Source organism: Muscardinus avellanarius, assembly GCF_963383645.1.
Source record: "Muscardinus avellanarius genome assembly, chromosome: 2".
In the NCBI taxonomy this organism is placed as follows: domain Eukaryota; kingdom Metazoa; phylum Chordata; class Mammalia; order Rodentia; family Gliridae; genus Muscardinus; species Muscardinus avellanarius.
Window position 1 is genome coordinate 64,569,393 of NC_137787.1, and position 72,089 is coordinate 64,641,481.

The 72,089-nt window shown below is 38.3% G+C and overlaps 1 protein-coding gene across 1 annotated transcript; it reads right to left on the reverse strand.

Annotated features, from left to right (window-relative positions):
* Positions 1-20,103: 20,103 nt before the first annotated feature.
* DCAF17 (DDB1 and CUL4 associated factor 17) lies at positions 20,104-50,216 on the reverse strand (the record flags this gene model as incomplete). Its single annotated transcript, XM_080689225.1, has 8 exons — positions 20,104-20,232; positions 30,092-30,196; positions 32,625-32,714; positions 35,192-35,270; positions 36,938-37,074; positions 44,992-45,082; positions 49,608-49,711; positions 50,091-50,216. The coding sequence occupies 8 exons, from the start codon at positions 50,214-50,216 to the stop codon at positions 20,104-20,106; spliced, it is 861 nt and encodes a 286-aa protein (XP_080545351.1).
* Between the last annotated feature and the right edge of the window lie 21,873 nt (positions 50,217-72,089).

Consider the following 72,089-nt stretch of genomic DNA (forward strand, 5'->3'; position numbering starts at 1 on the left):
TGTAATGTTCTAAATTTCGAAAAGAGTTTGGGTTACATATGTGTAAAAAAAAAAAAAAAACAACCCAAAACCAAAAAAGTAATTTATATTTAAAATTTATGTATTTCACTGCATGTAAATATTAAATAAATTAAAGCTAAATATATATTAACAATGACACCCATACCAATGTATTAGGATAAGCCATAATGATATCTATAATTTGAGATGTATTAAAAAGTAAGCTGGACAGATAAGTAGTAAAACAAGTAGATAAAATGTCAAATCCATGTAGTTGATGTTTGCTTATTCACTAAAAAATCCTTTCAACTTTATTATATATTTAAAATTGTCATAATAAATTGGTGGAGAAAGGCCCTCAACTGATCACATCTTTCTATTATATATCCTTTGCCTAAAATAAATTATTTTTTTTATAAAACACAAATTTTATAGCAATATAAGGACCAAACATTAGTTCCTGAATTTTCTCAAGGATTCTAAAAGGTATATGATATATAACTATGGTTATGAAAGAAAACATAAATATTATTGGAAACCAAATTACACTGAGTAATTACTAATTATTTTTGGTGTTTATTGTTCCTACAAAGTATTACTTCTGAACAATTTCTAATTACTGAATGAAGAACCATATTTTCTGTCCAGTTGTATGTGAATTTATCCCAACTTTGTCCAAAATTTGTATTTTTAATAATCATCATCATAAAAAACCTTACAAAACAGTTTCCTATGTATCTAGTATAATTGCCAGTATGCTATGTATGGGACAGAATAGTTATTGCCTTTTGAGAACTTTGGAGAAAATATGGCATAAGTTTATCAAATAAATCTAGATATGTTTCCCAACTTTGCACTTATTTGTTATGGGAACTTGAGCAAATTAACTTTTTTTTTTTTTTGGTGGTACTGGGGTTCCTGGAAACCCTTCTACCTCCAGGCTACACTCCCAGACCCATTTTTATATTTTTAATTGGAAACAGGGTCTCTTAAGTCAGCGAGGCTGGCTTTGAACCTGCGTGATCCTCCTGTCTCCGCCTCCCAAGCGTGGGGATTACAAGCGTGAGCCACCACGCCCGGCCAAATTAACTTTTATAAGCCTCACTTCCTCCATTTGTACAAAAAAGACAATGGTAGCATATACCTTATGTGGTCATCTGAATATCAAACGAGACAACCCATTTTACATGTATTTTAATGACTGGTAGATAAAAAATAATATATGTTTCTGCTTTAAAAATAAGTATGTATAAGACACAAAACATTCAATTGGTGGGAGAATGTGGAGTACCTTAATTTGTTTAAATAAAATAATATCTTCCCTTCACTTATTAGTTCAAATAGTAACTGTGATAGGGCTTGTTTTTTCCCAAGATAGAAAGTCAAAGAACAATAATCTTGCTATGCTGACAGTGTGAGAATACAGAAACTTAGATCAAGGAGTGAAATGTAGAAATGCACCTCTTTGTAGCTTAATGACTAAAACTTTAGTGAAGTTAAAACTTTAGTTAAACTTTAGTGAAGTTTCCTACTTTGCTTGGTTTTGCATTAAGCATTCAAAAATGTTGCTCTTAATGTTTTGTACCTATCCCTATTACCTGTTAAGTAAGGTGGGCACATAGCCAGAGTCACTAAAACAATCAGACAGAGATAAGAATAGGACAGGAGTATATTAAGCACCATCTCCTTGTCCCCCAAGAGAACAGCAAATTCTCAAGTCTGACAGGTGGCAAATGAGCAGGTGCATGACACTGGAGTGATGGGAAGCCCATAGCTTTTGGGGACACTTGTACTATTGTTTTTTGCTCTTTGTGATACCTAAATTTCCCACATTCTTTGCCATTCTCTTTATCTTTTGGCATCTTTTCTTTGGTGGTGCTGAGGATTAGACTCAGGGCCTTGTGCATTCTAAGTGCACGCCCACACTACCCCTGAGCTATGCCCCCAGAGCCTTGGCATCTTTTTCAATCATCCAATTAACAATCATGCAACCTCTATTTTTATACTGCTACAACTGGCTGAAGCTAAGCAACTGCAGCCTATCCTTTTAGTTGGGGCATAGCTTCCCTGTTTGTTACACTACCCACAACTCCCTGTCATTCACACTAGGCATATTTCCTGCCTGGCCTGTGTGGCATCTGAACACAGATCTAGTCAAAATTTTTCAGTGGTGACTCATTAGGAGCTTCTTAGCAATCTGCTCATATTTAGACTAGAAGTATACCAACCCTTTGCCCCTGTCAAAGAGCCAGGCATTGCAGATATTTCTCAAATGCCTACCATTTCACCAAAAGAAAGAAAAGGAGAAACTCTACTACCTTAAAAAAACAAACAAACAAACAAACAAACAAACAAACAAACAAACAAGTTTGTGCCGAGACAGAAGTCTAAAGACACACTACTCTTGAAATGGAAAGCAAGCACCACTGTTACACAGCACGGCACCTACTCTGAAGCCTCCACTGCACTGCTTTCTGTTTTCTCTGCTATTGTGCTTCTCTTACCAAACCTGTTTTTCAAGATGTAAAACTTATTACACAGGACTGCTAGATTCAGTTAGTGTCTTATTGAAAGTTTGGGGCAATAGCTAGCACACTTGTTAACTATTCAACTGCTTTGTAATCATAATGGTGTTTGCAAAATGCTTTGAAGGCTTCAGAGATATTAAATCGTACTATTAAATATGCATAAAGTGAGTGAATTTTTCAATTAGTAGGGTATTATAATTTAACTTATGAAGATAATCTTACCATTTTGCTCATGTTTAAATCATTTCTATTTTCCCAAATGGTTATTATACATAGGCTCAGACTCAAAGATTTATTTTTAGTCCACATATAAATATTTCACCTTTAGCCGGGCATGGTGGTGCACGCTTGTAATCCCCATGCTTGGGAGGCGGAGACAGGAGGATCACTCTGGTTCGAAGTCAGTCGCGCTGGCTTAAGAGACCCTGTTTCCAAATAAAAAGTATAAAATAGGTCTGGGAGTGTAGCCCGGAGGTAGAAGGGCTTCCAGGAACCCCCAGTACAACCAAAAGAAAAAAAAAAGAAAAAAAAAAAAGAAAAAAAATTTCACCTTTAAAGTTTAAGTACAGGTTAAGCATCATTAACATGAAAAATGCAAAGTCTGAAACTAAATCTAAAACTTTCTGAGTGCTGATGTGATGCCATACAGGAGAATTCCATACCTAATCTCATGTGAGAGGACATAGTAAAAATGCAGGCACACTAACAATTGTCTATAAAATTACATTCGGGCTCTGTATAAAGTGTTTGTGAAACATAAAACACTTCATATTTAGACTTGAGTCTCAGGCCCAAGATCTCACTAAGTACATGCAAATATTCCAAAAATGGAAAAAATAGGAAAGCTAAATAATTCTGAGTCCCAAATATTAAATAAGGGTTATTCAACCTGCAATTTTTTTTCTTTTCTATTGCTCAAAGGATAGTTTTAGATTTCTTTCCTATATTTCCTTTAAGTTTACAGGGCTTGTCACTGTATCAGCCAACACTTCCCGAGTCCTGCTGATCACAATAAGCTTGAAATATATTTGCAAAGACTTTCAAGGGAAGAATGGAACAAAGTTCATATTATTCTTCTTCACATGAGATCAAGCCCAAACGGAAGGATTTTAATGTAGATCACTCAAGCTAAAAGTCTTTATTTTAAGCTTGAATCAGCAGTAATTTTTTCTTTTTCTTTTTTTTTTTTTTGTACTGGGGATAGAAACCAAGGCATTCTACCACTGGACGTACACCCCCAGACTTTTTCTATACTTTGTTTTAAAATAGGGTCTCTCTTGGTTGCTGACAGTCTCACTAAATTGCTGAGGCTAGTTTTAAACCTATGATCTTCCTGTTTCAGCCTCCCAAGTACTGGGATTACAGGTATATGCCACCACACCCAAGTTTCTTTTCTTCTTGTTTTAACCAGTTATTCTTTTGAGGATCAATCAGAAAAAATGTGCTGCAAAAAACTGGATTTCTCAAACAGGAAGCACAAACATTATCTCCCTATGCCCAGATTGCCTGTATTTAACATTGTAAAAAAAGTTTATATTTAGATCTGTTCTAACAAAGAAGGAAAGAAATACTCTTTCCCTAATTAAGGTAACCAAAAATTCTCTGGCTAATCAGGTGATTCCCAAACTAAGAAAAGCTCCCCTTGAGACTTTATCAATTCTTCTACAGGGAACTGAACAGGTACAGGCCAGGGTACCATTGTTTTCTTGCATAAGTGAGAAAATAGTGGCTCAACCAAATGGTTAGATTCATTAAGTAAACAGAATGGTGAAATGTGAACATCCTTAGGTGTATTAAGAACTCAACAAACTACATATCAGAAAAAATTTACCTAAAGTTTGCTTAGGACCTTTTGGTCTATTAATACAAATATAAATACTCAGGCCAAGAGAATAAAACCATGTTAGAAAAGACAATTTGGGACTCGAGCCAATTCTTGATATTATATACAAATCAAAACACATACATAATACATAAGATTTTTTTTAAAAAAAGTGTTGATGATACATGTTTTGGTTCAAAAGTATGCTTTCTTATTACACATCTCATTTCTCATCCTTTAGCAAAGTTTGATAGTTTACATGTCATGATTAATTTATATATTATTTTTGTGTGTGTGTCTCTCCTAGCTTTATCAATCATAATTCCATACTGTTCCTTAAGAACAATGTTAAACATCTCCACATCAATGACCCTCTCCTCAACAACTGGAATTAACCCATCCCTCTCTGCTCCCAGACATTTTTTTTTTTTTTTGGTGGTACTGGGCATTCCACCTCTGAGCTATAACCCCCCCACCCCATTTTAATTTTTATTTTAAAATATGGTCTCACTAAGTTGCTGGGGGCTTCATTTAGGTGTTGAGACGGGCCTGGAGCCTTTGATCCTCCTGTCTTAGCTGCTCAAGCACTGGGACCACAGGCATGTACCAATGTGCCTGACTTGTTCCCAGCAGTTTTATATTTGCATTAGCACCTAACTAAAAGCTCCAAAATTCTAGACCATTTAGGATAACATTCTAAAATAATAATAATGATGGTGATGATGATGATAATAACTTATATAAAATGAAGTCCTCACCACCTTCTTTGGCAAAAGTTTAATCTTAGTCATTTGAAGTAAAAATAAGACCTTTTCTGGAAAATACTGCAGATGTACCATGCAGATGATAAAAAGAGGATTGGACAAGGCTGCCAGCTGTGTAGATAAAAGTTTCATAAGTTACAATCATCCTACTTTTTCGAACAAGTTCTGTTAAGGATTTCTTCTTCTTCCCCAGGATCACATACCATCTGATAAACATAGCAGCTGAAGACCCTGTTAGGTTTCTGTTCTATGTGTAGCACCAAGTCTCTGTCAAAGTATACTTCATGGCTATATGTCTGCAACAAAAAACAGTCATACAGAATCTGGTTTATACAGAACCATATTCACTACTGTGTCACTAAGAATTTTCAAAGACACATAAAGAAACAAAATAGTTGTCAGGAAAGATTTTTAATTATTTGTGGATACACAAAATATTTATAAAATATGCAAATTACAGAACTGGACTTAGGAGTCTGGAAACTCAGATCCTACTGTCAACATTACTATAATTTATCTCACATGAGCTAAATTTATCTCAGATGAGCTGTTATACCTCTCACTTTCTTCACTGATATAACAATGCATGAATAGAATGTCTGCTAATCCTGCGGGCGTGGTGGCGCACGCTTGTAACCCCCGCGGTTGGGAAGGCTAAGACAGGAGGATTGCACGGGTTCGAAGCCAGCCTTAGCTACTTAGTGAGGCTCTCAGCAACTCAGTGAGACCCTGTTTCCAAATAAAATATAAAAAAGGTCTGGGAGTATAGCCCGGAGGTAGAAAGCCTCTGGGTTCCACCCCCAGTACCACAAAAAAAAAAAAAAGAAGAATGTCTGCTAATCTTATAATGTTTCTATTCTATCCTAAGAGGAAGAACAGACAAATGTTTCCAAGAGTACATTGAAATAAGACTTGCTTAGCTATTGTCTCAAATGATCAAATGACAGTGGGGATCCATTAGGTTATACTTTCAACTTAAAAAGATGTTACCAAACTACTAATTGAGAGAAAGTCAGACTATAGTAAAAAAAAAAAAAAAAAAAAAATAGCATGTTTCAGGAAAACACAAAGTTTTATTTTTAAGGTCAGTGGTAAGGCCTCCCCTAGTGCCAAGGGGAAGATGCTTAAGTGCTAATTTTTGTCCCAGGTATTGAGCAATAACTTCTTTCACAGGGTCAGTGGCTCAGGTGAGTGTGGACTTAAGTGAATACACATTCAAGTAAGTGACACTTGTAAAGAAAATTCGTGTAACTTTGTGTCTCATGAATTCTACTCACCACATCCCACGATTCGACTAGTGGAATGCTCTTAAGTAAAGTTCCATATTCATTACAATGGAAATCCAGGTGAGCTTTTCCTTCAGCATCTATTTGTGTAACCGCTACCACAGAAAGCAAATCCAACTCATCTTCATAGTCCACATTTTTGAAAGTCTTGGGGAATAGATGAATAAAGCAGAAGAAAAGAAGGCCAATACAGTTACTCAGGAATATTTCTATATTTATAGTTTATTACTTATAAAAATATGACAGAAGGAAGAGTAAATGGGTAGAATTGGTAAAAACGAGTCCCCAGACTTTCAAGAATCAGCAGTATCCTACAGATTTTGACAAAGAGAACCATGTAGGTATCAAAGTATAGCTGAAATTCTCTATAACTGCAACAAACCAGAATTTCTCCAAACTAAAAAGACTTATCTATTTACTTATTGTGGCACTGGGGATTAAACCCTGATTTTTCTCCGGAGAGAAAATCGGTTATTCAAACAGCTTCACAAGGGAAGTGGATTAGAGCCTAGCCATCTAGGGATAAACCAGAGGAAGGCACATCATGGCTAAGTGCCTGGTATCAACCTTCTCTCCTTACCATAGCGAACAATTTTTGACCCAATCCTGTTCTATGGGTTGGATTTTAGTTTTCAATATTCTCTCTCAATATCACATAAGAAGCCATTTTTCTTTCTTTGGAGAAACCAAAAAGGATTTTTAGAAGAACCAAAAAGATGGCAAATGGAGTCCTAAACAGTAAATGATGGGTTATGAGTTTTATTTGTCCTTCTTGAAATGACTGTTTGTCCAGTGTAAGAACTTTTAGAGATTAGTCTTTAAGTTTCATATCTGAGCTTCACATATTTAGTCCTATCTGGGAACATCTTACCATATAAAAATTTAAAGGAATATATGGTTCTTTTATATTTACTTTTTTGCCTTAATCCTACCATGATCAAATTCCACTAGTACCCACAAAAGTGACTTTCAGTAACTTTGTAGATTTTAGCCAGAATCCCTGTTAATTTTTCCTTTACAGGCTAAAGATTGTTTCCTAATCTCATGATACAGAATATCTCTCTTCACCGCCACCTTGCCATAGCCCCTCCCTCACTTATTCATGCTACTTTCTGGCAATTTAGTAAATTCTTCTTTTATATACAGGACAGTAACCTTTCTACGTTGTTCTCAATATGTTGCTATGATTCAAAAGAATACACTTTTTTTTTTTTTTTTTTACTGCAACCTCATACTGGGTCATATCTAACCTACCTTAAAAGATTTTCAAAACCTGTCCTTAGAAGGCTACTCAATGTTTCCACCTAGATATGCTCGCAGAAAAAAATATAGTTATGTGGTTTAAGTGGATTTAATGTTTATGCAATGATTATGTACTTGAAACACCATCGCTGTCGGTTGCTTTCATAATACTTCCAATGTAATTTTATAGGGAAAGTCTAAAAAAGTTATTAGTTTAGTGATTGGAAATGTCAAATTGAAGACAAACACTTAAATGATTTGCCATATCCTCACACCCAACTCCTCTGGCCCATGAATATTAACAAACATTCCAGTAAATAGAAAGATAACAGTCATAATGTGAGTATTTCAAGAATTTTGGGCTGGGCATATTGGGCTGGGGGAGGAGCTCTAAGGTAGAGTGCTTCTACGTTTAATCCCCACTACCACAAAAAAGAAAAAAAATTATTAAGAGCTTTCCCTAGAAAATACACATATCAATGAAATAAAAAAGTAGCTAGTCATGTTTTCACATCATTTTGGCCCTATGAACTTTCATGCTACAAAAATTATAATAAGAAAAGAGAGGATGGTGAGCCTGTACTGGGTGAAATAGCACATGCATTCTCCTATTTGGCCTGTAGGGACTCCCTTACCCCAGGGTTTGGAAAGCATAAATTTGAAATTCACACTGCAAGTTCACATTGGTATGGTTTGCTAACTTAGGCTAAAGTAATACCTCTTGTTCTGGGTCGTCATCCAGAAGGTTAAAATTCTTTTTAACCACTCTTCCAGAAGCTGTAATAGTGACTAGGTTTTTATTCTATCATATGGAGAGAAATAAAAAGATACAAATTCTGTTATATGTAGTTAAATGCAAAATTGTATTAACAAATTGAATAAAACGAATCACCTTTCTCCAATGTCTATAATTCTCAATTGAGAAAATTTAGTATTAGATTTTTAATCTTTCAATCAGTAAAAATGCTTTATTATTGTAAAGGCTTTAAATGGATAAAATATCAGAATAGGCAAAATTATTAATTAAAAGGTTACAGATTTGCTTTCTCATTTACCCTTTTGGCTTTTACTTTAGCATAGTACAACAAATAAAAAGCAGATCTACTTCTAGAAATTTCCCTTCCCATACTTTTCTTCATGTTCTTAATTTATACACTAAAGGAAAAGTACCATCTGGAGTTAAAGTATGGTATGTAATTTTAAAAAGATTTACATATGTCCTAACTAATCCTCCATTTGCACAAATAACTAGGCTCAAAAGTTTAAATTCACCAACAAAAACTTAAAGAGAAACCCAGAAGTAAAATAGAAAAAGCAAAAGATATACTCAATATAATCAATTCTCTTCAAATCTCATATTTATATGGGGCTAAGACTAGCTACCCATGTAGACAAAATGAAGAGACTTTTATGGGGTTGTGCTGTTGTTCTCAGGCATAAGCGAAGGCAAACACATAAGCGTATTATATTCCTATTCAGAAAGAGAATCGTAGACAAAGAATTTTAAAAGCATTTCTGACTTACTTTGTTCTCTCTATTGGCCCAAATGACAAAATCTTCAGAGATCTGATGCTGAGAACTATTATTTTCTATTTCATTTAGCTTTAAAACTCTGGGGGGAAAAAAAACTTCTAAGAATCGAAGACCTCAAAACATGATTAAAGTACTGAAGTAGAATTACTTAAATGAAACTCAACAAATAAAAACATAATAACAACATTGAGTTCTCTTCTCTTCCCAATTAATTTTCAATACTAATGTCTGATCTTTATATGTTCGTACACTCCTTTAAATTCAGAAATTTTGATAAACAGGTGCTACAGAAGTAGGTAACAAAGCAGCTTGCTCAGGCCTAAATCATCGTCCTAAAACATCGTCCAAACTGGCTTACTGAAAGTTTCTGTGAAGAATTTCATCTCTGCCATGAAACAGCTCTTTAACACCACAGCCTAACACTAGCATTATATCTTTATTTCTAAAGAGAGAATGGAATGGTTATATGAACAATATTTACAGTTAACTATAAGAGACTAGATCAGCAACTAAATCCAAACTTTTCATGATAAAGTAATATTTGAAAACTACAACTGACAATACTTTTTCCTTAGGATTAAAGATTTGGGTTTTCTGAGTACAAATGGCCTCATGGATCAAGCTTATTAAGCAAGAAAAAATAAAGAAATTTGCTCAACACCCACACAAATCTGTTCATATCATTAACAAGCTTCAAAAGCACACTGTTCTCGATGTTCAAAGTCTCCAATGCATGCAAAGAGAACAGTAGGGAGAAGCAGCTACTGTGGCCAGGGACAGCTGGGTTCCTCAGAATTGCCAGAGACAAAGAAATCAGGTTATATTTTGAAATACTTGATTAAATATCTTAATTAGTGGCTTTTTTTTTTTAAACTGGGGATTGAACCCAAAGGCATTTTATTTGCAGGTAAAAGGACTAGGCTGTAGCTCTACAGTAGAATGCCCTTGAGTTCAATCCCTAGGTACCACATACACACATAAAAATGACATTTAAGCTGGGGCATAAACAATGAATAGCATTTACATCTCCAGCCCAATTTTATATCTTATTTGAAAATGGGGTCTCACTGTGTTGCTAAGAACCTCCATAAGTTGTTGAGGCTAGCTATGGACCCTGTGATCCTCCTGTTTCTGCCTCCCAAGTAATGGATTTACAAGCATACCCCACCATGCCCGTCTCAGTGCCAATATGCCAATATTTAAAAGTGCCTATCTTTTAAAACTTGGCAAAAGGATACATACTCTCTGTGGACCTTATTTTATTTATTTCTTTGTGGACTTTATTTTATATATTTATTTTTGGTGCTGGAGATCAAACCCAGGGTCCTTCTACCTGTGAGTTATATCCTTAGCCCCATTTTATTTACTTTTATTATTTTATTTTATTTTTGGCGGCACTGGTGGTGGAACCAAGGGGCATTCTACCTTCGAGCTACACACCAGGCCTCTTTTTGATTCTTTATTTTGAAACAGGGTCTCACTGAGTTGCAAAGGGCCTTACTAGGTAGTTGAGGCTGTCAGAGAATAGTGATTCTCCGGTCTCAGCCTCCCATATACTGGGATTACAAGCATGCACCATCATGCCTGGCCCCATTTTATTTTGAAACACAATTTCACTAAGTGGTGGAGGGCCTCGTTAAGGTGATGAGGCTGTCCTTGAACCTGTGATTCTCTTGTCTCAATCTCCCAAATACTGAGAGCACAAGCATACACTACCACACCCCTTTGACCTTATTTCTTAAACTCAAACCAATATGGATGATAACAAGCATTAAAAGGATGGATAGTGGTAAACATTAAAAGGTTTACTGAAGCTGAACTACAGCTTAAGGTGACATGTAAAAGCTAACAAGCTTATCTTATTAAGCCATTTCATCTTCTTTATAATACATAAAATGAGGGAGAGTGATTATTATAAAGCATAAAGAATAAAGACAAGCTGGGCATGGTGCCACATGCCTCTAATCTCAGTGTTTGGGAGGATGAGGCAGGAGAATCACAAGTTAGAGGCTAGCTTCAGGAATTTAGCAAGCTCTTCAGGAACTTAGTGAAACTGTTTCAAAACAAGGGGGGTGGGGGGTTAAAGGCTTGTGGTTTGGAGGTAATTTCCCCTGAGTTCAGCCACAGTATGAGAGAAAGCAAGCAAGCAGGCAGGCAGGCAGGCAGGCAGGCAGGCAGGCAGACAGGCAGACATTGCCTTTCTTATTCAATCAATACTGAATATCTCTTCTGTGCAAAGCACTGTGTTCTTGGGGTTATAAGTGTCAGCACAATAAATCTCTTCCCTTCATATGGAGAAATAATTAAAATTACTCTGTGGATTATATATGGCAAGGTTTCTACAGGGGATACAATGAAAACATGATGGGAAAATTGCTCTATGTGCTATTGAGCAAGATTATGTAATGGGTGTTGATTAAAAATATGATAGTAAATAAGGGCATCTGGGAAAAACTCTGTCAAAAGTGACATTTAAGCTGGGTACAGTGGCACGTGTCTGCAATTCCAGTACTTGGGAGGCTGAGACAGGAGGACTGTGGGTTTGAGTCTAGCACGTGGTAATTTAGTGAGACCCTGTTTAAAAATAAAAATTTAAAAGGGCTAGCTCTATGATAGAATGCCCCTGAGTTTAATCCCTAGTACCACACACATACATAAAAATGACATTTAAGATGGGCTATAAATAATGAATAGAAATTAGTTAGGAAAAGAGCAGGTGAAACAGACTCCAATCAGAGAGAACAGGTCCTCAGCTCTCTAAAAAGACATTGTAACTAAAGTTAACTACATGGGAAGCAGGCCTTTCAGACACTATTAACTATGTTGGACTTGAGAGCAACAAGACACCAGAAAAAGGTCAGCTGGGTGTGGTGAAGCACGCTTGGAATCCCAGCATTTGGGAGTCTGAGACAGGAGGATCGCAGTTTGCAGACAGCCTCAGCTACTTAGTGAGGCCATTTGCAACTCATCAAGACCCTGTTTCAAAATAAAGAATGAAAAAAGGGCTGGGGGTGTAGCTAGGAGGTAGAATGCCCCTGATGGGGGAGGTTGAAGCAGAATTCACTTGCTTAGGTTTTCATATTTGTTCATTGTTTTAAAAAATCATTCTCACTACTGAGAAAAAACAGAGTTCAACACTGGATTCTGGAAGCCCTATAAGTAGGCTTTTACTGTGGTCTAGGCTAGTCATGACAGCAATCTGACCAAAATGATAACAACAGCGAAGTACAGAAATAGGCAGATTTAGGAAATAGATAATGGCCGGGCGTGGTGGCGCACCCTTGTAATCCCCGTGCTTGGGAGGCGGAGACAGGAGGATTGTGCAGGTTCGAAGCCAGCCTTGCTGGCTTAGGAGACCCTGTTTTCAAAAAAAAAAAAAAAAAAGTATAAAATAGGTCTGGGAGTGTAGCCTGGAGGTAGAAGGGTTCCCAGGAACCCCAGTACCACCAAGAAAAAAAAAAAAAAAAAGAAATACTTAGGGCATAGGGCATGCCCATAATCTGAGTACTTGGAAGGCTGAGATAGGAAGATTGCAGGTTCAAAGCCAGCTTCAGCAACTTACTGAGGTCCTTAGCAACTTAACAAGACCCTGTTTTCAAATAAAAAAAATAGTGCTGGGTGTGGTGGCGCACGCTTGTAATCCCCGCACTTGGGAGGCAGAGACAGAAGGATTGTGCAGGTTCAAAGCCAGCCTTGCTGGCTTACGAGACCCTGTTTTCAAATAAAAATATATATATAAAATAGGCCTGAGAGTGTAGCATGGAGAGAGAAGAGCTTCCAGAACCCCAATACTACCAAAAAAATAAAAAATAAAAAAATAAACCCAGGCGTGATGGCACACACTTGTAACCCCAGCATTCAGGAGGCTGAGACAGGAGGATCGTGGTTCATTGACAGCCTCAGCTACTTAGCGAGGCCCTTTGCAACTCAGTGAGACCCTGTTTCAAAATAAAGAATCAAAAATAGGGCTGGGGGCCGGGCATGGTGGTGCACGCTTGTAACCCCCACGCTTGGGAGGTGGAGGCAGGAGGATCGCGCAGGTTCGAAGCCAACCATGCTGGCTTAAGAGACCGTTTCCAAATAAAAAAAATATATATGTAAAAAATAGGTCTGGGAGTGTAGCCCAGAGGTAGAAGGGCTTTCAGGAACCCCAGTACCACCAAAAAAAAAAAGCTCAGAGGTAGAATGCCCCTGGGTTCCACCACCAGTACTACAAAATAAATAAATACATACATACATAAAATAAATAAAACAGGCTTGGGGGCATAGCTCAGAGGTAGAATTCCTAGCACCACACACACACAAAAGAAATTTTACATACTAGTAAAATAAGTCGTGTTGACAGAATGTGTGGTCTGCATGTAAGAGGCAGGCAGGGGAGAGGGAAAGGGAGAGAAGACAGCAGGGTGACAGAATATCGCATGAGTGTTTTAAGTCATGTGTACTGATGAAAGACAAGAATAAGGTATCAAGGACGATTCCGGGTTTCTGGCATGAATTAATGAGAGGTTTGGACTAGTATATAAGTGTTGAGTTTTGGGTGTATGCATGTTCTTTGAAGTCAAGGAATAAATAGGATCATGCAAAAAGAGTGATGAGTGACAAGAGAAGGCCTATCCACTGAGGATATGCAACAGCCAGAGGAGGAAAAGCATGAAAGATCACTTAAAAAGATAGAGAGGAAAACATTCAGGATAACTGTGGTGGTTGTCAGGGAATCCAAATGAAGAACATTTCAAGAGAGGCAAGGTCAATTTATGGGAGATGTGTGTGTCCAGAAAGCAAACAAAGTAAAACAAAAGACAGTGCACTACCCTCCCTGCATTGAGGCTGTCTTTTAGAAAACAGATGAATATTTCATCTCCTTTCTTATTGGGTTTGTGTGTGTGTGTGTGTGTGTGGGATTGAACCCAGGGGCATTCTACCTCTGAGCCCTTCTAAATTTTTTGTTTTATTTATTTATTTATTTATTTATTTATTTTTTTTTGTAGTACTATGGGTGGAACCCAGGGGCTTTCTACCTCCGGGCTATACTCCCAGACCTATTTTATACTTTATTTGGAAACAGGGTCTCACTAAGTTGCTGAGAGCCTCACTAAGTAGCTGAGGCTGGCTTCGAACCTGTGCGATCCTCCTGTCTCAGCCTCCCAAGCACTGAGTGCAAGCGTGTGCCACCACGCCTGGCAAATTTTTGTTTTAAAATAGGGTCTCAGCTGGGCATGGTGGCGCATGCATGTAATTCTCACGCTTGGGAGGTGGAGACAGGAAGATGGCGCAGGTTCGAAGCCAGCCGTGCTGGCTTAAGAGACCCTGTTTCCAAATTTTAAAAAAGTATGAAATAGGTCTGGGAGTATAGCCTGGAGGTAGAGGGTTTCCAGGAACCCCAGTACCACACATAAAATACATAAAATAAAAAATAAATAAATAAATAAAACAGGGTCTTGCTAGGGTTGCTGAGAGGCTTTCTACTTTGCTGAGGCTGTCCTTAAATTTGTGATCCTCCTGTTTCAGCCTTCCAAGCACTGGTATTACAGGCATGCACTGCTATGGCTAGATCTTTTCTTATTAATCCCAGAGAATTAAGACCTGATTAAGAGGGCCAATCTGTAATTCCCTTTCACTTACAAATCTATCAAAGAACATACTCAAATGCGGTATTCACAAATAATAATAATTAGGTGAAAAGAATAAAGTCAGATTTTTTAGATGCCAAGTTTCTAAGAAAGATGCCCCATGAGAAGCTAATTAGCTGACAAAAATAATGATGCTAATAAATGCTACCAAAAGCTGCTTTTAACTTTAAAGTGTGATAAAATTACTCACTTGACTTGATTGGGGCCAACATGTATTATTCTACCAGAAGCATCAGGATGGAAATAAATCCAGTCAGATTCTAAAGAGCAACATTCCATTTCTTGGATTCCATTTTTTGCCTATAGTTTGAAAAGAATATTAAAGACAAAGATTAGGGGGAAAATCATGTAATATTTTAAATCTAACACTAATGGCATGTCAATAGGTCAAATGCACAGAAACAGAAAATAACAACCAGTTGAACTGAATTATGACATATGTGAAAAATTCAGAACTTTTTTTTTTTTTTTTTTGCGGGTCTGGGGACGGAACCCCGAGGCATTTGACCTCCGAGCTACATCCCCTGCTCAATTTTTTATTCTTTATTTTGAAACAGGGTCTCACTGAGTTGCGGAGAGCCTCACTAAGTAGCTGAGGCTGTCCACAAACCGCGATCCTCCGGTCTCAGCATCCCAAATGCTGGGATTACAAGCGTGTACCACCAGGTTCGGGTTAGAAATTCAGAATATTTAAATTCAGAAATTTCACAGATTTACTCTGTACCACATACTGTGCCTTATATAATAAAATAATTTACAATATCTCAAGCATGTACTTTGTCAGGAGCTGCAGTTGATGCTTTATGGTCACTATTTTATTTGATCTTAATAATATTCAAAGTAGATATTAACCCCACTTTATGACTAAGGGAACTAAAACACAAAGAATAAGAATAATTTGCCCAGTGTTTTGAATCTACTAAACAGAAGGTCTGACTCCAAAGTCCATGGATTTTCTATTATGTAATTCTGCCCTAATTATTCACGTGCAGTTCCCCACCACTTCCCCCTCTATGCCTCATCCCAACCACCTGTCAATCAAAAGAGTGGATAACACACAAACTAATATGTAACCAAACCTAAGGTCTTAGACATAGGTCACATAATCTCTTTGGATAACTCAGACATCAAGCTCTCATATTTAATTGGGCTTAATGGAATATGCCTATAGTCCCAGCCACTTGAGAGCCTGAGGAGGGAGTATCACTTGAGTCCATGAATTTAAGACTAGCCTGAGCAACTCAAGTCAAGATTCTGCCTCAAAAAGAACCCCTAAACAATAAAATAACCCTAAAAAACAACTTTTATATCTGAGGAAATGGTCTAATACCACTTAGCATTTAAGATAAGAGACTTATTTCACTATATTGTGACATTAAAGTGGAAAAAAAGTGTATGATCATATGTATACACAGAATTCCACCTTATAAATAGGAACATTTGGAACTAATACTAGCATGGATAGATAACTTCTCTGGATTTATCTAAGTCATCTAATGTCTCCAATGTAAAATGAAATAAAGCTGAGCATGGTGGCACATGCCTATACTTGGGACACTGAGAAAGGAGGGTCCCAGGTTCAAATCAAGCCTCAGGAACTTAGTAAGAGCCTGTTTCAAAATCAAAAACTAAAATCAAATAGGGTTGGGGCTGTAGCTTGGTGGTAGAATGCCTCTGGGTTCAGTACCACAAAATTAAATAAAAAAATAATAAAGGAAATGATACTATCTTTGCTATTGTATAGTCATAAAAGCTTTGAAATACTAGTTTACTAATTGCATTAGCATATGTCAACAGGCTACTACATTCTATATATCATACCAGGCATTTGTACCTGAGATGAATTAAACATCAAGATGTTTATTATTATTATTATTTTTTATTTTTTTGCGGGTCTGGGGATGGGACCCGGGAGCATTTGACCTCTGAGCTATACACCCTGCCCTAGTTTTTTCAATTCTTTAATTTGAAACTGGGTCTCACTAAGTTGCAGAGGGCCTCACTAAGTAGCTGAGGCTGTCCACGAACCACCACGATCACAAGCATGCGCCACCACGCCCAGCTCAAGATGTTTATAGTCAGCTGGGTATGGTGGCACATGCTTGTAATCCCTGCTCTTGGGAGGCCGAGACAGGAGAATCGCACAGGTTTAAAGCCAGCCTCAGCTACTTAGTGAGGCTCTCAGCAACTTAGTGAGACCCTGTTTCCAAATAAAAAAATAAGAAAATTAGGTCTGGGAGTATAGCCTGGAGGTAGAAAGCCCCTGGGTTCCATCCCCAGTACCACACACACACAAATGATGTTTATAGTCTAGGGGAGGCAAAAATACAAATAGAAAAATAACAAAGCAGTATAAAAAATGAAGTGATTGAGCCTATATAGGATATTATCAAGAAACCAATCCAGATAAGCAGAAGGAAAAACATTACAGGAGTAAAAAAAGCTTGAACTGAGCCTTGAAAGAAAAGCAGAAAATAGTAAGAAAAAGAGAAATCACAAAACAATAGCACAGAAGTGTAAATCTATAGAGCATGTATGTATCTAAACATAAGCAGCAACTACAATTAAGTTAAGAAGCTTATTATACTTAGAAAAGAAGCTGGAGCGAGGCTAAGGTTACATTGTAAGGGCTTTTTATGCTATGTTTTTAAAAACTTTGGAATTTAGCACATTTTTATTTTATTTTATTTTTGTGGTCCTGGGGATGAAACCCAGGGGCATTCTACCTCTGAGCTACACCCCTAGCCCTAATTTTTATTCTTTTTTTGAAACAAGGTCTCACTGAGTTGCTAAGGGCCTCACTAAGTAGTAGCTGAGGCTGTACTCAAACCACAATCCTCCTGTCTCAGCCTCCCAAATGCTGGGATTACAAGTGTGTGCCACCACGCCCAGCAGAATTTAGCACATTTTATGTATCAAATTAGTGAATGAGTTTTAATTTTTTGTTAATTATTGTTAATCCTAATTATTTCTAATAGGAATGGTGATACTATTACACTTTACACATAGAAAAATGAATGCAATTAAACATGTTAATTGTAACCATTACCGTATTATGTTGATCATAGTATGGGCTTCAGATTTTCCTCTGTTTTATATTAGAATACATATTATACATATCTTTCTTTAGGAGACTGTTCTCTTTATTCTACTATCTAAAGACAACATACAAACAATTCCTCTCTTTTTGTGTTAAGTTCTATGCAGCTTTATTACTAACTGCTATAGCTTTTATTGCTTGCTTAAATACTAAATTTAAAGCTCAGTGTAAAACAGAAAGCTATGAACCATTTTCTGAAATCTTCAATCTGGCTGATTACATGTTCTGGGGTTATCCACTCTTCTGACTAACAAGTAGGAAAGTAAAGGACACAGGCATCATTAAAGCAATGTCACTGCAATAAAACTGCACAGCAAATACAGAGCAAAGCTTCTCCTGGATTTGACAATTATTTATGAATATGCTGAAATACAGATCTGATTAAATGTTATAACAGGTTATTATAGAGAGTACCTGGTAGGTATGCTTGGCACAGATGTTAAAGGCCTTTTTTGTGTGTGTGTAATACTGGGGATTGAACCCAAGGACAGTCTACATCTGAGCTATACCCCCTGCTCTATTTTATTTTAAAACAGAGTCTCACTAAGTTGCTAAAGCTAGCCTTCAACCGGCAATCCTCCTATTTAAGACACACACACACACACACCATATGTGTGTGTGTGTGTGTGTGTGTGTGTGTGTGTGTATATATATATATATATTTAGCTTTTATATGAAAACATGCTAAATGTCCAAAATGTGAACTATGCAAAGTTTAGATACAAAAGCTAAGTGAAAAAGAAATGTGGCAGGTCCTGTGGCTTAAGCTTGTCCTGGCTGGGAGGAGAACAATCAGATGAAAATGTGTCATGGTGGGAAACAATCCCTAACGGGTTTTTATAAAAGATTATAAAAGAAGATGTCACTGGGTGGGCCAAACAAGAACTGTAACATGTAAATAAGTGAGAAAATAGAGGGAAACAATACTCATACAAAAGAATGTGAGAAGACACTAGACATAGTTTTCCTAATGGCCACAGTATCAAGGAAAGAAGATAAATGAACCCAAGACTGTGCTGATCTTCAACATGGTCAAAGATGATTGTGACTTCAAAAGCTACTAGAGCTAAGAGTGACTGCAAGGTCCTGGAAGAGACAGGTATGAGATAAGCTGAGCCTGCCAAAAAAAAAAAAAAAAAAAAAAAGGAAAAGAAAAAGAAAATCAACTAAACTAAATCAGAAACACAAAGCAAAAATGCCTGGCACATGGTAGGCTCTGGATAATTGTCCAGTAAATGGCAAATCAATGTCAAAATTATGTTTTAAAAGAAAAATGAGGCTGGGCATGGTGGTGCACACTTCTAATCTCAATAGTTGGGAGGTCGACACAGGAGGATTACAGTTTGCGGACAGCCTTGGATATTTAGTGAGGCCTTATGCAATTGGTGAGACCCTATTTCAAAATAAAGAATAAAAAATACAGCTAGGAGTGTAGCTTGGAGATAGAATGCTCCTGGGTTCCATCCACAGAACTACAAACAAACAAAGAGCTGGGCATGGCGGCATATGCTTGTAATCCAGTACTTGGGAAGCTGAGACAGGAGGATCACAGGTTCATGGCTAGCCTCAGCTACTTTATGAGGCCCTCTGCAACTCAGTGAGACCCTATTTCCAAATTAAAAAATAAAATGGAACTAGGGGTATAGCTCAGAGGTAGAATGCCCCTGGATTCAACCCCTAGCAATGAAAAAAAAAAAAAAAAAAAAGAATTCAAGGGGTCTCTACTGTTTATTTTATTATTTCTATTACAGTGTCATAAATAACTTCACAATAAACTTAAAATTCAAAGTACTTCAATGCCTACACTGTGATCTCCAGAGTTCCATCTCGTTCTGCTATGGAAAGCAAACTGCAACCATCCACAAAGAGGCAGAACCCAACAACATGTTCCACAGCAATTTCAGAGGCAGCCTGATCATATTCATTGATATCCCATCAATGAATCCCATGGAGTTTGGGAAATGTTCGGCATGGGATGCCTTATTGGGAGATTGGTAAGGGGAAAAAAGTTCTTGGTACCCTAAGAATTTTCAATTGTTAATATTAGTCTCTATACTCACAAATTATTAAAACAAATGAATAAAAAAGTAATTCTTAGGAATGTAGAGCTACTAGAGGAGTAGAGAATAAAAAATTTCTGATAGAAATTTACTACTAAGATGTCTGATCACTCATGATTACCAAAGAATTATCTTTCAAGGCACAAATATGGAAAACTCCTTTCTGCTTCTTCTTATTGGGTGTGATGATGTAGTGCCAAGGGTGGCCTCCAATTTGAAAAGCATTCTCCAGAGATGAGACCTCAAAGAGTAGTGGTGGTGAATCTGTAGAGAGGAGCAAAAGAAGTTTATTAGCTTCTTTGTTCTGGTGGCATCAGACCATTCATTAAATGATTTCAACATTTCTTTGCATGCATCATCCATGAACTTCCAATAATAAAAAATTACTAGGCTGAAAGAAATTAAATGCAATCAGAAAAGAGGTTTACTGTTAAGAAATGAAACAGCTAGTAGGAAACAAATATTAGGCTATGAAGTGACGTTTGAGATGTCTGTTTTAGGACTATGGGTGGCCTTCCTGAGAGCAGATGAAAGGTGGGTTCAAGGAGGTTATGATGATGAAAAAATGGCAAAGTACCCTTAGTAAATGTAGCTGTCATTTACTGAGCCTATGTTATGTATAAGACTCTGGGGTCAGACACTATTTCTAATTCCCATAAAAATCCTAAATAATAACTACTGAAAGTATGAAGGGAAGACCTTCCATATCCTAGACTAACAGATACATGCAGCAAACTTTACTAGATCTGTCTTGCATAAGATTTCTAGTATAAAAGCAATGTTAGTCATAATAAATGCAACCACTTAGGATAGGGCCTGCCACAAGGGAGGCTTTATTAAAGGGTAGCCACTACTACTAATATTATCTTCAGACAAGTTAATTTTAAGGTGGATCAGAAATTTCAAGTCCATTTCTTTTGGAGATTAACACTATAAAAAATTTTTGTTGGTGCCTTTTAATCTTCTTTGATCACAATTCTGAGTATAGATCTACTCTTAAATGCGTACATGGAAGACACTAATGCTTTGAGAAGATCAAAATTGCTTTTGGGCAACTAGTGAGAAATACTACACAGTCTGTTTGGGAGGTGAATACTCTATAACGATCCTCTAACTTGACCAAGAATTTAACTTTTGGTTTATAAGGCCACTACTATTATAAAGGGCTTGTCTGAGGAAAATTATTCACATAAGTCACATGCTATTCACATGTTATATACATGTGCATGTTTTGTCAAATTTCTTCGTAAGGACTATTTACTACTTAAAGATATACTTAAGACAAAAATAATGAAAAGTGGTTCACAAACTGACAGTGTTGAGGAGAAAGAAGGGATAGGTATAAACATATCAAATATTTTAAAAATCCTTTTTAACCTTTCAAGACGAAGGTAGCATTTTTGATGCATAGAAGACTTTTATTTTTGTTGGTACTGGGATTCCTGGAAACCCTTCTACCTCCGGGCTACACTCCCAGACCTACTTTTTAATATTTTTATTTGGAAACAGGGTCTCTTAAGCTAGTATGGCTGGCTTCAAAACTGCGCGATCCTCCTGTCTCCACCTCCCAAGCGTGGGGATTACAAGCGTGCACCACCATGCACAGCTAGAAGTCTTTTTATTTTATTTTATTTTTTTGATTTATTTTATTGTTTGGTGGTACTGGGGGTGGAACCCAGAGGCTCCAGAGGCTTTCTACCTTCTGGCTATACTCCCAGACCATTTTATATTTTATTTGGAAACAGGGTCTCACTAAGTTGCTGAGAGCCTCACTAAGTAGCTGAGGCTAGCTTCGAACCTGTGCTATCCTCCTGTCTCAGCCTCCCAAGCGCGGGGATTACAAGCGTGCGCCACCATACCTGGCCTAGAAGTCTTTTTAAGTAATAAGAAAATTATGAACACTCCAATAAATATGGTCAAAGGCATGAGTTGGCAACTTAAAAAAAATCACATGATAATATAGTGTCTCTCAAATGATAATGGATGAAGAAAAGAATTGTAAAATGGGAATTATAAAATGGGAAACTCAAATTATAATTATAATTTGGGATTAAAATTTATATATATTTCAGAAAATGTAAAAGAGGAAATCAAAATAGAAAATCAATGCAAACAGATGTACTTAAAAGAAATACTTTTCCTAGCAGTTGCTAAAAATGGCCCCAAAGTAGCATCTAGTCTCTGCTCACAACTCTGATGGATCCTGCAATCCTCCAAGAACCCAAATTTTGATCTGTAATGCTATTCTCAATTAAAAAGGGCTACAAGTTCCCAAAGAGTACATGATTCTATGCTTTGTGGTGAGGAAATTTTGAAATGAGTCTGGACCATCCTGCTATTAAAAAACAAGGCGCGCACACTTGCAATCCCCGTACTTAGAAGGCGGAGACAGGAGGATCGTGCAGGCTCGAAGCCAGCCGCACTGGCTTAAGAGACCCTGTTTCCAAATAAAATATAAAATAGGTCTGGGAGTATAGCCCACAGGCAGAAGGGTTCCATCCCCAGTACCACCAAAAAAAAAAAAAAAAAAAAAAAAAAAGCCGAGGATGTTTTCGAGAATACCAGGGTAGTGTGAAAACAACAGGAGAGTCAGCAAAAGAAGCTCTGACTGGCTAGCCTGGAGAAAGACAGGCACTGTGAGAAAGTAATAATTATGATATGATTAAATAGAATATTTAGAGACCATGAAAGGTCAAATAATACTACTTTGTAGGAGTGTGTTTCTGTGTGTTTGGGAGTCAGGGATGGAACCCAGGGGCATTCGACCTTCGAGCTGTACCCTTTCAAACGGTCTCACTGAGTTGCAGATGGCCTCACTAAGTAGCTGAGGCTGTCAGTGAACCAGGATCCTCCAGTTTCAGCCTCCTGAATGCTGGGATTATAAACGTGCGCCACCACACCCAGCTTTGTAGGAGAGTTTTAACATTAAGTGTACAAAATGATTATTGTTTTGTTTATATAAAAAAGGGCTCCAGCCAGGCACGTGCCTGTTAGACCAGTATTGGAGGTTTGCAGCTAGCCTCAGCAATTTAGTAAGACCCTCTGCAACTTAAAAGATATAACCTGCCAGGTGTGGTGGCGCACACTTGTAATCCCAGTATTTGGAAGGCTGAGACCGGAGGATCGCGGTTCGCAGACAGCTTCAGCTACTTAGTGAGGTCCTCTGCAACACAGTGAGACCCTGTTTCAAAAACATTAAAAGGACTAAAAAATAGGGTTGGGGGTGTAGCTCAGAGGTAGAATGTCCCTGGGTTCCATCCCAGTACCACAATAAAAAAAAAATAAATAAATAAAATAAGGCTGAGGTGTAGCTCAAAGACAGAATGCCCGTGTTCAATCCTTGGTAAAACACACACACACACACACACACACACACACACACACACACACACACGGGGGCTTTAATAGAATTATCTATAGTTTTAAAATACAAGTGATAATTAGCCTCATATATTTCTTCTACTAAGTAAATGCTTGTTTTAAAAACCCTAGATGTGAGCTGGGCGTGGTGGCGCACACTTGTAATCGCCGCGCTTGGGAGGCAGAGACAGGAGGATCGCGCAGGTTCGAAGCCAGCCGCGTGCGCTGGTTTAGGAGACCCTGTTTCCAAAAAATGTAAAAATAGGTCTGGGAGTATAGCCCGGAGGTAGAAGGGCTTCCAGGAACCCCAGGACCACCAAAAAAAAAAAAAAAATGTGGCTGGGGATGGTGACGCACACTTGTAATCCCAGCGCTTGGGAGGCTGAGACAGGAGGATCACACAGGCTTGAAGCCAGCCTCAGCTACTGAATGAGGCTCTCAGCAACTTAGTGAGACCCTGTTTCCAAATAAAGTATAAAATGGGTCTGGGAGTATAGCCCAGAGGTAGAAAAGCCCATGGGTTCCACCCGAGTACCCTCCCACAAAACCTAGATGTGTATTAAGTAAAATTACAAGGTACATAACAGTATATGTCATATTTAGTATAAAATGGCAATATTTAAAGTATACATACATTTACTTGCTTATTTTTGGAAACAATAGAAAGATAAACCAGAAACTAAAAATTATGGTTACTTCTAGGGACAGATATAGGGGGAGGGAAATAACAGGATGGAGGGCAAGGCCTGGAGGCAAAATTTCTTAGTATATGTCTTCATTTAAGTTTTGACTTTTCAAATATATGTGTATATATATATCATAACTTCAAGAATTAAATCAAGTGCCAGGCATGGTGGCGCATGCTTGTAATCCCAGCATTTGGGAGGAGAAGATCAGAGGATCACGGTTCAAGGACAGTCTCAACTACTTAGTGAGGTCCTTCGCAACTCAGTGAGACCTTGTTTCAAAAATAAAAAGACTAAAAAAATAGGGCTAGGGGTGTAGCTCGGAGGCACAATGCTCTGGGTTCCATCCCAGGTACAACAACAACAAAAAAAGGGGGGCAAATCAAAAAATTAAAAACAAAATGAAATAAATTAACTTAATTTTATCAAACTGGTAACCTGATCCTACAGAAAAATAATTTTGAATTACCTTTAAACACATTACTCTATTTGTACACTGACTGGGCTTCTTCTATACTATGAAGAGAAAAAAGAAAAGGATGTACAGAGAAGCCCCAGCCTTTGCTCCACACTTCAGTTTTTCGTAGTAACACTGGTACAACAACTGTAAGACTAGCAACTCAGTGCAGAGCATGCACAAGACCTTGGGTTCAATCTCAAGCCCTGGGGGGAAAAAGTTCAGTGTGAGTTAAAAGAAATATAAAAATAAAATAAAAAATAAAACAGTTAAAATTGGAAATTTGAAAGTGACTTATGAATTTTATATTTCTCAGCTTTGTATCAAAAAGGTTGAAAAGTAAGGGTTTCCAACTGCAATGACTACAACTACATCTTGTTTTCTGTTGTGGCTTGAACTGCGCCTCCCCCAAATGGTGATATACATGCTTATATCTGTGAGTCTGTTACTTGGTAACTGGGTCTGTACAGATATAATTAAGTTAGGAAGAGGCCCTAAATCCAATGACTGGTGTCCTTATCCGGAGGGAGAAATCTGAAGAAATGGGGACAAGAAGGCATCAAGAATAGTAGACTGAAGTTAAGCTGCCACAGGCCTACAACACTAAGGATTCTCAGCAACCACCAGAAGCTGGAAGAAGCTAGAAAGGGTTCTTAGGAGAGCCTTTAGAGAGAGGCTGACAGCACCTTGATCTTGGATTTCTAGCCTCCAGACTGTGAAAGAATACATTTGTTATTTAAAGCTACCCAGTTTGTGATGTCAGACCTGAGAGTCTCTACTGATGTTTTCTACTAAAATGGCTCCTCAGCAGATCTAGAACAAAGATAGCAAAAAGCAAGCCTGAAACACTGTCGTTCTAGAAAGAAGGAAATTCTTCAAGACTACTGGGGTATGTCAGAATTGGATTATTGGCCAAATTTGGGACAATATGGGCATTACTAAGAATAATGACTATAAAACTATAATATTAGACAAATAAAAACCCCTGAGTATTATTGTGTTTATATATTTTGTAACCACGGAAAGTAACTATCAGACAAACTCCTTGTTCAGAATATTGTTAATTAAAGGGAAGAAATAAGTATTAGCCTACCCACCTCCTTTTTTTTCTTTTTTCTTGGGACTGGGAATTGAACTCAGGAGCAGTCTACCTCTGAATCACCCCCACCCCATTTTTTTGTTTTGTTTTTTTGAAAGAGGATCTCACTAAATTGCTGAGGATGCTGGGCGTGGTGGCACATGCTTGTAATCCCCGTGCTTGGGAGGAGGAGACAGGAGGATCGCGCAGGTTGGAAGCCAGCGCTCTGGCTTAAGAGACTGTTTTCAAAAATAAAAAAGTATAAAATAGGTCTGGGAGTGTAGCTCAGAGGCAGAAGGGCTTCCAGAAACCCCAGTACCACCAAAAAAACAAACAAACAAAACCCCACAAAGATGGCAGGACGTGGTGGTGCATGCAGAGACTGGAGGATTACGCAGGTTCAAAGCCAGCCTTGCTGGCTTAAGAAATCCTGTTTCCAAATAAAAATATAAAAAATAGTTGTCTGGGAGTGTAGCCTGGAAGTAGAAGGGTTTCCAGGAACCGCAGTACCACCAAAAAAAAAAAAAAAAAAAAATTTGCCGAGGCTGTCTTTCAATTTGTGATCCTCCTATCTCAGCCTCACAAGTACTGGCATTCCAGGTGTGCACAGTGCACATCATGCCCAGCAAGAAATAATTTTTAAAACCATCATTCTACAGCTTACAATCATACTGATTCAAGCAAGAAACACTAATAGTTACAAGAATATTCTTATACTATTTATAATCACAGAAAAATCTGAAACGACCCAAATTAGGGAATTGGTTAATATGTTACAATCATCCAAAAAATAGCACGTTTTTAAACATGTACCTCAAAGATGTGTATACACAACCACTTTTTGCACAAGTAATAAGTATCATATTTTATAAGCATCAAAATTTAATGAAAATTAAATTCTTCTTTTTACCTATTATCTCCTCAGCAATAATTACTATTTATCAGGTTTTTATGTGTTCTTACAGGTACCCCCAGGTAAATCTAAGAGCCTATGATTGTATATATATACCTTTAATATATAATTATGAACACACAAATGAGTCTTTTCATATATACAGTTTTATACCCATTTTTCACTCTATGTCTTAGAAATTGTTCTATACCAGTACAAAAAGAATTCCTTTTTCTTTTTTGAACAATGTCTTTTGATTATTTTTAGATTGTTGTCATTCTTGGTCTTGTTGTGTGTGTGTGTGTGTGTGTGTGTGTGTGTGTGTGTGTGTGTGTGTTACTAAGACTCTATCTCCAAGTTACACCCTCAACCTTATTTTACTTTGAAACAGGGTCTCACTAAATTTTAGAGGACCTTACTAAGTTGCTGAGGCTGGCTACAAACCTGTGATCCTCCTATCTCAGCCTTCCAAATACTGAGATTATAGGTATACACCACCATGCCTGGTGTCATTTTTGTTCTTACTGATAAGTAAAATTTTTTATAGTCAGGAAATTGTCCCCTTTATGGTATGTTTTGAAAATATGTCCCATTTGTTATTTGATTTTTTTTAAGTTAGTATATGTTGTGTTTTTTATTTTTTATTTTGTTGTAATGCAGAACTTTAATTTTATGTATTCAAAATTTTCAATCTCTTCTTTTACAGCTTTGGATTTTCTGTCACTTAGAAAGGTCCTCCCAAGCCAGGTGCAGTGGGATGTACCCATAGTTCTAGGACCTGGGTGGCTGATACAGGAGGGATGCAGGTTCCAAAACAGCCTCAGCAGTTTAGTAAGACCCTCAGCAACTTAGCAAGACCTTGTTTCAAAATAAAAAATAAAATAAAAAGGGCTGGGTGTGTGTGTAGCTCAGAGGTAGGCTGCTCTTAGGTTCTATCCCAGTACCACACACACAAAAAAAGGGTACATTCAGTAGAGCTTATTTTTTTTTTAAAGCTATGGAATACCAGTTATGGTATGGTTCTTTTTTTGGGGGGTGGCATTTAAACATATAAAATATATGCATACATTATAACATTAGGAAAAAGATATCAAAGTAATAATTAATTTCATGTAAGAGGAATGAGTGTTTCAGGTTTTTCTTTTACTTATCTTTATTTTCTATTTTTCTATAAATAAAAATGGATTGCTTTTGCACTAAGGAAAAAGTTATCTAAAGTCGAATATCATGCTGGGTATCATAACACCGAAAAACAACTTTGAAGAAATGAAAAGGATAGTCTATACAGTGTGAAACAAACAAAAGCTTCCAATATAGCATGCTATCTTTTGCCAAATGTACAAAAATTATTGAATTTTTGTCCTACAATGTAATACAAATGATTTCATAGGTGATGTTTTCAAACATTTTTTTTTTTATTATATTAGGGATTGAACCCAGGTGCATTCTACCTCTGAGCTACAACCCCAGCTCTATTTTTTATTCTTGATTTTGAAACAGGGTCTCACTAAGTTGTAGAAGGCCTAATTAGTTGAGGCTGGCTGTGAACCTGCAGCCCTTCTGTGTCAGGCTCCCAAGTATTGGGATTACAAACATGCGCCACCACGCCCGGTTTCAAGCATTATTATTTTTAAAGTTAAGAAATGTAAGGTCCAGAAAGGTTAAATAATTGGCCTCACTACAATACCACTGATATGAGTAGGGACTTAAGATTCTGATCCTAATCCATTCTTCTTTCTACAAACAGGGACCAACACTATAGCACAATCCTTTAGGGAATATACACTTTGTCTTTAACACTTTGTTCTTTGTTTAACTTAGTTATACGATTCATTTCAACAATAATTATGCTACCATTTGGGGAAACTCTTCAAAATAATTCATTTTTGTTACTACTGGTGCTATAGTTATAAAATTCTTATTACATTCCTTAGTGTATTTGTAAGGAGTATAGAAGATACTATTGGAGGTAGGAAATGTTAATGAGTTTTCATAAAAGTGCCTAATTAAGCTTGTCCAAGGATCTAAGAACTTGAGTAAAAAAAAAATTTCATTTTGAATTTCATGGGTAACTTAATTGACTATGTTAAACTCAGTATTTTTACAATTTATCATTTACTACTAAAATTTTTTCTCACAATTACATCTTTCATTTGTTTCTTAACCTGCTGATGATATAATATTAAGTAATATCAATAGAACAAAAGCCCTGTCTTATTCTGCCTATACTGGAAAAACCTTTGGAGTTTTACCAAAAATCATGATACTTATTAGTTGGAAAAAGAAGAAAATGTCCTTAATGTAATAATAAAGAATGTAATAATGAAGATAAGAATAAAGATTAAAAATTAAAATATATTCCCTTTTAATTAGCACATGTGAATTTTATGTTTGTAATCATTATCCTTGCATTTCTGAGATGTATTCTAGACAGTTATGATTTTTTTCTTTTAACATATACTGCTGAATTTCCATAGTGGTCGATTTAAAGAAAATTCTTTTTTAAATAAACTGCTGAATTCAATTAAGGTAGCTAAATAAAGAACATTTTGCCGGGTGCGGTGGCGCACATTTGTAATCCCTGTGCTTGGGATGCAGAGACAGGAGGATTGCCCTGGTTCAAAGTCAGCCTTGCTGGCTTATGAGACCTTGTTTCCAAAAAAATATATAAAATAGGTCTGGGAGTGTAGCCTGGAGGTAGAAGGGTTTCCAGGAACCCCAGTAACACCAAAAAAAAAAAAACCAAAAAAAAAAAAAAACTTTTTTTTTTTTTTAACTACATAATCACATATAATTTCCCTTTTTGTACTTTGTCAATTTGTAAGTATGCGGGGAAATTCTCTCTGTATCTAGTACTATGTCCAGAGGACATGGTAATATTTTCCTTGGAAAACACCTTTCTTAAAGATAGGTAAATTTCACAAAATGTAAAATATTAAGTTATAAGAGAGCTAACATGTTATCATTACTGCAACTCATTATCTTGCAGATAGAAAATCAAGGATCACTAAAGTATGGTGACTCACCAAAGGTCTCTGGAAAGCAAGGCTTAGCATCCCGAGGCCTTTGGTTCAATAAGTAACTGAATTTTGTTGACAATCAATGGCAAGGAATATGCTATACAGGAATAAAATGAATCCATTCATAATTAAATAGAAAAACATTTCGATGATTACAATTAATAACCACTTATATGACCACTTATTTTTAAGGTGAGAAAATACTATATAGTAGCCATACCTGTGATTTTAATATTACAAGGAATGCCAAAAGGAGCCTCTCCTACAGTTCCAGTAGTCCCACCCCATCTGCATGCACACCCTAAGTCAAGTTTCTGTTGCATGAACTAAAAACAAAACAAAACAAAACAAAAATGGTGGCTTTAGCACCTGTTCATTTGCTGTCGGGAGAGAAAGAAATAAAATAAAAACCACACGTATATGACAGAGAAAACATCTTTATTCAAGGGTCTTTCTATTTATCTTCCCCACCCCTTTTTTAAAGGTCACTTTGTCTTTCAGTATTTCTATTCTGTTTTACAGAACTGAAACTATACAAGTGCCTTATTCAAAAAGCATCTCATCAAAAATATATATAATTCAGCCCAAACCGCATACTATTATAATATGATAAATTTCAGTTTTTTCTACCTGTTCAGTGATGGCTTGAAAGCTATAGAGTCTGACCAGTCCTGAACTGTACATCACAATCAGTATTCCATGAGACAGAGTAGCATCTGTAATGTTCCCGAAAATCTGGGGGAAAAGGCAGATATCACCTGAGAAAAGACCAGAAGGCCAGTCCTCTGAGTGTTCACAATTGTTTGTTCTCTTGCTTAACATTCAGGTCACCACTATAAACTTGTTGCCTAGGGTTAAAACTTAATTACAATTCAGCAACTTGAGGTTAGGGTGTTAGTAGGGATGAAGAGCAAGCCATGTTCTAGCCCTGAGCTGGAACACATTGCTCAAAACGACATACCAGCATTCATTGCTTCACAGCTTTGTCAATATCTATTCAGAATAAATCTTGTTCTCACAGACACTAGCATACAGTAAGGTCATGGAATTCTAAATGAATATTTAAGCTGCCATTCATATTCTGCCAGGGACCCCCATATTCTTTATACTAAAATGCTGTTTACAAAGAGACACATTCTTAACTATTCAGAGATGAAAAGATTGGATCTAGGCAAGTAAATATTAGAGATTTTTATTGCAGTCTTGTTCTTTAATTTCCATATTGTTTAATCTTTTTGTCATATAAAACCCAAACATATTAAAATGACCAAATACTTACTGAGGTACTTACGCTTCACTGACCCTGGTAAGGCTTTGCTTTGCGGTTCCCTAAAGTTCCTATTGTATGCATTAGATTCTATCATGACTCTTCATAAAGCTCTGAGAAATAACTGATTCTGTGCCTACTCTAATCATTTAAAAAGTCAGTATAGGCAGATTTTTATTGCTATTTTGTTCTTTAATTTCAAAAACTGCTTGATGTTTTAGTCATATAAAAATCAAACATGTTAAACACCAAACACCTACTGACCTCGAGTAAGGCTTTGCTTCATTGTTCCCTAAAGTTTTTATGGCACTAGATTCTGTCAGGATTCATTACAAAGCGGAGAAATAATTTATTCTGTGCCTATTTTAATAATTAACAAAAGCCAATATAGGCAAATATCCATAGAAATGAAAGAACAAGATACAAAATGAAAATGTTTCTATTTTTACTCAAAAAAGCTTAGGGAAGATTTACCATATTAATAAAACCTAAGTACCTAAGACTACCCAAGAACCTGGCCCTGAGATAGCTCCCCCCCACACACACTAGGGCTTAAACCCAGGAGTGTTTTACCAGTGAGCCACATTCCTAGCACTTTTTTATTTTGGAGACAGGGTCTCGCTAAGTTGCTGAGGCTGGCTTTGAACTTGCAATCTTAGCTTTGGGAGCAGCTGGGACTACAAGCATGTATCACTATACCTGGATTCTCAATCAGACCAACTATAATCAATACCAAATCCTTCAAATCATTAACCTGGATATACAGGAATGAACAGGAATAATTTATGACTTGGCTGAGTGTTTATTCCTGTTGTAGAATGACATACGTACACCATTAATTAATCTACACACACAAAAAGAGCAATTAAATTATAAGTTGTGCTTTTTGTCATCTATTGGGAGGATAATTATGGTTTCCTTTGATTAGCTCATGACTTTTTAATTTACTGACCACATTCCCCACTTTGTTTTAAAAGAGGACCTGTATAATTCAAACATTTTAAAATAGTGCTATAATAACGTAGCCACCCTAATTTTAAAATTTGGTTTATACTTTTGTGTCAAATCTAGGTTCAAATTCTGGCTCTCCCACTTAGTACTTTTAGGATTTGGGTAGCTTTTTAACTCCTTAATTAAATGCACTATATATTACACAGTGTTTTCAAATACTCAAAGTGCCTGCCACAAAATAAACAATAAATGGTTATATTAATGGTATCAATAATAGTATTATTCTTTATTTTATGCATAAATAATTTTATGCTTAAATAATATAGAAATGTTTAAAAGCACTTGTGATAGAATCCAGGGCCTTGTACTTTCTAAGCAAGTGTTCTCTACCACTGAGCTACATCCTCAGCCAGACTGACTATTTTACTGACTTGCAATTTGTCCCTTCTTTCCTTCCATGTAACTACTCCACAAATTAAGAAAAGCAGCAACAATAATAAAACCCAAAAGTGAATGAGTTAGAAAATTTACATACTTAATTAGAAAGCTTGTTTATATACCATAAAGCAAGTTTCAGAACTATACTTTGCAATTAAAATGAGACATTTTGTTGCAGCTTAGTGATCATTTTAACAAACTTTGGAAATATTCCCTTTGAAAAAAATACCTTACTCATTTTATAGTTTTATAAAATTGTAGTTCACTAATAACCACAGGTTTTCAACAACATCCATTTAAGAGACATAAAAATATGCAGAAAGAAGGGATAATTGGGTTCTCTTTCCATGTCAAATGTTCACAAGTATTTTGATATGAAATAAACCAGCTCAGTAAACACTTAGTCAGAGGAACATTCCTATTCAAAACCTGGAAAAGAATTAAATGATGACACTATACCTTGTCAATAAAATTAATACTGCAATTAAGTAAGAAATGAGTTCTTACCCTTTTGTTGATCTCTAGAATCCCTACAAGTGAAAAAGGTAGAACTTGGAACACTGCAAGGTACAACAAAATAGGCTGCTGAATGCCTGCCTAAAGAGAAAGACTAAAATTACAGGCAGTTCTCCGAAGAACTTCAGAAATATACTGATTCATGAGTTGACACTCTATCTGTCCTAGAGTGCAGTTATACAGAGGCTTTTATCAATTAGACTGAAAAGTCAATTAAACAAAAAGGCAAACGTAAGACCTCTAAAGGCTGTGGCACCTAGGCCATTAATTAAAACCATCATAACAGACAGACAGACAGACAGACTGACAGACTTCAATGTTTAGAGTTCTAAAGAGTCTCCCTTTGAAAGGGACATATCTTTGTTAAACTAAGATCTTCGAGATGTAAATCAGAGTCCTTCTAAGGTTCCTAAAAATCAAAGAAAAGGTGTAACTTTTATCTTCCAACCAAAGCTACCAGTTTTTGGCTGAAGAATTTGAGAAAACAGTCTAGAATGTAGAAATACCAACAAGACTTTTGTGTGTTCAAGTATGTGAGTGTGTGGTAATGAAGATTGAACACAGAGGCATTCTGCCTCTGAACTTCACTCTCAGCCCTATTTTATTTTTATCATTCTTTTTTTTTTTTTTCTTCTCAGTACTGGGGACTGAACCCAGGAGGGTTCTACCTCTGAGCTACACCCCTGGCCCTATTTTTGAAACAGGGTCTCACTAAGTTGAGGAAGGCCTCACAAAGTAGTTGATGCTGGTCAAGAACCTGTGATCCTCCTGTCTCAGCCTCCCAAGTATTGGGATTAAAGCGTACACCACCATGCCCAGCTTCCTATTTTATTTTGGAAACAAGGTCTTATTAAGTTGCAGAGGGTCTCACTAAGTTACTAAAGCTGTCCTCAAATTTGCGGTCCTCCTGTCTCAACCTCCCAAGTATTAGGATTACAAGCATGGGCCACCACATTTGGCTCAGCAAGACTTCTGTTAACATTGTCATATGACAGCAAGTGAAAAACCTTAATAGATGGTACTGTATAGAATTAGACTTAGGTACTTGCTTTTTAGGAATTTAAATTCCTGAAATGACATTAGACAAGACACATAGAATTTTCATAAAATGGCTTATCTAAGTAGGGAACAATATAGTGAGAGTACATGGAGAGAAGTATTAATAAGAGACAGCAACTTTTTTCTTTGATTGGCATTTTCAGTCAAATGAGAAAAGGGTTAGGAGGTTCCAATAAAAGGCAAACAGTTATGCTACTAATGTGACTGGGCAAGATATAGGAAAATAGTATAAAGAAGTGTGTGTGTGTGTGTGTGTGTGTGTGTGTGTGTGTGTGTGTGTATTTTGGTACTAGGGATCGAACCCAGGGGCATTCTACCTCCAAGCTATACCACCAGTCCTATTTTTTATTCTTTATTTTGAAACAAGTTCTCACTAAGGTGTGCAGGGTCTCGCTAAGTAGCTGAGGCTGACAGAAAACCACGATCCTCCTGTCTCAGTCTCCCAAGTACTGAAATTATAAGCATGCACCACCATGCCCGGGGGACAAAGATATTTATAAATGACCATCATAAAAAGTTAAGTGGAGCCGGGTGTGGTGGTGCACACTTGTAATCCCCGTGCTTGGGAGGCAGAGACGGGAGGATCGCACAGGTTCAAAGTCAGCCATGCTGGCTTAAGAGACCCTGTTTCCAAATAAAAATATAAAATAGGTCTGGGAGTATAGTCCAGAGGAACCCCAGTACCACCAAAAAAAAAAAAAGTTAAGTGGAAGTAGCCAATAAACACTGTACTTGGCATCAATGGTATAGAAAGAGTAGACATAGGAGATGAGTGAGCAAGAAAAGTAGATTCACTGGCTCAGAGCACGGAGGGAGGCTGACAACTAAAGGGCTGACCAGGAAATGACTAGTGTGGTTTTTCTAAGTAAGATAAAATTAGAGGAACTAATTTGCTAAAAAGGTACCTTAAACTTCTACATAAGCTTTGCCAGCCAGTCAGTGATACAGGAATATCCTAATCTGTCTGGGTTTCGGACTCATCATCTGTTAATCGGGTAGTACTGCCATCTACTCTAAGGTTACTACTAAAGTTTAGATGAGTTAATAAAGGGGAAGTACTCAGAATAGTGTTTGACTGTTTTGTAATCAAGAGCATGAGGGAGAAACAATTAACATTAAAAATGAGAAAGAACTAGGACACAGATTCTGCCAAGAAGGTAATTTTTTTTTCTAGATATGCTACGCATATGAAGAAAGAGAAAACAATAGCAGAATCTATATCCATGTTTTTCATAGTACTTCCCCATAAAGTTACCAACAAAAACAGAACAAGTTCCTCGATACAAATTTCTAGCTTTCTAAAGTTTAATAAATTCTGTATAATTCTTTTAAAAAAGAGAAAAGATCTATTTTAATAGCGTGCTTCAGGAAAAAATATATCTATCAACTTTAAAACTATGCTTCAAAAATCCAAGATCATTAGTTCCTGCATAACAAATCTGCAGTCAAATTCTTAAGCAAGTAGGTTCTTGGTTCATGAAATGTTTAATGCCCTTTACCTGCCGGGCCACTGCTGAGCCTTTGTTCTGCGCTGACTTGACCACAATGACTTCTTGAGGAGTGTCCCAGCTCAAGTATCTTTTAAAAGAATAAAAGGAAGTTGAATAATTTAGGTCAATTTCTTTTACTCAAAATCAAAACATTATATTTTATAAGTAAACAGGTTTTAGTTACCTAACTTGTAAAAGCAAATTAATCTTTTTAAAAAACAAATAAGTAACAAAAAGAATTCCCTCCAGATCACTATATGAACATATCCCTATTTAAAAAGCATACTCTCTCTCTCACACACACGTATATAAACTTTTAATCCTTCTATTCCTGATGAATAAAATTTGCTTTTGTTTTTGCCATGCTGGAGCCTCATAATTGTTGGGCAACCACTCTACCACTGATCTATATCCCCAAACCTTAAAATTTATTTTTGGGTTGAGACTATTCAAACCTTAAAAAACAAAATAACCATCTCTCCTTTAAAATGGGAGTTTTAGCCGGGCATGGTGGCTCACGCTTGTAATCCCCGCGCTTGGAAGGCAGAGACAGGAGGATCGCGCAGGTTCGAAGCCAGCCACGCGCGCTGGCTTAGGAGACCCTGTTTCCAAATAAAAAAATGTAAAAAGAGGTCTGGGAGTGTAGCCCGGAGGTAGAAGGGCTTCCAGGAACCCTAGTACCCCCCCCCACACACACACAAAGATACTAAAATGGGAGTTTTAAAAAGTATTAAAAATATTGCTTTCACAAAATACATATACATATTCACTCCAAAAATTTATAACATACAAAGCTAATAAGTGAAAATAATATCTTGGATTGTACTATGGAGATAATTTAACTTATTGTACTATGGAGATAATTTAACTTATATGTTAATTTAACTTAAACAATTAGCTTTTAGGAAAATCTTTATAAAGTATACCCTTTGAAGAAAATACTATTTGTAGCCAGGTCTCGTGTCACAGGCCTATAATCTCAGCACATGGGATTCTGAAAAAGGAGGATCACAGGGTCTAAGCTAGCACATTAGCGATACAAAGATAAATGACAGAGGGTCTCTATGTTTAGATCTTCAAATGTAGCGACAAGGGAAGAAAAAGAATAGGTTTAAATTCTTTATATATGTAAATAATTTATATACATAAATATATAGATAGATATTCTATGTAAATAGGAAGACAGAGGGCCTTTCTTTATCTTCAGATGTTCGAATGCAGTCAAGAAGGAAGCAAAAGAATAGGTAAAACTGAGATCAGGGTAAGCAATCAAAAATTAGGGGAGGGATAGCTTTAAAATATCCTGGGGCCAGGCGTGGTGGCGCACGCTTGTAATCCCCGTGCTTGGGAGGCGGAGACAGGAGGATCGCGCAGGTTCGAAGTCAGCCGTGCTTGCGTAAGAGACCCTCTTTCAAAAATATAAAAATAGGTCTGGGAGTGTAGCCCGGAGGTAGAAGGGCTTCCAGGAACCCCAGTACCACCAAAAAAAAAAAAAAAAAAAAAAAATACCCTGGGTCACAAACTTCCAATTTTTTCCTTTCTTTTTTTTTTTGGTGGTGTTTAGGAGTGAACTCAGGCTTATTCTACCTCACTAGGTTGCTTAGTCTCACTGGGTTGCTGAGACTATTCTTAAACTGGTGATCTTCCTGTCTCAGCCTCCCAAGTACTAAAATTACAAACATGTACCACAATGCCTTGGGCTTAAGGCTCAAATTTTTATAACAAAAAATTAAATAATAAACTCACAGCTAATACCTGAATTTGCAATAAGATGCAAGATATATTTTCTCAAGGATTTTTCCTGTAGTCGCTGATATACGAAGTAGGCAATTATGAGCAGTCAGAGCTATAAGTGAAGATTTATAATCTGTGGAATTGGAAAGTACTTCCCCCTAAAAAAAAAAGGTATACAAATGAAACTACTGGCCATAAACAATTTGCAGTAATCAATGCCTGAAGAAAAAAGCTAAATATATAAATGTAGCTGAGTAAATAAACCAAAGAAATGCACAAAATGATAAGACAATGAAAGGTAATACAGTGGGTATTTTCACTATTAGCTTTTGAGTTTATCCACATAAAGCACTTAAACAGCAGCATGAATAACTTGATAATTATTATTTACTAAGTATTCAAACAAATATTAGCTGACAGTAGTAGTAGTAGTAGTAGTAGTAGTAGAAGTATTACAAATGCTACTGCTGCTGCTATGTGATAATGATAACAGAGCTCTTAAAATTATCTGTAACAGAATAGTTATTAAGAGTCATAAGTGCTGGGTGTGGTGGCGCACGCTTGTAATCCCCGTGCTTGGGAGGCGGAGACAGGAGGATCGCCCAGGTTCGAAGCCGCGCTGGCTTAAGAGACCCTGCTTCCAAATAAAAATATATAAAAAAATAGGTCTGTGAGTGAAGCCCGGTGGTACAAGGGCTTCCAGGAACCCCAGTACCACCAAAAACAAATAATAATAATAAAGAGTCATATGCTAGAAGATATTGATTTTGTCTCCTTCTTTCTCTACTATAGGACTTGTTTTCCTTTAGATAGAAATCAATGTGGTAAAATCCCAACTACTCCATTATTCATTGTGGTTCTATTCTAACCTCAAATGAGATGCTAGGATCCAGAATCAAGGTAGCCAAAGAATGAAGGTTGAACCTGGTTTTAAAGATAACATACAGTAGGGCAAGGTGGCGTAAGCTTGTAATCACAGTACTTGGGAGGGCAAGAGACAGTAAGATCAAAGCCAGCCTCAGCTACTTAGCGAGGCCTTCAGCAACTTAGTGAAATTGTTTCAAAATTAAAGAATAAAAAAATAGGGCCAGGACTATAGTTTGGAGGTAGAATGCCCCTGGGTTCAATCCTCAGAACTTAAAAAATAATAATAATGTATGTAATTAATGAATAAATAGCTCAGAAAAGGGAAGAGGACAGTTGCTACCACAAGGTGGAAGTCTAATATAGGAAAAAAAGACAAGCAAAGGGTTCCACTTTGAATTGTGAACTAAATGGTAGTTGAAAGAGAAAGTTAATGATAGAGAAGCTGGCAGGGTGTGGTGGCACATTTGTAAACCCAGTACCTGGGAGGCTGAGACAGGAGGATAGCAGGTTTGCAGCCAGTCTTAGCTACTTAGTGAGGCTCTCCACAATTAGTGAGGCTCTTTTTCAAAATAAAAAATAAAATAGGGCTGGGGGTATAGCTCAGAGTTAGAATGCTCCTGGGTTCAATCCACAGTACCATCAAAAATTATATATGAGCCGGGCATGGTGGCGCATGCTTCTAATCCCAGTATTCGGGAGGCTGAGACTGAAGGATCATGATTCACGGACAACCCCAGCTACTTAGAGAGGCCCTCTGCAACTCAGTGAGACCTGGTTTCAAAAAATAAAGAATAAAAAATTGGCCGGGCATGGTGGCGCACGCTTGTAATCCCCGCGCTTGGGAGGCAGAGACAGGAGGATCGCGTAGGTTCGAAGCCAGCCGTGCGCGCTGGCTTAGGAGACCCTGTTTCCAAATAAAAATGTAAAAATAGGTCTGGGAGTGTAGCCCGGAGGTAGAAGAGCTTCCAGGAACCTCAGTGCCACCAAGAAAAAAAAAAAAAAAAAAAAAAGAATAAAAAATTGGGCAGGGGGTGTAGCTCGGAGTTTGAATACCCCTGGGTTCCATCCCCAGACCTGCAAAAAAAAAAAAAAAAGTATATATATATATATATATATATATATATATATATATATATATATATACATATACATATATACACACACACACACACACACACACACACACACACACACACACACACTTATACCTTGCCAATTAGAAAAACACTTGAAGCTGGGCGTGGTGGTGCACGCTTGTAATCCCCACGCTAGGGAGGTGGAGACAGGAGGATCATGCAGGTTCGAAGCCAGCTGGGCTGGCTTAAGAGACCCTGTTTCCAAATTTAAAAAAAAGTATAAAAATTGCCGGGCGTAGTGGCGCATGCTTGTAATCCCCGCGCTTGGGAGGCAGAGACAGGAGGATCGCGTAGGTTCGAAGCCAGCCGCGTACGCTGGCTTAGGAGACCCTGTTTCCAAATAAAAAAATGTAAAAATAGGTCTGGGAGTGTAGCCCGGAGGTAGAAGGGTTTCCAGGAACCCCAGTACCACCAAAAAAAAAAAAAAAAAAAAAAAGAAAGAAAGAAAGAAGGAAAAAGGAAAGAAAGAAAAGCACTTGAAGCCAAATACTAATAATAGATTTGAATTATTTTCCTAACCCAAAGTTGAATTTCACATTGTCTCCAAACAGAAAGGTACTAATTTAAAAGTAGCTTCATATTAGTAGGTTAATACGTACTAATATATATTAGTAGGTTAATACATACTAATATATATTAGTATATAATACATACAATATAATATGCCTCTTAATTTTTCTTAATGGAAATCTTGCTTCACTGTAAATTAGAACAAAATATTTAAATGTTAAAATAAGAATAAGAATTAGGTTTCTAGAAATTTTATTTTTGCAGGATTGCTCTAAATTGTTGGTGTTTTGTACTGGTGTATTCAAACCTTTCTCAAGTGAGACATCTGTTCTCTCTCCACTCCTAAGGCAAATGGATCAAAAAGCTTTAATTGTTGAAAGCATAATAGTCATTTATAGCTTTCAATAAGAAGTTGAAAACTAAGTACAGTAGTTCAAAACTGCAATCCCAGTACTTGGGAGGCTGAGACAGGAGCACCTCAGGTTTGAGGTCAGCCTTGGCAACGCAGCAAGACCCTGTTTCAAAACAAAAAATAAAATATGGTTGGGCATAGCTCAGAGGTAGAGCTTCCCTCAGTTCAATCCCTAGTAGCACAGAAAGAAAGAAAAAAGAAAGAAAGAAAGAAAGAAAGAAAGAAAGAAAGAAAGAGAAAGAAAACTAAGACTTTAAGCTTTCTAAATTTTTAAAAAGAGCCTTCTAGCCGGGCGTGGTGGCGCACGCTTGTAATCCCAGCATTTGGGAGGCTGAGACTGGAGGATTGTGGTTCGCGGACAGCCTCAGCTTAGTGAGGCACTCTGCAACTCAGTGAGACCCGGTTTCAAAATAAAGAATAAAAAATAGGGCAGGGGGTGTAACTCTGAGGTCAAATGCTCTGGGTTCAATCCCAGACCCACACACACCCACACACACACTCACACACATACCCACACACAAAAAAAGCCTTCTATAAAGAGAGAATAAGTAACTGGTAAAAAAGAAAGTAGCAGTTTCAGAAAACTATTAATTTTATGTAAAAACAACCTGAGGAAAAAGGTAATCCTAATAGTGAATTCAGGAATATAGCCTCTTATCCTTTAAAAATTATTATTAGTGTACGTGTGTGTGTGTGTGTGTGTGTGTGTGTGTGTGTGTGTGTGTGTGTTTTACTGGGGATTGATCCCAGGAGCATTCTACCTCTGAGCTATACCCCAGCCTTATTTTATTTTTTTATTTTTGAAACAGGGTCTCACTAAGTTGCTGAGGCTGGCTGCAAACCTGTGATCCTTCTATCTTAGCCTGGCTTCCTTTAAACATTACTTTTGGTCATATATTGGGAGTTCTGTTTTTCCTAACATACAACGAATCATATTCAAAGACCTGATTAATTTGTTGTAGTATTTCCTACTTAGGATATTAGTTAGAACACTAATGCCAAGGTTCTCAAAAAAGAAAATTCTGAGATCAAGAGTTTGGAAAAATGATTCGATAATCATCATGCACATTAGTATTATTACAAGTATTAATAATAAGGGCTCTATGAAGTAATTTTATAAATAAGCAGGGTGGGGCATTCACTTGAACGGCATGGGGCTGTAACTATCTTCTGTATTTCTATCTTTTTAATAAACTTCTTTAAATCTTCAAGAGTCCGGGCTAATGCGTAAAGCTTAGCCAGGGTGGGGCATATCAGGCCAGCAAAACGATCTCTTTACTCAAGATTCAGCCTGCTGCGTTCAGGTGACCTTCCATTCTCCCATTCTTAGCCATACCAGAGATTTCAGCTCCTCAGCTAACAAGGAAATATAATGTCAGGAAACCAAAAGTTTTTTTTTCCTTTTGTTGGCTGCAGTAAAGTTATTGCTCGAAGTTTTTTTTTAACAGGTCTCCATAGCAGTAATTTCTGGATTCATGTGGTGCAAAATAAACTAAATACATCCCACTTTTGTGTGTTTCAGCCTAGGTCAGCAAAACAGGTTTTAACTTCTCATTTATGTGCTATTTTTAGGTTTTCATGGTTAACCTGTATTGTGAGTGTCGTCTCATAGGGTTGAAGCTTTCAGATGTCAGATGGTGGTACTTGTGGACCCAAAGAGGAACAGCTATCGAAGCCCTTTGCTCATAAAGGCACACGGCATGGACCCATCTGACTCCCCCAAGCAACTACATGCATGAATGTTACCCTAAAGCTGGGGCCCCCAACTTCGTCCCTGTTCAGCTAGAAGCAGTTTATGACCGACTCGATGTCCTTATTCCTTTGCTAAGGGACATTCATGTGATAGAAATGAAAGTAATGGAAATTGAGCTCATATTAACTGTTAATAAGAATTGTAAAAGTCAAAATGTATTTTCTGTATTTACCTTTGGCCTGACAGGTGTCAGGAAGTTACTAGACGGGGGGGGGGGGTGAATATGGGATGTACCAGTATTGGGAATGGCCTAGGAAGATTTGAGAAAGCTCTGATTATTAATAGATATATTTCAAAAATAATTGTGTCAAAATGGTGGCAGACCTGAGGAAAGAAAGACTTAGTTTCCGTTTCAGTCAGGAAGCAAACAGCTATTGAAACTTAAATTAACCTAGCTAAAGTTAATTAGCAAGTCTGTAGGAGAGGGGAACTAGGACTTCCTCATCCTCATTCTAAAGACAGGTTTACATAATAATTGGTAATCTAGCTAGGACGGGAGGAGGGGTTGACCTTCATGAAAGGAGACACCTTGCCTGGGGAGGAACCTTACAGGGCCGTTTACTATGTCAGAATTACATAAAAAAGATGGAGGTCATGGGTAGAAAAGGTCTGGTCCACATGCTGTATCTTTGGTGGGGCATTCACTTGAACCACCCCCCCATGCCAATCAAGAATGGAATGGGGCTATAACTATCTTTTGTATTTCTATCTTTTTAATAAACTTTAAATCTTCAAAAAATAAATAAGCATGTTTAACCTTTTTTGTGTGTGGTACTGGGGATTGAACCCAGGGGCATTCTATCTCCAAGCTACATCTCCAGCCTTATTTTTTATTCTCTATTTTGAAACAGGGTCTCATTAAGTTGCAGAGGGCCTCACTAAGGCAGTGAACCTGTGATCCTCCTGTCTCAGCCTCCCAAATACTGGGATTACAAGTGTGCGCCACCACAACCAGCTCTGTTCTTTTTTTTTTCTCTCACTAAGTTGCGGATGGCCTCACTAAGTAGCTAAGGCTATTCATGAACTGACACCCTCCTGTCTCAGCCTCCCAAGTACTGGGATTTACAAGCATGTGCCACCATGCCCAGCTTGAACAAGTTTAATCTTTTACTCTTTTTTTTGCTGTGTGGTATTTGGGATGGAACCGAGGGGCATTCTACCTCTGAGTTACACCCATAGCCCTATTTTATTTATTTATTTATTTTTAAACAAGGTCTCACTAAGTCACAGAAGGGACTAAGTAGCTGAGGGTGTCTGAGAACCACATCCTCCTGTCTCACCCTCCCAAATACTGGGATTACACGCATGCACCACCATGCCCGACTATGTTTAATCTTTTAAACACAGAATGTTCTGAACTTATTTTTCCATAGCCCAATTCCTCTCAAAGCAATGCTGGTCTGATAAATGAGATTATCCTGACAGTATATTTTTTACTTTTATTTTCCTAACAACATTCATGGAGGAAACTTGCAAGAATCCACTTTTAAAGAACTATGTAACAGAACTGATGCTCTAAATACATTGTTTCATTCCAGCAAATGAAATGATCTTTTCACAAAGTAGCTAATACTACTATAAAATTTTTAATCATACTTTTCTTACCAAGCCTAAATCTAACTTTTCCCTGTTTTCAAGATTTAAAAAAATTTGCATGTAAGTGTGTGTGTGTGTGTGTGTGTGCGCGCGCGCGTTTTACTGGGAATTGAACCCAGAGGCATTCTTTCTCTGAGCTACACTCCAGCCCTTTCTACTTTTTGTTTTGTTGTTTTGCTTTTTTCTCTGTTGTGTATTTCATTTACATACAGATCCTCCTCTACTTACAAATTACGTTTGGCACAAATAATTTCTGTATTCTTGCTTCTGGTACTAATCACTGAGGCTCCCCAGCAATATTTTACATGCTGCAATTTCTCAAATCACATAAATAAGAGCAGTGGGGAATTGGGACTTGTGTGTACCTGTGTTTGTATCCAAAACTGAGAAAGCTCAGGTGTTTCCATTGTATCTCTGTCCCACAACGCTCTGGTTTTTGGTACTAGGGATTGAACCCAGAGCATTCTACTTCTGAGCTACAGCCCCAGTCCTTTGTACTTTTTATTTTGAAACAGTGTCTCACTATGTTGCTAAGGCTGGCTTCAAACCAGCAATCCTCCTGTCTCAGCCTCCCAAGTACAGGGATTATAGGTATGTGCCACCATGTCCAGCTCTGTCCCACAACGCTTAAGAGAAGAAAGCAATCAAAATATTTGTGTGAAAACGCATTCAAGAATAACCTGCGGGTGGTGATTTTTGGGTAGCTAGTTCACCATGTTCTTTTCTTGAGCAGTTATGGTTCTTTTCACATAAAGAAATAACTGGATTAATACTCATTATTAAGTTCTCAGTGGTGGGTAGGTCTCTGATGGTTTATCCTCCAGACTTTAGTCTCTTAGGGATTGTACTATTATAAGCACCTACAGAAGATACTCAGGTATCCCACCTGGCCCAGCTGAGGTCCCTGGACACAGAGCTGCTCTGGGATACTGGTACTGAGGAAAGTCAATGCCTCAGTGGGGGAGGGGGACGGACAGGCATTCCCAGGGTATCTCTTTGCATACTGCTAGGTGTTCTCATATTCCATCCATGTTGTTGGTCTTTGGGGTATAATTTTGTTGTGCTTGTCACAAGAACTGAGGAAGGTGGATGCTCAGGAGAAGAACTGTTACTAGGATGAAGTACACACAGAGAACCAAAGGATGGACAGAGGTGTTCCTGAAGGTGGTTCAACTCTAGGTGGCTACAAGTTTAATCAAGCAGAGAACTTCCAGCTGACCTTGATATCCAAACCAGATCCAAGCATACTTACTTTTTGTTTTGAAACAGGGCCTCGCTAGGTTGCTGAGAGTCTCACTAAGTTGCTGAGGCTGTCCTCGAACCTGTGATCCTCCTGTCTCAGCCTCCCAAGTCCTGGGATTACAGGCGCCACTAAGCTCATCTAATTATAAAAAGTATATATATATATATATTTTTTTTTTCTTTTTTCTTTTTGTAGTACTGAGGATTAAAGCTACAACCCAGCCCTACTTCTTTAAGCTGCAGAGGGCCTCATTAAGTAGCCAAGGCTGGTGGCGAACCTGTGATCCTCCTGTCTCACCCTCCCAAGTATTGGGATTACAAGTGTGTACCAACAGGCCCAGCTTTAAAAAATATAATTACAATATTAATACTCCTTTAAAAGTAAAACTTAATCATGAGGACAAATGATAATCAAAAGCTGTGTTTTTCTTGATTGTCCTAAAGATCCAGGAATTACTATGATCTTTAAGTTTTAATCCTTTATGCAATATATTAACAATAAGCAGTTCCTCTAGGCTAATAATGCTTCAGAAACAAATGTTCTAAAAACAAATCTTACCACTGGGCATTCCCATAATAAAGCATCCTCTATTTTTTCTGACTTGGAACATTTTGGCATTTCATAAAGTTTTCTTGGCTCCGATGCAACACTAGGGAAGAAATAAATTATTACTACTATTGACAACTGAAGCAATATTTGTTCATGTTTGAAACACTTTTTCATACAGATTTAGAATACCAAAATACAATTTCCTGCATGCTTCCCTCCTTAACCAATGTTAAGACTATTTTTCCTCTGGTCACAGAATTCATAATACATACATGGAGAAAAAAGTTTAAATACTATAAAAGATTATAATACTATAAAATTACCCAAAGCAAACATTATTATCATTTGGGTTCATTTCCTTCCAATATTTCTCTATATACAGAGATGTACAGGGATGCCATTTTCCCCAAACTGAATAGTATCGAATTCTTTCTTTACCCTGGAACATTTACTAAGAGTATCTCTGCTGAATTCTATTGAGTTCATAAACTACTGTCTGATATTTAAAATGAAAATTAGTAGATAAAAAGGTCCTATTATTTTAGAATGAAAACTGAGTAAATAGGAAATAGTCTATATAATTTTTTACTTCTGAATTACCTGTCAGGAAGATTGAATAGTTTATACTTCTACTAATATTGAACACTATATCCTTGATGTGAAAAAGTCTCTGATTTTTACTACTTATTACATATATATATATATATATATATATATATATATATATATCACAGAGAGAGAGAGAATGAGAGAGAGAGAGAGAGAGAGAGAGAGAGAGACAGAGAGACAGAGAGACAGAGAGACAGACACAGGATCTTGAACTCCTAGATTCAAGTGATCCTCCTGCCTCAGCCTCCTTAATAGTTAGGGCTAAATGAATGTACCACCATGCCTGGCTAGTCTCTAAATTTATACTTCTTTTGATTTCTATTGAGATGTGATCATAGAGGTGTTCATTTAACTGATGAACTTTAAAATTAAATTAGTATAAAGGAGAAACAATTTTCAAGGTGACATTCTACTCACTTTATCTCTGATTCAAAAGTTTAAACTTGCCAGGCCTGGTGGTGCACGCTTGTAATCCCAGCATTTGGGAGGCTGAGACAAGAGGATAATGGTTCTCCGACAGCCTCAGCTACTTAGTGAGGCCCTTTGCAACTCAGTGAGACCCTGTTTCAAAATAAAGAATAAAAAACAGGGCTGGGGGTGTAGCTTGGAGGTCGAATGCCCCTGGGTTCCATCCTCAGTACAAAAAAAAAAAAAAAAAAAAAAAAGTTTAAACTAAATACAATTTCATAGGAATGAAAGTAAACTCATGTGTTCTAACCTGTCAGTAAAACACCCCTAGATGACATGTTAAAGAGCTCCAATATTATTTACCATTAGAACACTTATCAGTGCCACTTATTCTGATTTTTTTTTTTCCAGTACTAGGGATGGAATCCAGGGGCATTCTACCTCCAAGCTATATCCCCAGCCCTATTTTTTACTCTTTATTTTGAAACAGTCTCACTAATTAGCTGAGGCTGCCTGTGAACCTTGATCCACCTATCTCAGTCTCCCAAGTACTGGGATTACAAGTGTGTGCCACTATGCCTGACTTATTCTGATTTTAAAATTGAAGCAAGTATTCTAAATTGAAGAAATTATGAACTGAGTATTAAATGGTGTGCAAGAAATATTTCTCATTTTGCTAGGTATGATGCTAATATGATTACATAAGATAATGTCCAGGTTTCTACTTCTAGTAAGAGGAGCTTTGTAGATAAACGGTTCAACATTTAAATTTGTAAAAATAATAAAAGAACAACTATTTAAAAGTCTCTGAAAATGGTACTGGGGATATAACAGCACATTTATTTATTTATTAAATGAAAACCTACTAGGGCTCAGGAAATAGTGGGAATCTGGGCTCAGGTACAGCTCTGGTCTAGAGTACCTGTCTAGTATGCATAAAGCTCTGGGTTTAATCCCTAGTACAACATTAACAAAACTATGATTAATATGTTAAGGGCACTAACAGAAAATGTGTACAAGAAATGAGAAGAGACGACAAATTAAGCAGAAAGATAAATATCCTAAGAAAAAATTAAAAATAAATTCTAGAAATCCAGCCGGGTGTGATGGCTCACGCTTGTAATCCCTGTGCTTGGGAGGCTGAGACAGGAGGATTGCACAGGTTCGAAGCCAGCCTCAGCTGGCTTGAGACCCTGTTTCCAAATAAAATATAAAAATAGGTCTGGGAGTGCTGACCCTGGGGACAGTACCACACACACACACAAAAAAAAATTCTCTGATGGGCTCATGAGCAGACTGGACAGTTGAGAAGTCAGTGAGCTTCAGGATAGGTCAACAAAAACTTCATAAACTGAAAAAAAAAAAAAAAAAAAAAGCAGAATAGGATATCCAAGAACTATGGAACAATTAAAAAGAACTAAAATACACACAATAGTAAGTATTAAAAGTAGAAAAATGGAAGAAACAGTTAAAATAATAACTGAAAAATTTCTGAAAATTTCTAAAATCAGTTAAAGACACCAAAATATAAATCAAGGAAATTCAGAAACAGTAAGTGGGATTAAAACACACACACACACACACACACACACACACACACACACACACACCCTACATCTAGATATATCACATTCAAACAGCAGAAAATAAAAAATAAAGAGAAAACCTTAAGAGAAACCAGGGGGAAGAAAAACACCTTTTCCATGTAGAAAGATAAGAATTACATCAAAATTCTCTTTCAGAATTCATGCAAACAAGCAAGAGAATGGAGTGAAATAACTAAACATTAAAAAAAAAACCCAGCAACTTAGAATTTCTGTATCTAGACAAATTATCTTTCAAAAGTGAAGGAGAAATATGAATTTCTCAGATATATGAAAGTTGAGTGAATAAGTTGCCAGTAGAGTTGCCTTGCAAAATATATTTTAAAATATTTCTCAGAAGAAAAATGATATAAGCCAGAAACTTGGGTTTTCATGAATAAAAGAGGAGTGTTAAAGAAGGAATAAATGAAGGTAAAAACAAAATCTCATTTTTATTCATCTTTATTGATTTAAAAATGTTTAGGATAAGAACAGCAACAAGGTATTCAGTGATTATAACATAAAGAGAAGTAAAATCAATGACAACAATGTTATTAAAGTGGGAAGCAAGCCAGGCTTGGTCATGGCGCATAAGCTCGTAATACCAGTACTTGGGAGGCTGAGACAGGAGGATTGCAGGTTCAAAGTCAGCCTCAGCAACTTAAGTGAGGCCCTCTGCAACTTAGTGAGACTGTTTCAAAATAAATAAAATAGGGCTGGGGAGGTAGCTTGGAGGTAGAACGCCCCTGGATTCAATCCCCAGTATTCCCTCAAAAGGGAGAAGGAGTCAGAAATACTCTGTTTTGGGGTACTAGCACTATACCCATTAAATGGTCTTATATACAACCCAAAATGCACTAATCCTTTCTTCCACAGAATATGGCTTTCTAGCTTTCTTTTACAGTCTTTTTTCCCAATGGGCAGTACAGTTTTGGGATTTCAGCTTTTGGTAATTCAATATTTGGAATTTTAATCTCATAAGATTATGACTTGTTTTTAGACTAAGGATTTTGATTTCAGGGACTTCAACATTCAGGACTGTCTTTTGGTATTATGATTCGCAACAGTAAAAATGTAAAACTAGTCTTATAGTTGTATATATCTTTACATATAAAAACTTAGAACTAAGCCAGGTGTGGTGGCACACGCTTGTAATCCCCAGGCTTGGGAGGCAGAGACAGGAGGATAGTGCAGGTTCAAAGCCAGCCGGGCTGGCTTTAAGAAACCCTGTTTCCAAAAAAAAGTAGCTGGGGGTGGTGGCGCACCTTGTAATCCCCGCCCTTGGGAGGCTGAGAGAGGAGGATCGCACAGGTTCAAAGCCAGCCACACTGGCTTAAGAGACCCTGTTTCCAAATAAAAAGTATAAAATAGATCTGGGAGTGTACCCCAAAGGTAGAAGGGCTTCCAGGAACCCCAGAACCACCAAAAAATAAATAAAGAAAAAATAAATAAAAACTTTGAACTGTACACTTTAAATGAACAAATAGGTTGTAGATGACTATCTTTTTTTTTGGGGGGGTGGAACCCAGGGGCATTCTGTTTCTGAGCTACACCCCCTGACCTATTTTATTCTTTATTTTGAAATAGGGTCTCGCTATGTTGCAGAGGGCCTCACAAATTGCTGAAGCTGATTTTTAACCTATGATCCTCCTGTCTCAGTCTCCAAAGTGCTAGGATTACAACATGCGCCACCACATCTGCCTGTATCTGACTATCTTAATAAAGCTCTTAAAGAGAAAATGGTCATAATTTTTAGAGCTGCAAATGGAAGCATGTTTAAAACATGCTTTAAAAAAAAAAAAAAAAAGCCGGGCTTGAAGGCACACACCAAAATTCCAGCACTTGAGAGTCTGAGACAGAAGGATCCAAGGTATTTTAATTACATGGATTTTACCTCTTATTTTGGACCCATTTTTCCATTCTCCTATTTCATTGAACACTAATGTTGGCATGTGGTTCTATAAAACTTACAGATAAGACCAACCGTCTGGTAAACTACAGCAAAAATTACTACTAAAAAGTTACCTGCTAACACAGCACCGATAATTGTCAAAATATATTCTTCCTCTCTCATAGGCTATAGGTGACTTGGAATGAGTTGTCCAGACATTCTTAAACTTAGTACTTTCCTGAAAGACACAAGGAATTTCGGTTTACAAGAGAACTCATAAACCTCTACTGTTCGCCCATTTTAAAATCGGTAGTTAAATTTACCGCTTTCAAAGTAATTTCACGTATGCTATTTAAAAACATTTTCAATTCTTCCTCATTTTTCCATCACATTTTGGTTTAACTGGGGCCCCAGCTTTTAGAAAGATGGTTTGCAGAAGGGCATAAGAAGCTTAAACTAAAGCCATCAATCACCATATTAGCACCTGGTTACGAATCCCCCGGGTGCGGGGCACAAATTCCCCTCCCATCACAGAAGAGCCTCTGCCAGGGGGCCTCGCGCTGGAACGCTGCACCCCAGCGGGGGCCTGACCTCCAGGCGCCCGCCGCCTCGGTCACCTGGCACACCAGCTCCCGCAGGATGCCCAGGTTCGTCCTCTGCACCACGCCTGCGTCGCGCGCGAAGAAGCCCAGCGCCCGGTGGCTCAGTCGGCGGCACACGTTGGGCTTCCGGGTCGGGCCCATGGAAGTGCAGGGCGGATGCGGGGTTGGCAGGGCCCTAGAGGGGTCGCCCCTCTCTCCCACGCTGGGCGCCTACTGCTACCCCGAACTCCTAGAGAAAGCTGCTGCAGGAGTGGGGCAGTGGGCACCGGCAACAGGACGAGGGACTGCAGACTCGGCACCGCTTGAGCTCGGGGAAGTGCGAAAGAAAGAACGTCCCCGCCCTGGCCGGCCCATCAGACGCTCTCCGGCGGTGGCAACTACAGACCTTGCGGCCTGCCGTAGCCGCTCCTTCACCGGGAAATGTAGTTCGCGGTGCTCTCTGGCTCCCTCGCGGACTACAATTCCCATCAGGCGCTGCGCGGGAGGTCTTGTCCCGCTCCCGGCCCGCCTCGCCAGTCCCACCGCGGCTGCGCAGTAGGCGGCACCGTGGGGCTGGCTCGCTTTTCCGGGTTGCTTGCAGTGCGCAGCAAGACCGCTGGGAGCGCTGTGCCGCAGCCCTTTGGTCTCGCTTCCTTTGCGCGCCCTGTGCTCGGGAATCGCTCTCTTACCTCCCTGTGCCCCCACGCCTGCCACCCCCGTGCCCTCACGCCTGCCACCCCGTGCCTTTCACTCTGGGAGGCTCTGGCCAGGTACCCAGAGGGGCTCTGTGTCGAGTGCGACCCTCCAAAGGTATGCCCTGCCGCGGCTTTCCCTGCAGCCGCATGTTGACCGGTTTGGATGAGGTTAAGTCTTAAACATTTGGGGTGTATAAACACTTCGTTTTCGTCTTATGATTAGTGAGGCTTTCCCACCGAACTAAGATTGAATTACTCTTTCCCAGAGACCCGCCCTGATGTGGTCTGCGGGAACACTGGATGGTTTTCGATAATTGCTGCGTTTTCCTTCCTCTCGTTCCCATTTCCCCCCCTTATTGGGAATAAAATATAAAATGTTTACGTTCTTATTGGGCTGCCTAAGAGATTCCACTTTGGTTTCTCTAAGTAACATACTTAGAGAAATAATAACATACTTACTTAACTAATCTTGTTTGTATGTTTTAAGTTCCCAGTACACTCAAGTTCAGTAACCTATGGCGGAGGCGTCCCATTGCCTTGTCACAAGGGGCTTGAGGGAGTTGTCTTTGCATCTTCCACGTGGACTTGGCATGCTCTTGTTCACAGGTACTCAAGGAAGATGAATGATCACATCTGACTGGCAGCTCACAAAATACAGTACTGGGCGAGGGCTCTGGGTCACAGTTTAAGTGTCTAGGAAAATAAAATAGCCATATCTCTTTTTAACCTTGCTGCATTTCCTTCAGGGCCTGTTTTTTTTTTTTTTTTCTGATTTTTCATGACTTATTTACAGCATACGATGGAGGGCTTTGTATATTTTTAGAGAGTGCTACAATAGTTAATTTGGTAATTCATGAATGCAGCTGTCACTGAGAAAAGTGGAACCCAGAAAAGATAACTGGATTTTCTTTGCTTGAAATGAAATTCAAATCGTTGCTGAATTGAACTCATCATCTCTCTCCTTTCTCCTTCCTCTTTTGCCTCACTTGTGTGTCTTCCTGTGGTCTTTATCTCACTACCAAGTCCCCCAAGGGAATCATTTACTTTATATGTCTCCCCCACCACAGCTAGGTCCTCTGATTTTCTTATTATCTCATCTTTATTTCATCTGAGTAATTTTTATCACAATATTTAAGTAGCCTCCCAAACCATTCTTGCTCTCATGTACTTGGGTACAATTTAAACCCTTCAGGCTTTTTCTAGAGTGATTTCTTTATTCTAAAGAACAAAACTATCACTCGTATGATAACAGTCTTGCATGTCACTGTGGCTCCCAGTCACCCATAGCAGAATTTCTCAAACCAAAATTGGTACCCAGAATTCTCCATTGTTACCTTAAAAATATTCTCAGTATGTTAAACTTATACAAATATAAAACTAAGTAAACTCCTTATATTTTTATACAATAACAGTTCTTGAATATTTAGAAGTTAAAAAGTGAAGCAAAACTATAAGAACAATTAATTTAAATGAATATATATAGATATATATAGCCAGGCGTGGTATTGCATGTCTGTGTTGGTACTTGGGGGGCTGAGACTGGGAGATCACAGGTCCATGGCCAACCTCAGTTGGCCTTTAGTCAGCCCCCCCCCCCCCAGTTTAGTGAGATAGGGCTGGGGGTATACCTCAGAGGCAGAATGCCCCTGGGTTCAATCTCCAGTACTGAAAAGAAAAAAAAAGAAAGAAAGAAAGAAGAAAGTATATATTCTTTATGACCAAGACTGTTTTGTCAGACCTAAAGAATTCTAAAAGTGAATTTATCCTGTCCTCTGTAGCATATACCTTCCTTACAGAAAGGCCTGTCCTAATACCCTTGTGTTGAGAGATTACTCAGTGCCTCCTTCTTTCCTTCAACTACTAAAGAATTTTCCTTTGTTCAGTGTCATAACTTTATTTTGGGGGGGTGCTGGAGATAAAAATCAAGGAGGGCTTTACCACTGAGCTACACTTCCCACCCTTTTTAATTTTTTATTTGAGACAGGGGTTTTGCTAAGTTGCTGGCCTCAAACTTGGCGATCCTCTTGCCTCAGCCTCCTGAGTTGCTGGGATTACAGTTCCGTGTCAGCTTCCTCACTTATGACTTAACCTTCACTTGGCATCATTTTACATGCACTAGTCCCCATGTCTTTCCTATTACCCTGCACCAATGACAAATGTTAAGCAGTGCATTCCTCAACACAAATGTGTGAACTGAAATGTTGTGACAGTACTCAACTAAAAGATGATTCAGTGTATTCCTTAAAATTAAAAAAATTTTTTTTTCTTACTTGGGATGGAACCCAGAGGCATTCTACCTCTAAGCTACTCCCTTGGCCCAGTTTTATTTGATTATTTGGAAACAAGGCCATACTATGTTACTGAGAGCCTCATTACGTTGTTGAGGCTGGCTTTGAACCTTCGATCCTCTGGTCTCAGCTGCCCAATTACTGGTGATTACAGGTATGGGCCATCACACCCTGCTCTTTTTTAAGATTTTTATCAAATCGAAAAGAAAAGATTTCAGCCGGGCATGGTGGCACACCATGTACTTGTAATTCCAGCACTTGGGAGGCTGAGACAGAAGGATCACGCAGGTTCACAGCCAGCCTCAGCTACTTAGTGAGGCCTTCTGCAATTTAGTAAGACCCTGTTTCAAAATAAAAAATAAAATAGGGCTGGGGATGTAGCTCAGAGGTAGAATGCCCCTGGGTTCAATCCCCAGTACTACAAAAAAGAAAAAAAAGAAAGAACGAAAAAAAGAAAAGGTTTCTCAGGTTTCTCCTAGGGAAATCTCGTCATCTTGAGGATACAGGTACAAATCCCTGAGGGTCCATGCAGGTACTTTACAATCCCTTTGTGTCGCATCCAGGGCACTTCATTATCTTCATCATGGCCCTGTCTCTTTGGTCCTTCTTCTCATTTGCTCTTGTGGTTTTGATGTTTGCCCACTTTCTCAAGGCAATGCACAAGAGAATGTACAGTGTTCAAGAGAATACTTGATATTCTCTCTCTAGAGCTTCTTCCTCACTCTTTCTTACCCAGTTCTCTCAAGAGTCTTCGCAGCTAGGGTACCAGTCTTACCCTTTTCCTGACCCCTTCAGCTTAGTAACCTTGTCTGTGCTTCCATGTTTCTCTGCATAGGGTTGTGGCGCAATAATAGAAGTGTGTCTGTCTTCCTAACCAACCTAGATAGAAACTGAACAGTAATCATTTCTTCCTCTTTAGCACACTGGTTAAAACATGGTTAATACATATTTATGTTGAATGAATGGTGACCTCTAAAAAATGCATTCATACAGAATCTATTCACCAGCTAAGTACTTTTAGTATAGATGCAGATTCAGTGCCCCCATGTTCTTTAAATCAGGAGGAAACTATAATATTAATAAAAAGAAATTTAAAAAACTTAAATCCCCAAGATATCTATAAAGTTGATATTTTCCATTTGTTAACATTAAACTAGCATGCATAGATATAGTTTATAATTAGGAAACAAGTTCTCATAGTTTTGGGAGTAAAACAAATATTAGTTTGTTTTCTTTTTCCTGTTCTTTGTACTGTGTTTACAGAATACTTAACACCCTAGCCTTGATATTTTATCTTATTTTATTTTATTTTTTTGTGGGTCTGGGCATGGAACCCAGGGGCATTTGACCTCCGAGCTACACCTCCTGCCCTATTTTTTATTCTTTATTTTGAAACCAGGTCTCACTGAGTTGTAGAGGGCCTCACTAAGTAGCTGAGGCTGTCCGCGAACCGCGATCCTCAGGTCTCAGCCTCCTGATGCTGGGATTACAAGCGTATGCCACCACGCCCGGTTTAGCCTTGATATTTTAAAGACAAGGAAGGAGAAATGTGAATTCAGAAGTTAATAAAATGTTTCTGTTCACATGCTTTGCTTAGAGAAGCATAGTATGACTAAATAAATATATAAAACACTCAGATTATTAAACTTGAAATTTGTTTTTATTAAATTTGTTCAGAGACAAAGAAAATTGAACCAAGGCCATGGAAGTTCAGTAATTAAAGATGTAATTATTTCATCCTACAATGTCCTGGGAACTACTTGGGCATAGAATATCACAGTGAACAAGATAGATAAAGTCCCTACATGAGTGGGAGGAGGCAGTAGATAAATAGATTTAAAATGAGATTTTTTTTCAGGTAGTAAGAAGTACTGTAAGAAAAATAAAATTGGGTGAGCTGCTAGAGCATGGTTGGGGGCTCTGCTGGAGCCAGAGGGAAGCCCTCTATAATGAGGGAACTTTTGAGCTGAGCCTTGAATGATGAGGAAGAGCTCATCACAAAGATCGAATAGTGTTTAAGCTTGAGCACAGGGTTCCCAAGGCTTATAGTACAAGCTTGACTTGTCCAAAATGTCAGAAGTGCGCAGGAGGGAGATAAACATGGAGCCATAGGCTTGGACTGAGCACTCTAGCGGGGCAATAATGATGGCAAGGATAGAGGTGGCTATTGCATGAGTCCACAAAAGTGGTGATAGTGTTTTGGACTAGAATGATAGCAAGGGAGAGGGAAAGAAGTAAATTTAAGGTATGTTTTGGAAGCAGAGTTAAGTCCTCAAGTAGAGTGCTTGCCTAGCATGTGCGAGGCACTGGATTTGATTCCTATTACTAGAAACAAAACAAGAAAATGAAAAGAATAAACGAAATCATAATAAAGTAGAAAGACAATAAGTATCTCCAGATTCCCCAGAAGAAATGGGAAACAGGCAGCTACTCATGATATGATGTTAGTGGAACAGTGCTAGGTTTTATAAAGGTTTGCATTAATATTTATGGACATTAGTGCTGAAGAATGAGAGGAATAAAAGACCAGAAGAAAGAGGAATAAAATGACCAGAAGTACGTAGGGTCCAAAGAATGGAGGACAATGGAAATTGGTGAAAAGTCATTAGAGTGATGGAACATTCTCTTTAAATTGATACTTGGATACAGCATCAGAGCAAGAGTGAAATACAGGGAGATGAGTTAGGCAAGCAAGCGTAGGTGTCCATGCGAGAGTCACATTGGAGATTTATGCCGAAATTAAGACCTTTGACTACAAGTTTGGTACTTAAGTTTCCTTTGCTCTGTGTGTGTGTGTGTGTGTGTGTGTGTGTGTGTGTGTGTTGTGGCACTAGGGATCAAACCCAGGGGCATTCTACCTCTGAGCTATACCTCTAGGCCTATTTTATTTTTTATTTTGAAACAGGGTCTCACTAAGTTGTGGATAATAATAAGTGCCAGGGGCCGGCTATGAACCTGTGATCCCTCTGTCTCAGCTCTGTTGGTTGCATAACAACGTGGTGGATGCTGTCTTGGTGGAAGCACATGTGTGAGAGAGGAATCACCTAGTGAGACAGGAAGCCAAAGAGATTCAGGAGCCAGGTTTCCTCTGTGTGTGTGTGTGTGGCTTGAACCCAGAGGCATTCTACCACTGAGCTACACCCCAAGTCTTTTACATTTTTTGTTTGTTTTAAAACAGGGTCTTGTTAGTTTGCTGAGGATCTGGCTTCATTGCCAAGTATTTTCTTAAAACTGTGATCCTCCTGTTTCAGCCTCCCAGGTACTGGGACTAAAGGTGTGTACCACCACTCCTGGCTCAGGCTCGAGCGCTCTCTTCTCTTCTCTTCCCTTTCTCTTCCCTTTCTCTTCCCTTTCTCTTCCCTTTCTCTTTCTCTCTCTCTCCTCCCCCCCTCACGTCCTGGGGATTGAGCTTATAAACATTCTACTTCTGAGCTATACCCAAATCCTATTTTATTTTGAAACAAGCTCTCACTAAGTTGTAGAGGGCCTTACCAAGTTGTTGAGACTGGCCATGAATCTGTGATCCTCTTGTCTCAGCCTCCCAAGTACTGGGATTACAGGCATGTACCACCATGCCCAACTCCTCTTTTTATAATAATTTGTTCTCTAGGGAACTAACCAGGGTCCTCTGACAACTATATTAATCTCTCCCAAGAGTGGTGTTCCCACTGACCTGTTACTTCCCACTAGTCCCCATCTCTTGAAAGGTTCTATCATCTCTCAACACTGTCACACTGGGGACAAGCCTCCAGTGTGTGAACCTTTTGGGGGATACATTCAAACCATATTCAAACCATAGCACAAGGACAGGTCTCTTTTTTCTCTCATTGTTGTATTTTTCTATCCCTGGGTTAATATCTGGCCTGACCACTTATAGTTTTATAATAAAGCTTGAGAGTTGGTGGGGCAAGTCCTCTACCTTATTCCTTTTCTTCTGGAATTTTTTTTTTTTTTTTGCTTATGTGTACTTTCATAGATATATTACTTTATATATTTATTTAATTTTTGTAGTACTAGGGATTGCACCACCCAGGGATGCTCTACCACTAAGTTAAATCCTTGTCCCTTATTTTTATTTTGAGACAGAGTTACAAAATTGACCATGTTGGCCTCGAACTTGATCCTCGTGTGTCAGTCTTTGAAATCACTGGGATTACAGGCATGTGCCACCATGTCCGGCTTCATATACGTGTGTGTGTGTGTGTGTGTGTGTGTGTGTGTGTGTGTGTGTGTGTTACTGGGGATTGAACCCACGGGCATTTTGCCTCTGAACTACACCCCCAGCCCTATTTTATTTTTTGTTTTGAAACAGCATCTCACAGAATTGCTGAGGGCCTCACTATAAATTGCTGAGGCTGACTACAAACCTGTGATCCTCCAGTCTCAGTCTCCCAAATACTAGGATTACAGGCATGTGCCACCATACCCAGCTTCATATACATTTTAAAAATCAGCTTAAGGTCCAAAGAAACCCTTGTTGTAATTTTAATTCAGATAGCATTAAATCTTTTTTATCAATTTAAACAGAACTGACGTCACCATATGAAATTATCCTATCTGTGTGTTTGTGTGGTACTAGGGATTGAAACCATGGGTGCTCTACCACTGAGCTACATTACCAGCCCTTTTTATTTTTTATTTTGAAACAAGTTCTTGTTAAGTTTTCCAGGTTGGCCTTGAACCTATGATGCTCCTGTTTCAGCCTCCAAAATACTGGAATTATAAGCATGCTCCACCACATCTGGCAAATTATTCTCTGAAGATAGTACATCTCTGTATTTATTTAGCTCTTCATAAGAAGAGCTATTTCATGAAGTCTTATATTTTTTCTTTAAAGGGCTTACATAGCACGGCGTGGTGGCACATGCTTGTAATCCCCGTGCTTAGGAGGCGGAGACAGGAGGATCACGCAGGTTCAAAGCCAGCCGCGCTGGCTTAGGAGACCCTGTTTCCAAATAAAAATATAAAAAGTAGGTCTGGGAGTGTAGCCCAGAAGTAGAAGGGTTTCCAGGAACCCCAGTACCACCAAAAAAATAAAATAAAATAAAAATAAAGGGCTTACATATTTTGTATCTTCTCAAATATATTTTGACAGGGTTGTAAATGGTACATATTTATATATTTTTATTGTACTGAGGATTGAACCAAGGGGTATTCTACCACTGAGCTATATTTTTTATTTTTATTTTGAAACAAGGTCTTGCTAAGTTATCGGGTATGAGCCTTAAGCTTTTAATCCTATTTTCTCAGCTTCCCAGGTATTATGATTACAGATGTGCACTGCTTCAACACCTGGCTGGTATATTTTTAATTAGATTTTTAAATTATATTTTTGTAGCTGGGTGTGGTGGTGCACGCTTGCAATCCTAGCATTTGGGAGGCTGAGACAGGAGGATTGTGGTTCGTGGACAGCCTCAGCTACTACTTTGTGAGGCCCTTTGCAACTCTAGTGAGACCCTGTTTCAAAATAGAGAATAAAAAAAAAATAGGGCTGGGGGTATAGCTCAGAGGTAGACTGACCCTGGGTTCCATCCCCAGTAACACAAAAATTATATTTTTACTAGTGTACAAAAATGCATTTATCTTTCTGTATATTGAGCTTTTACTTAGCAATCTTGCTGAACTTCATCATCTGTTGAGTTTGGAAATTTTGGGGGTTTTCTTTTTGGTACTAAGGATTGAACCCAGGGCTATTCTACCTCTAAGCGATAGCTTCAGTCCTTTTTGTTTTTTCATTTTGAAAAAGGATCTCCCTGATCTGTTGAAAGTCTTGCTGAGTTGCTGAGGCTTGCTTCCACCCTGCAATCCTCCTGTCTCAGCCTCCTAAGTACTGGTATTATAGGTGCGTGCCATCGTGCCCCAGCTGGAACTTTTTGTGCGCAGATAGTCATGCCCTCAAGAAATTGTGACAGTTTTTGTTACTTTCTTTTCAACCCTTTTACCTTTTATCTCTTTTTCCTTTATTACTCTCCTGGCCAGGACCTTCAGAGCACTGGAGGTGAATTGGTGATAATGAACATTTTTGTCTTATTCATGTTTATAAGGAAAACTTCTAATTTTTCACCATTAAGAATGACATTGTAGGTAATTGGCAGCTACCCTTTATCAAGTTAATGAAATTCTCTTCAAATTCACATTTGCTAAAAGTTTTTTTGTTTGTGGGTTTTTTGTTTTGTTTTTTTTGTTGTTGTTGGTGGTGGTGGTTTTTTGTTTTTTGTTTTTTGTTTTTTTTTATGGTACTGGGGTTCCTGGAAGCCCTTCCACCTCCGGGCTACACTCCCAGACCTATTTTTACATTTTTATTTGGAAACAGGGTCTCCTAAGCCAGCGCGCACAGCTGGCTTCGAACCTGCACGATCTTCCTGTCTCTGCCTCCCAAGCGCGGGGATTACAAGCGTGTGCCACCACGCCTGGCTTTTATTTGGTTTTTAATCATGAGTAGATGTTAAATTTTATCAAATGTGTTCTCTGTATCTGTTATGACGATCATATAATTTTTCCCTTTGATTTGGTAGTGCAGTGAAATAAATATATTTCCTAATGTTAAACCAAATGATTTCATGTATATTCTGTTTTTCATGCACTGCATTTTTGATAGTTGCTGGCTCAGCTCTGGAATTTTGCAAGCTTTTGGTTTCTGATTATTTCTTTTTTTTTTCTGGCTGGGTGACATATTTAATAAGATATTTAAACAATTATCTGGCATTTTGGAGGTATTACATAGCAGAAAGGATTTTGAGGTGTCAAGTTCACCAAATATCTAAAACTGAAATTCCACTTTATCATATTTTAGTGTAAAAGCTTTAGTTAATGAGATATAACTTAAAGGACCACTTACTACCTCTTCTGCCTTTTCTTCTTCTTGTCTTACCATACAATTGTCCCACTTACTGCTGAAAAGAAAAGATTGTGTAGTGGCGAGCGCTTCATACCAGGAGTTAGAAGGCACAAGTTCCAGTGCCAGCACCCCACTTACTGAGCTCTGACCAAGCCACTTACCCTCTTAGCGGTTCAGGCTGCTAAGTGGAAACGTTTAAGATTGACTTGAGATCACATGTGTTTACAAATATGTGCCTGGAAAGAATGAGAAGCAATGAACCTAAGTGTAGTCTTTGTTAGGAAAATGTAACAGAAATGGAGTTTGGACAGAGGAAAGGGTTGATTAGCTTGCACTGGGGATTTTTTTAGGTGATAAAACTATTTTGTATGATACCTTAATGATTTTTGTGTGAAACTGTGCTCTTGTTAAAACTCATAGAGCTTTATAGCACAGAGTGAATAAATCCCCTCCCTCCACTCCTTCCTTCCTTCCTCCTTTCCTCCCTTCTTTCCTTCCTTCCTTCTTTGTGTCACTGGGATTGAATCCAGAGATTCAGTACTAACCACATGCTAACCACAGAGCCACACATGCTATAACCACATGCTATACCACGAGCTACAAGTCCCAGCCCCAGAGTGAATCTTAATGTGAATACAATTTAGGAAATCAGATAGGGGGAGTAAGAATTCCAGAATGGAATACAGACTGGGGCAAAAGAATCTAACCATATTTACAAATGTATGCAATGACCTCACTGAAAGGGGCCAGTGAAAAAAGGGCCGACTCAAGTAAATTTATGAGAGTAAAGGCAATAGGAGCTGTATATAGCACTGTCCTCCAGGCATTAGTGTTTCACAGTGGTGTGGTTAACAACTCTTAAGCCACTGTCATGGAGACTAGAATTGAACCATTAATTGGATAGTGGTATTTAGAACCAGGTTTCGTACTGTTGGAATAGGTGATAAGTAACAACAGAAGGCTAGTATGATCGACGTAGAAAAGATTAGAGTTGGAGGCATTAGTATGAACTCTACTGTAGATATAGATGAATACATCTAGAAACATTTATAAATATACGCATGCATATATAGTTGGTTTATTCGTGCACATATATTCCCTTGCTTTGTTGAGAGGGCCAAGAAGCAAGGACAGTGTAGTGGCAAGGAATACACCCAGGACTCAAACTGTTCTCTAATAAAAGACTTCAGAGTAATGACTGGTCCTAGGATTGGATGAAAGAACAAACAAAATGAACCCATAGAGTCACAGAGTCAGAAATAGGAAGGTGCTAAAGACAAAAAGATAATGATGAGGATGTCCAAAGGGTGCAGATCCAACTGAAAGAGCTCTCGGTGCCCAGAGCTGGAACACTGAGCAACAAAAGAAAGTACTGTTGATTATAACCTAAGGTTTAAACTCAGTATCCATGGCCCATAAACATGCTTTAACCCAAGGCTTAAACTAAATATCCATGGCTTATAAACATGTTGTTTGTTTTTATATATAATTGAATAAATGAATTAACGGGGGAGAATTCTATACAAAAGAATTCCAAATATTTTCTGTAAATATTTTGCCCTTAAGAAGTGAAACATAAGCCGGGCATGGTGGTGCATGCTTGTAATCCCAGCATTTGGGAGGCTAAGGCAGGAGGATCAAGGTTGGAGGACAGTCTCAGCTACTTAGTTGAGGCCCTTTGCAACTCAGTGAAACCCTGTTTCAAAATAAAGAATAAGCCGGGCGTCGTGGCGCACGCTTGTAATCCCTGCACTTGGGAGGCAGAGACAGGAGGATCACGCAGGTTCGAAGCCAGCCTCATGCGCTGGCTTAGGAGACCCTGTTTCCAAATAAAAATGTAAAAATAGGTCTGGGAGTGTAGCCCGGAGGTGGAAGGGCTTCCAGGAACCCCAGTACCACCAAAAAAAGAAAAAAAAAAGAATAAAAAATAGGGCTGAGGGTATAGCTCGGAGGTAGAATGTCCCTGGGTTTCATCCTCAATACAGCAAAAAAAAAAAAAAAAAAAAGTGAAACATAGTTTCCCACGTCTTAAATATGTACTGTTCATTCGGGTTTCTTCCAAAAAGTGCAGTATGGAAAGAGGAGAGAAACATTGCTTAAGCCAGGTGTTCAAGGTTAACATCAAGAATGATGCCATGTTGATAGCATGTGCCCTTGATATAACATAATAAGAATAGCATTCTCCTTTGTGATTTTCCTCCATAAAACCCACAGCCTTGTGACTGGCGGTGCAGCTCAGTGCTGGAGCACTTGCCTAGCATGTGTAAGGCCCTAGATTCAATCCCTAGCACTATGAAAAAACAAAAAGCCCATAACTTTAATCCATTTGTGAGAAAAACATTTAACGAATATAAATCAAGGACAGTCTACAAAACACCTGACCAATATTCTTAAAAACTGCCAAGGTCTTAAAAACAAGAAAGTCTGAGATATTATAAAAAGAGCCTCAGGAGTTATAACTAATTATGATGTGGTGTCCTGGGTGGGGTTCTGGAAGAGAAAAAGGACATTAGGTAAAAAAAAAAAAAAAGGAAATCTCGATAAACTATGGACTTGAGTTTATAATAATGTATAATTGCCAGGCATGATGGTGTACACCTGTGATTCTACGTGGGAGGTTGAGACAGGAGGATTGCTCATTTGAGGCCAGCCTCAGCAACTTGGTGACAGCCTCAGCAACTTAGCAAGATCCTGTTTCAAAATAAAAAATAAAAAGGGCTTGGGTATAACTTGGAGTAGATTGCCTTTGGGTTCAATTCCCAGTACCAGAATGTTGTTATTATTATTAATGCATTTGTCTTGAGTTGTTAATTTAAGTGTGTGATACTGATGAGGCACGGTGGTACACAGCCATAATCCCAGCAACTCGGAAGGACTGAATGAGTTAGTTTCTGTAAAGTACTTAGTGTCTGGCATAAAGTAAACGTTTTATCATTACCACTTTGCCCTTTAGTTTGGGGATCTCTGATTATAGATAACTTGTATTGCATCGCTCTTCTTCAGCATACTGACATTTAGGCTGCTACTCCAACAAAACAATATCCTTTGTTGAGTAGAAAGCTCTGCTCAGACGGTGAAAATCGTCAAGGTTGTAAGGATTCAGGAGGAGCAGAACCAGAACTTGATCATTCTTGCCTGTCTCTGCACCGAGTGAGCGCACCTGCTACGGGGCCTGACAGGATCTACTTTTCCTGGGCATAGACATGGCTCACTTAGAAATTCTGAATTTACCTTGCTTGATCTACAGTCGACTCCTTATTAAAACGTCCACTTTTCTTTATCGAACTAACATTCTCTTGGGGCAAAGCACTACCCACAAGCCAAACCCCTCAGATGCAGCGCTTAGCATCTAACATTTCAGTGATGTGTAAAGTTAAAATGGGATGTGTTATAAAAATATGTATTTTAGGTCTCTTCCCTCACTGCCTAAAATACATATCACCTTCTTAGAAAACTCTTCATGGGTCCCTATCTCTGATAGAACAGTATGTCCACTAGAACAGAATTTGAAGTCCAGAGGCCTGGTAGAGAGTGGACTTTTGTAGCTTTGTGACCAAGGCAACTGCTGGGTCCTGTTTGGCCTCAGCTCCGGCATCTGTAAAGGGCGATGGAGATGCTCGCTCTGCCTCCCTCCCTGGAGATGCTCGCTCTGCCTCCCTCCCTCCCTGGAGATGCTCGCTCTGCCTCCCTCCCTGGAGATGCTCGCTCTGCCTCCCTCCCTCCCTGGAGATGCTCGCTCTGCCTCCCTCCCTGGAGATGCTTGCTCTGCCTCCCTCCCTGGAGATGCTTGCTCTGCCTCCCTCCCTCCCTCCCTCACAGGGCTGCTGCAGGATCAGGTGTGAAGATGAATGTGAGAGCTGTCTAAGCTGGAAAACCTCTACTGACATCATTAATGATGAGTCTCAGGTTTTCAACCAGAGTATGTTCTAATGGAACTTTGTAGTCACATTAAGTATCACAGTCATTTGGACATTATGATCATTAAATAATAAGGTGAAAATATTTGAACCTAGAATGGTTGAGGTTTTGTTTGTTTTGTATGGTATTGGGGATTAAACCCAGGGGCATTTTACCACTAAGCTATACCCCCAGTCCTATTTTAAAACAGGTCTCACTAAGTTCTGGAGAGCCTCATTAAGTTGCTAAGACCTGCTGTGAACCTGTAATCCTCCCTTCTCAGCTTCCCAACTACTAAGATTACGCCCCTGTGCCGCCACACCTGGGGCCAGCGGTGCTTTTGATGAAATATTTTCTCATAGCACTTGAGTTTTTGTGATGCTTTTCTTTAATATTAAAAAAAATACGGCATGGTTTTAGTCTGGGAATTGTCTCTTTTGGATAGCAATTTAAGAAAATGGCTCCCAAACTCTGCTCAAATTACACGGAGAATGCAAAGTGGAACCCCAGTGGTTTGAGACTTGTCATCCTGGTGTGGAACTGACCAGCAGAGGGGGCACAAGCTTTCTTAGGTGCTGACTCCGGCTTCAGTGCAGGGCTGGGCAGACCTGACTAGGCCATCTGTGTTTGCTTTCTGATGATTAACAAGTACTAGAAATGAAAAAAGTGTGGCACATCAGAAATACGGTTACCAAGTGGAGAGAGGGAACAGCTGTAATGCCAAATAGCAACATAGACTGAGAGAGTAGAACAGTGGTCACTAGAGAATAGGAAGGGAGAGAGGGAGAATAGGGGCACAGGAGGTCTGATACTGGGTATTAGAAAGGAATACGTACTACTGTTCTATAGCACAGTAGTGACTTTAGCTTGAAATAATTTTTTTTGGGGGGGTCAGGGTGTTCTGGGAATTGAACTCAAGGATGTTCTACCTCTGATCTATATCCCCAGCCCTTTTTATGTTTTGTTTTGAAATAGGGTCCCATTGAATTGCTGAGAGTTCCACTAAATTGATGAGTTTGGCCTTGAACCTTCAATCCTTCTGTCTCAGGCTCCCAAGTACTGGGATTACAGGCATGTACATTTTAAGATATATTAGAAAGAAAATATGAAGATCATCTGTGAACCTTCCGATCAGAGATAGCCACCATAAATTCTTCTAGACTTTGTGTATTATGTGTAAATTTCTTGGAAATATGTTAATTTTTAAATTTAATATTTTAATTTTAAAATTTAATGTTAATTTTAATGAGATTGTACATAGATTCTATTTTGTACTCTACTTTTTTTCCCACCAACCAAAATCATGGAAATCTTTTTATATCAATAAGTTTAGTTTTTTAAGCAGCATTTTATTTATTAACTTATTTTGGTACTGGGAATTGAATCCAGGGGCATTCTTACCTCTGAGCTCTACCCCAATCCCTATTTTATTTTTTATTTTGAAACAGGGTCTATTAAGTTGCTGAGGCCGACTCTGAACCCAATTCTCTTGTCTCAGACTCCCAAGTACTAGGATTATAGGTATGTGCCATCACACCCATCTAGCAACATTTTAAGTGGCTATATAATTCCTTTTTTCTTTTTTCTTTTTTTATTTTGTACTGGAGATGGAACTCAGGGGTATTATACCTTGAGCTCCATCCCCAGCCCTATTTTTTATTATTTATTTTGAAACAGGATCACACCAAGTTCCGGAGGGCCTCACTAAGTAACTGAGGCTGGCTGCAAACCTGTGATCCTCCTATCTCAGCCTCTCAAGTACTGAGATTACAAGTGTGTGCCAAGGTGCATATATAATTTTGCTTCCAGTTGCAGTACATATAATAACTAAATCAATCTTCTAAAGATAACTATTTATAGTTGTTCAGTGTAGTGTATAAATAATGATGTGACAAATCCTTAATATATTCTTCTGATTATATTCTTAGAATATATTTAGGAATGGAATTTTCCATCACATTTTTTTCCTCTAATAATAAGGTTCACGTGTATGATCAAATTCCCTTCAAGAAAGGTCCTTTAGTTCAGTCTTCCTTGGTGTGTGAGGGTGTCTCTTCCTGCATACCACCCATCTCAATATTTCATTGTTGCCAAAATAATAGTGAGGAAATCACATTTTTTCCATATGAATGATACTGGGGATTGAACCCAGTGGTGCTCTGCCATTGAGCTACAGCCCCAGTCCTTATTTATTTATTTATTTATTTATCTATTTATTTATTTATTTTGAGATAGACTCTGGCTAAATTGCCAAGGCTGGCCCTGAACTGTTCCAGCTTCTGGGTTGTTTTTTTGTTTGTTTTTTTTTTTTTTTGTGTGTGTGTGTGTGTGTGTGTGTGTTGCTACAGATGGAACCCGGGGATATTCTACCTCTGAGCTACACCCGCAGCACTATTTTATTTTTTATTTGGAAACAGGGTCTCACTATGTTGATGCACACCTCATTGAGTTGCTGAAACTGGTTTCAAACCCGCAATCCTCCCGTCTCAGCCTCCCAAGTATTGGAATTACAGGGATGCATCACAAAGCCTGGTGTTTTGTTGTTTTTTTTTTAAATAGTAGACTTCCCACTAGTCATTCCAGAAAATTAATCTGAGGCATCGGTGCTCAATCTTTATCTCAGGACTCCTTGATACTCTGAAAAATTATAGAGATCCTGAAGAGCTTTTGTTTATGTGGATCACAGGCACCAATATCTACTATATGAAGGGTCCAAGAATCGCCCACCAACCCAAATATCAAAGGACTCACAAGAGATGTAAAATGCAAGCGAGGTTTATTGTGCTGCAGCTCTGTCCTGGCTAGCCAGGGGTCGAGTTTCGACACTAAATGGTCGAGGTTCAACCCCTCCCCACTCCACGCTCTGAATTTTATAACCCTAGGAGGGAGTGGTTACACACGAGGGAGTGGTTACACACACACTTCGGAGCCTGCCAACCTTAGAATACAACCAATCAGATACAAGGACAAACAAGTACAACCAATAATTTTAAAACATGCATCCACACACGTCAGAGCCTGCTCTGCCTTTCCCACCCACCTTGGCTGGGCCAGGCTTATCTCTGCACTGAAGAATCTGCCTGGAGAGCAGATTAGCCTGGCCTTGTTTGCTGATCTAGCTCAGAGATATGGGGATGGGGTCCCATTTACAAAGACCTTGGCTAGCAAGCTGGAGATTAGAGGCTTTGACCTTGTGGGTCCCCTACCCTCGTCCTTGAATCCTGCAACCTGGGCAGCTGGGCTTATGGATCTCCATCCTATTTCTAATCCTACCTTACTTCTGTATCTTAACTCTATATTTTAATACCTTATTTCTAATCCTAATATGGAAGAAGACTTCTCTAGTTAACTTCTAATACTGGGGGGAAAGCGCTTCTTCCAGCCCGCTTTCTAGCACCCCTACATATATTAAAAACTAAATCAAGCCGGGTGTGGTGGCACATGCTTATAATCCCAGTTTTGGGGTAGCTGAGACAGGAGGATCACAGGTTCGTGGCCAGCCTCAGCAACTTAGTGAGGCCCTCCACAACTTAATGAGATGCTATTTCAAGATAAAAAAATAAAATAGGGCTGGGGGTGTAGCTTAAAGGTAGAATGCCCCTGGGTTCAATCCCCAACACCATAAATAAATAAATAAATAAATAAATAAATAAATAAATAAATAAACAAACTAACTAACTAACTAAAGCAAGTCAGGTGTGGTGGTACACACTTGAAATCCCAGTACTTAGGGGGCTAAGACAGGAGAATAGCAGGTTTCTGGCCAGCCTCAGCAACCTAGACCCACAGCAACTTAGTGAAACTCTGTTTCAAATAAAAAGTTAGATTCTAAATTTTGTTATGTCTATGGTAACTGGGGATTGAACTCAGTGCCTCACACATGCCAGGCAAGTGCTGTACTCCAGAGTCATATCCTCAGTTCTAGATTTAAATTTTGAAAAATACTTAGGAAAAGATGGGCATGGTGGTGCACGCCTGTAATCCTAATACTTGGGAGGTTGAGACAGGAGGAGCACAGGTTCGAGGCCAGCTTCAGCAATTTGTGAGGCTCACTATAGCTCAGTGAGACCTTATTGCAAAATAAAGAATAAAATAGGTCTGAGAATATAGCTTGGGGTAGAAAGCTCCTAGGTTTCATCCCCAGTACCACCAAAAAGAAAAAAGAAAAAAGAAAAAAAAAATCATGGTGGGAATATAGCTGAGAAGTAGCACACCCTGGGTTCGATCCCCACTGCTACACACAAACACAAAAACTAAATTTAAGAAAATTAAATATTAATCATTTAAAAATAACAATATTAAGCCAATTGCATGATAGCATGAGCAGCATAATTTTATATAAAAAGTACTTTCCAAAGAAAAAAATCAAAGAGTGGCATTATTTTACATTTTTGCAAATATAAATGTCTAGCCTACAAAAGAACTGAATTTTTATATCTTTTTTGCATTTGTTTTTTTATTGATATATGAAGAAATAAATCACTCATATAAAAGTAGTTAGGGTAGATATGCTTAAATAGTCTCTGCAGATGAATGTGGATATTACACTTTGATTCTACACCAAATTCCACTAAGTGGTAGTTTTTTAAAGATAAATTATATTCCAAAATTTGAAACCATGTCTGTGAAGCTTTGATCTTCTGCTACATTGAAATCCATTAGTTTGCGTCATACTTAAAATGAGTCTTCTACCCCTTGCATAATTTTGTAATACCATGTCTTACCCATCTGGAAAATATTAGTTGACACATTTCATTGTACACTATCAAAATATCTTACTCTCATCAGAACAGTATGTAAGTATTAGAAAGCTAAGCTCATAGTGGTGGACACAGGTTTTCCAGAATTACAATTTTTGCTTAAAAGCTTGAATTTTATTAAAGGCAACAAATGGTGTCAGTTGTTTTCCTCACAGGCTTACTTTGTTTATTCTTGAAAGAATGCCAAAGTAAAAATGGTGCTCCATGAAAACAGTTTTTATTCCTTCATTAGAGAAATGCTAAGGTGAAACTGGCTCTCCCCTTCATGAACAGTTAATGAAGAAGATGGTGACTGTGCCAGTATGGGGAATGGCCTAGGAAGATTTGGGAAAGCTTTGATTATTAATATATTTCAAAAGAAAATAATTGGTATATTTCAAAATAGTTGTGTTAAAATGGAGGCAGACTTGGGTAAAGAAAAGACTTGGTTTTTGCCTAAAACAGGCAGCTATTCCAATGTAAATCAACCTAGCTCAAAGTAATTAACAATTCAATAGAGGAGAGCTAGGGCTTCCTCTTTCTAAAGACAGATCTGCATGATGAGCTAGGGAGGATGGGTCAGGGTTTGACCTTGCCCTTCATGAAAGGAGACACCTCACCACACCTTGCTAGGGGAGGTATCTTACAGGCACATTCACTATGTCAGAGTCACGCAAACAAGATGGAGGTCATGGGTATAAAAAGTCCGGTCCACGTGTAAGCCCTTTGGTGTACTCATTGGAGTCATCCCCTTATGCCATCTTGGCATGGGGCTATATTTCTATTTTCTGTATTTCTATCTTTCTAATAAACGCGTTTAAATCTTCAGCAGCTGTCCAAGCGATGAATACTTATTCTTAGCTTAGGACAAGAATCCACGGTTTTTCTGTTTGTCTGTTTGTGTGGTGGTGGTGGGGGGTTTACTTCTCCCCACACACACCACGCACATTTCACACCCCCGCAACAGTGACCTTCAGCTCAGTGTGGTGCCATTGCTTTTATTCATGTGAAGGAGGTAGCCCTTTTACTCACAGAACCAGAGCATCACTGGTTCATATATTATGGCAGTAAAGGAAAAAAAAGTATTCATTAACATCTTTTACATTATTATGAAAATACTTCTGACCTTCTCAAGACTCCTTGAAAGGGTCTTGGGAGCCTCCAGGGACCTGTGGACTACACCTTGAGAACCTTTAGTCTGAGGCAATCATAGCAGGGATTGATTTGGGACAGTTTATGATTCAACCTGGACAGAAAATTTGAGAACAAGTCTCTTGGGGAGCTCGCCAGAGTTTCCTCATTTCTAAAAACAGGTACAAGAAGGAGAGATTTCTTCCTCTGGATGTTGCTGTGTCCGTGTAAGGGCAGTAACTGCTGCAGCCATTTTGTGACTAGCCAGGTCACAGCCTTAGGATTAAGGTGATGCAGAAAGAGCAAGACAGAAATAGCAGGAACCTGGATCTTTAAAGGCCTTATAGAACTGCGTATGAAACCTCCTTCAACTTGCTCAACATCTGGACTTCAGTTATTCAGTATTCCGTTATTCAGTTATTCCCTTATTTTTTAAGCCAGATTAGTAGTGCCTTCTGTGACTTGCCAAAAGAATCTGAAAAGACACTTATTATTAGTGTGAAAAACATTTCAAAGATCTAGTGGCCATTTGCATTTCTTTTGTGAATGGTTGTTTATGGCATTGGCACATTTTCTACTGAGGTTATTACTTATTTTTTAAGCATTTCTTATACATTAATAACAATATATTATAAAATATTTTACAAACATTTCTACCACTTGTTGTTGTTGTTGTTGTTGTTGTTGTTGCGGTTCTGGTGATGGAACCCTGGGGCTTTCTACCTCCAGGCTACACTCCCAGACCTATTTTATATTGTATTTGGAAACAGGGTCTCACTAAGTTGCTGAGAGCCTCACTAAGTAGCTGAGGCTGGCTTCGAACCTGCACGATCCTCCTGTCTCAGCCTCCCAAGTGTGGGGATTACAAGCGTGCACCACCATGCCCAGCTCCACCACATTTTATAGATTTTTCCTCATGCATTTTAATGTAACTAATCTATTTTCTTTTTCTGCACCTTATGGCTTTGGTATCATGTTTCAAAGTCTTTTCTACCTCACTTGTTAAAAATATTCAAAAAATAATTTTTCTTTTTCTTTTTTGTATTTTTTGGGTTTTTTTTTTTCTTGTACTACAGATGGAATCCAGGATCATTCTGTCTCCAAGCTACATGTATCACAGCCCTTTATTATTTTTTAATTTTGAAATAGAGTCACTCTAAGTTGCTGGGGCTGGTCTTATACCTGTGATACTCTTGTCTCTGCCTCCCAAGTACTAAGATTACAGATGTGCATCACCACACTCAGTTCACCTATAAATTTTTGGTACCTGTTAAGATATGATATTTTTAGCCGGGCGTGGTGGCACACGTTTGTAATTCCAGCATTCGGGAGGCTGAGACCAGAGGATAGCGGTTTGCAGACAGCCTCAACTACTTAGGCCCTCTGTAACCTGTTTCAAAATAAAGAATAAAAAAAATAATAGGGCAGGGAATGTAGCTCAGAGGTCGAATGCCCCTGGGTTCCATCCCCAGACCCGCAAAAAGAAAAAAAGAAAAAAAGAAAAAAAATATGATATTTTTACATTCAAAAGCTTAATTAATCTGGAGTTTATGTTAATGCTAGATAAGGAGTAAGGATATAACTTGTTTTCACCAAATGATAGTTCGTTTTCTTAATATACTGCTTTACATAGGCTAGCTCTAACCTACTGATTTGAAGTACTCGCTTTATTACAAAGGGAATTCTTTTATGTATTTTGACTAGTTTGTGAACTTCTATTCTTTCCCATTTGCTTTAACTGCATCCTGGCATGAGAAGCCCCGCCAGGACTGACTTGTTTTGTAGTGTGTTGTAATAGGAAGGGCAGGCATGCTTCCTCCCGCCCCACCCTACCACAGCCATCGAGCTTTTCCCCTCTAGTATTTTCCTGGCACGACCTGCATGTTTATTCTTCTAGATGAACTTTTAAATTATTTGTTCAAGTTCTCCAAAAACATTTTTGGAATTTTAATTTTATAGAAGATTTTAGAAAGAATTTACATTTTCGCAGTAATGAATCTTCATCTCCAGAAACCCATGTACTGTCTTCCTATTTATTAACATTGTCTCCTGTGTCTCTTTATAGCAATATTTAGCTTTCTTCTGTCAGTCTTATATGTTTTGGGATCAGTTTATTCATAGGTATTATTTTTTGTTGAACTTGTAAAGAGAACCCAAAAAATACTACTTGAGAGGCTGAGTCAGAAGGGTTGCAGGTTCAAAGCCAGCCTTTTCCATTTAGCAAGGTTCTCAGCAACCTAGTGAGATCCTGTTTCCAAATGAGAAATAGAATTGGGCTTGGGGCATAGTTTGGAGGTAGAATGCCTCTGGGTTCCATCCCTAGTGCCAATTTTTTTTTTAATGCATTCCACTTACATTTCCAGATAGTTTTGGCCTCTTAAAAGAGTGTGCAGTAGGATACTATCATTTGTGGTATTACAGTATGTACTGTGAGGACTTGATTTATA